The following is a 72089-nucleotide window of genomic DNA, read 5'->3' on the forward strand; positions in this document are numbered from 1 at the left end:
TATATACTCAATCCATGATATCTTATGCTTTGAAAGACCAAATCCTTGAAACCCTGAAATGTTGTTTCCTTTGTTATCCAATTCTTTTATTACCCAGCATTCAAGCTTTGAAAGTACCTGGTTGATCCTTACAAGGATTGAAACCTTTTCATTGTTAAACATTTATTGTTGTTAATGATTTTGGTTATTGTTTATTATTGCATATTATGTTATTATGTTAGAATTGGATTGTTTTTATAAAATTGTGGACCAGATTCGTGGTCAGACCATATAATGGTCAAGTTAGGCCAATGTGTGCCTTGGATCCAGTAGTTAGAGCAATGCTGTGTGCCTTGCTCGGGGTTAGTGCGTGACTGATCAGCAGCCTAACCTTGATTTTTAAATTAAAAGTATAATATCCAATTCTAAATCATAATCCATTATTCACTTGATATCATAATCATACACACCTGATGATCATTATTCTCAGTTTTGTCATTGTGACTTGCTGAGCTAGTTAGCTCATTTGTGCGATGTTGTTTATATTCTTTCCAGTTAAAAAGGAACCAGTTGGTAGCGAGGATCCCCAGTCCAACGCGAGAGCGAGGGGTTCAGGTTGAGAAAGCTGAGCTAGTAGGCTTCTTTTGGAATAATTTAAGTTGGTAAAAGTTTGTAATAATGTTTAATACTCAGTTTGAGTTTGAAATAGTTGGGATTTGAACGGTTTGTAATATATTAGTGTGTTTGGCTTGTGTGCATACTTTAACCTGTTGCGGTCCGTGGTGGTTGGTAAGTAGGGTCACTGCATATATTATTATTATCTTTATTATTGTTATAAGCATGTTATAAATAAGGTGTATGTGTGGGCCCCAAACTTCTGACCCGGGTTTGGAGGGCGCCACAAAATATGTTTGATTTGATTCATGAATACAGCAATCAGAGTGTGATTCTTTTGTTTCAGGAGTCTCTATATGAGAATTTTATTTTATTAGCATGTATGCATGTAATTATTTAGAGTAAAATATAAAGTAGGTCACTTACTGCGTCCAAATGTATCAAGTGGGTTACTGATTACAAAACTGACTCAATCAGTCACTCATTTAAAAATTTGTCTAAAAAATATCATTTTATCGTTAGTCCAAGTTCTCAAAAGTATTATATATTGAGTTTCACACATTTTTAATGAATGATATTACATCCAAATGAAAGGTTTCAAGTTCTACTATTTTAGATAATATTGTTAGATTTTTAGAATTTTATCAACTATTTATTTTAATTTTTTGATTGTTTTATTTGATTTAAAAAAATAGTAGATAAATTTTAAAAATTTTAAAAATATTATCTAAAATACTAGAACTCCGATGTTTCATTTGAATGTAATATCATTCATAAAAAATGTACAAAACTCATTACTCCCTTCGTCCCAATTTATCTTTCTTGTTTAACTTTTTTGCGGTCAAATTGACCGAACTTTGACCAAAAATTTCACATAGTACGTTATCGAAAATATCTATAAAAATTATATCATCAGAAAGTATGTTTAATCTACTTTAATATGTATTTTTCAGTTTTTCAAAATAATAAAAAAAAATAAAATTTTATTTACGGTCAAAGTTGAGTCAATTTGACCATCAAAAATCAAACCAGACAGATAAATTGGGACGGAGGGAGTATATAATACTTTTAAAAATTTCGACTAACGATAGAGTAATATTTTTTATACAAGTTTTCAAATGAATGACTCATTTGAATCAGTTTTGTAATCAAAAACCCACTTAATACATTTTAACGACATTTTAACGCAGTGAGTGACCTACTTGATATTTAATCAAATAACAAAGATTTTAATTTAAAGTTAAAGATTGTTGCCATATGTGAACGTATACAAACCGTATATTACAAATGACCTTAGAAGTTCAATCCCATCACAAAAGTGCTATAATAATTTAATCATTTTATTTGCTTAATTTCCGATTTATTTAAACCTATAATTGAGTTCTCTTGTTTCCTTGTGAAGAAGGTTCTCCTGGAACCTAATCATATATACCATACCATAAGAAAAAATAAATTAGAACTCATTTAAATAGACCCCCTTTCAAAAAAAGGAACTAGACCCGACGAAGTTGGTCCAGACATGAAGAACCGAACCGAAAAACATAAAAACGAGATTCAATTTTATATTTGAATTAGATCACCCGAAATTTAACCAAATTCAATATTCCGATCCGAACTAAAATCAATTCAATACAGTCAAATCTGATAATAATCTCCCAATAAAAAGAAAATCTGATATCGAAAATTACCCGAATCAAAATTGAATCTCTGGCAGGACATGTTGGCGGATAAGATTGTTCAACTGAGTATTAGCCCATTTTCCTTTGCACTCCTACTGGTTAAGAAAAAAGGAAAGCTGATATGGCAATTTAATGATTATAGAGCTCTCCACGCCATCACTGTCAACGATTAATTTCCGGAAGTGTTACTTGATGAACACAACACAAACTTCTTATCCGGAATATTGACTTGAGGGCTGGCTACTTTCAGATCAAGTGCATTCTGAATATATTTATAAAACAGTTCTACACACACAAGACAGTTTTATGGGTTTCTTGTCATGCCATTTGGTCTATAATGCACCATCTACCTTTCAAAGCTACCATGAACGATTTGTTTCAACCGTTTCTACCCAAGTTTGTTAACCACAACTTCCACTTGCAATATCTATCTTGATAACTGGATGTATTCTCCATTAATGTATGTTGTTACCTGCTTCTTGATGATATAGACATACCCAAAACCTGAATAATTCCAAGTTCATTTTAACTGCCCAGCAACAGCCAATCCATTCGCCAGAATAGACGGTGCCAAACAGACCAGACCTGCAAGCAGCCCTGAAATTAAGCCATTGGTATCGGCCTCTAATTTGCAGCCACAGATGTAGCCAGAATCACACAGAATGTGACTGCAATGACTCTCATCAAAAGCAGAGAACCTATAAAACGAAGACAGAAGATAAATAGAGTTGAGCTAAAAAAATGATTGATCAGATGAAACGCTTTCTTGAAACCTGAGAGGAATAAATCCAAAAGTAACTTGAAACAAATCAAGAATTGAATCTTTGCCACACATCGTATGATAGACCTTTTCTGAAAAGACTTGTTAAGATCACTGACTTTCAACAAAAGAAACCAATGAACGTGCATTTCAGCATTTTCAAGGATCATACATTACTAAAGCAACTCATTGAAATGGACTTGTTCGAAACACGAACTTAAAGCTTATATATACTGCCAACAATGTTTACATATACATACATGTATCTTGTCACATAGAAGAATGAATCAAAAAAAGAACACAAAAGGACTCTAGTATGACAACCCGGGTCAAATCCCGAGCCTTTTTCGAAAATCGGGTCAAGACCCAATTCCGAGTCCGAAATAAGCCGAAGCCTACTGTCCCAATTGCAGCCAACTTGGATAACGACCAGCCCACCACAGGCCCCACGAGATCATGATTTATTGGTGCAAGTAGTAGTAGTAGTATTTTGCCTTATAAACTGAACAGAAGTCCCAAATCTCCTCAATGTGGGACTGGGGTGTACATCTAGTGTCTTAAATAGACAGTTGAATGCAACTGAATTTAAATAGCCACCATGCTTTACTTCTAGCTTACCCATTTGCTGGATTGAACATTATTGAAATATTCAAGATATTCATATTCACGGAGGTCTGGACACTATTTATAGTTTTATACTAATTGCAGATGTTTGCGACAAGGGGGTATCAACACCACTTGTTGCATCAACTCCAAAAGAGTATGACTAAGGCTAGATACCTGCCATACCAACAAGAAAAATAACAAGGGACAAAAAAAGGTAATATTAGATTACGAAGGTCATACAATTTACATAAAGAACGTGATGCAGAGAGATTTTAATGCATAACACAAGCATACAAATCATGCTTTAAAGCAATTTAATATGAGTCACTGAGATAAAACATAGGCAGTGGCTACACCACCGACACCAAGACAGAAGACAAAAATAAATATTGGGCCAAAAACCATATTTGTTATGCCGCCTGCCCCTGTATTATCCGAGGAATGTGATTCAGATCCAATTGGACACAAACTCTATTTCAAAAGTTGGCTTAAGCAGCAACTAAGCTTATTTGCATTTGGCACTAAACCTTCTTATCTAATTACTAGGCCATTAAGTAATATTATGCATATTTAGCTCTTTCTTTATTCTTATAAATAAATAAAAAATCCTGTCAGTTTCCGATTTCTGCACATTTTTCAGGATGAGTTTTTTCGAGGTATAATAGTACCCGTCATAATTTAGTCCTGTACTTACAAGTGGCATAGGGAAGGAACTGTGTGTCCTTACATCCTCAAAAGACAGCTGGCAGAGCAGTGACTTAAGAACAGCTGGAGCACCAAGATACCTCAATTTGAAGTACTGATGTGCAGGGTTTAGCATAGGTGAATCTTATAACATGAAAAAAACGAAGTCTTTCAGCAATCACAAAATGCTCTTTTCTAGTGTACCAAACAAATGAAAGAATGCAAGATTTTCATTCTTACAAAAGTTCCTTACCGATTTGACCCCCACAATATTCAAGGCCTCTGCTAATATCAGTAATAAAGCTTGGATAATGCCAAGAATGCCATCAATCATTTGACCTGATGAGGATGATCAAATGCTCCTTTTTTCAGACTCAGTCTTCACTATATTACAGAAGTTTGGCATGTGACAACAATTTGGTACAATCATCAGACTCTGATACAAACACAGAATATGACTAGTTACTTTAAGGATGTTGTATAAACAATTTTTAGATACCTGATTTATACTGACAAGTGTCCATAAAGTAACATACCTTCAATTGGAATTCACGTATCTCCATCAGTACTATTCAATCTTAAGTGATCGAGGAAAGACAATGCTTAGAAGGAAATATACAATATACTGGAGGACCAACATGCAATAACCTATTACCTATAGAATGCTCTGTTTAACACAAGGAAGTATTACAGACTGCTTCGAAGTCATGCATTTCCACATATCTGTAGTGATCGACTATACATTGTTGCTTCTCACTCTTTTGTTCAAGCCAGCTATAACCTGGATTCTTTACAATGCTCTTCTTACTCATCATATCTCTCACATCTTTCACCTCATCCCATCTTCCTAATGAAGAATACATATTGGCCAGAAGAACATAGGGGGCAGAATTTTTTGGGTCCAAAGAGAAAAGTGCATCTGCTGCTCTTCTTGCCAAGCTCACATTATCATGGAGCCTACAAGAACTAAGCAAAACTTCCCATACAATTGGATCATCTTTGCATGGCATCTTATCCACTAGTACCTCAATTTCATGGAACCGGCCAGCACGACCCAGAGTATCTATCATACAAGTATAATGATCAGAAAGAGGCTCTTCTCCGTGGTCTGACTGCATTGAGTTGAATACTGCAACTCCATGATCAACCAATCCTGAATGGCTGCAAGCAGTTAAAACAGCAAGAAAACTTATTCCGTCTAATTTTTCACCAGATTGAATCATTTCATCATAGAGATCAATAGCCTCGTTGCCGCATCCATTCTGTGCATATCCATGTATCATTTCATTCCATGTAATAGTATTTCTAAAGGGCATTGTATCAAAGAAAATCCTGGCTTCATGAACTTCGCCACATTTAGAGTACATGTCAATCAGAGCACTTCCAACATATACATCATTAACACCTCCCTCTTTCACTATCTGTGCATGAATTTGTCTCCCCTGAGGAACAGATGATGATTTCGCACAACTACTCAAGATGGTAGCGTAAGAAAATTGAGTAGGATACAACCCTTTTCCTATCATTTGTTTAAACAAATTGAATGCTTCCTTATCAAGCGAATTCAGTGATAATCCAGCTATCATAGAATTCCAACAGACAACATCCCTGTCTTGAATCCTATCAAATATAGATTTTGCAACATCTGCCTGATTGCATTTTGAATAGAGGCCAATAAGCGCACTACCAACATAAATATCAGTGTGATTCAAACCCTTGATGGAGGTACAATGAACTGATTTCCCCCATTCGAAAAGCCCCAACACAGCACACGAATTAAGGATAATAGCCAAAGTAGTCCGATCAGCTTGGACATTCCGAAACTGCATTTCTCTAAAGAGCTTAATAGCCTCTTTAAATTTTTCATTTTGAAAATACCCTGAGAGCATTGCATTCCATGAAGCTAAGCTTGGACATGCCATGTTACTGAATATTTTACGCGCAGTTTCAACATCCCCTGACTTGATACATGCTGCAAGCATATTGACGTGAGTGACTTCATCTGCTTCAAAGCCATATCTTTTCATCATTTGCATATACTCTAACGCCTTATCAATTTGATAATCCTGACCATATCCGCCTATCATGACATTCAATGAAACAATACTAACTTCAGGCAAATAAGTGAAAACGGCTTCAGCACTCTCCATATCCCGTGTCTTAGCATACATATCAAGTAAAGAGTTACCCAAGTGAAGGTCATTCTCAAACCCAAGTCTAATAATGAGCCCATGTATAAGTCGTCCATGGGCATTACCCAATAATCCCTTCGTATTACCAATCCCGCTTCTCGAAAAAACCCCTAAAACACACGATAACGAAATAGAATCCACACTAATACCAATCCTAAACATCCACCTAAACATTTTAAGCGCCTCCTCAACTTGATCCGTCTCCGCTAAAACCCCCATCATAGCCGTAAACGACACCTCATTCGGCTCCCCCAAATCCTCAAAAGCCTTAACAGCATCCCCAACACACCCACACTTCGCATACATACTCAACACCGCATTCCCCACATACACATTCTCATCTAATCCAATCTTAATCGCAACACAATGCTCCCCTCTCCCACCCTCCACATCCCTCGCCATCCCACACGCACTCACCACACTCGCCAACGTAAAATGCGTAGGCACAAATCCCTCCCACTTCATCCTACAATAAACACGCAACGCTTCCCCCATCATCCCATTCTTAACCAACGCACTAATCAACGTGTTCCACGACACCGTATTTCTCTCAGGCATTTCATCAAACAACACATGTGCATCCTCCAATTTGTTAGACTTACAATAAGCACTTAACATTGCATTACAAGAGTAAATATTCTTCAGCGGCATTTGATCAAACAAGTGGCGTGCAGTGTTGATTTTATTACATTTATTGTAAAGCTCAATGAGACGATTTGAGAGGAATGTGTCGGCGAAGAGACCGTGACGGAGAATGTGGGCGTGGATGAGCTCGCCTGAAATGTGTGATTTTTTGTCAATGCATGTTTGTAAGAGATTCGCTAAATAAGTTGTGGTCTTGCTCATATTTTATTCACTGTTGTAACTTTTAAAAAATGTCCGAAGACCGTGAACCAGTAGAGATAAATTTCGGAATGAACAAAAATCGAATTCAAAGCGAACGCATAAGTCACTTGCCACTTGAGCTTTTAGAGTTTTCAGACTAATAATTACCGATGTTTCATAGCGTTTAATTTATCAAAATTAAAACAAAATTGATTCTGTTATAATAATAAAAATATTATTAATTTAACCAAATTTTTGAAAAGTTTGAATTAGCGCTTAGATTGTAAAGTTTGAAATAGTGATGGAAGTTTAAATTGTTTGGATACTTTATTGAAAAGAAAGGTAGAACTAAAAATCATATAATAAGAAATATATAATTTGGAAACAATTCAAATATGATGTAGCGGCCAACAAAGTATTAGTTATAATGAGTACGTGTTCCCTTTGTGAGAAGTCACGAGTTCGGCTGTTATTACAAGACATCTGTCTATGCTTCTCTGATCAATATTTTTAACGCTCTATGCTTCTCTGATCAATGTTCTTATTTTGGTTAAAACTTATATATTGTTGAGTAACGTTGATCATATCTAACAATCACCACTAATAAAAGTTTTGTGAAGTTTTCATAATTTGGGAAGTTCATTTTTCTTCTAGTGGCTTAGTGTTTGGCATCCCATTTGGTGGTCATATATGGGCTGAAAGTCCGTTATCAATTGCATCAGGTCGTTTGGCACATTTCAGCAAATGATTATATATTGACAAATATAATAAAAATTGCAAAGTTGGTTTATCTGAACATTCCCGTTTTCACAAGATTGGTGGTCATATATGGGCTGCAAGTCCGTTATCAATTGTATCAGGCCTTTTGGCACCTTTCAGCAAATGATCATATATTGACAAATATGATGAAAATGGCAAAGTTGGTTTATCTCGACATTCATGTTCTCATATATGGGCTGAAAGTCCGTTATTCGTTTGGCACCTTTCAGCAAATAATCATATATTGACAAATATGATGAAAATTACAAAGTTGGTTTATCTGGATATTCCCGTTCTCACATCCATTCCTGCTCCTCTAATTTTTAATCTGCTAAATCAGCCATTTATCATTTATTTATTGGCTTTGAACTCTGCTCTACTTTTCTGCTGCTATATTGAATATATATATATGTATTTATTTCAACTTTGCTATTATTTTTTTACTTTTTTTTTGTTTTTAATAATTTTTAATTTTCTCTTTTAAATTTTATATTCATATACCAAATTATTATATTAAAATTTAATTTTTTAAAAATAAATTATAACTTTTAAGTTATCATTTACCAAATACCGTAACCAACTTATAAGTAAATTATCCAAACACTTAAATAACAACACTGGTTCATTTGCTTTTGTTATTTAGGTGTTTGGATAATTTTATGTATAAGTTACTTATAAGTTGATAATGTGTTTGGCAAGTGATAACTTATAAGCTAAAAGATAAAATTTTAAAAAATTTAAAAAATTCATGATAATTTTAATACTTGAATATAAAATTAAAAATAGTAATATTAAAATATAAACTCTTAAAAGAAAAAAAAATTAAAAAATTATAACATTTACATAATATGAGTAACAATCTCATCAAATTTTTACTTAATAGTATTATTTTTTACCTCAATTATATTCACACATAATTAATTTATATCATTAGAACGTAAATCTAAACTACTTTAATATGTAATTTTTTAACTTTTAAATATAATTTACTGTGAAATTTGAGTCAATTGGACAGTAAAAGTCAAACAAAACACATAAAGTGGAACAAACGAAGTATTATAATTAAAATATGAATAATATAATTAATATTAAAAAATAATATTTTAACTACATATAAATAAATATTAGGTATTGAGTTTAACAAGAACAAAAATATATGGCAAATACCAAAATTTTCAGATTACTTTCTACTTGATCCTGAGTCGGAGCCGGATTCACTTCTTCTGTAGCCAAACCTTAGCATTTTAGTTTCCTCTAATTTTCGGTGGCAATAATCTTAAAATTAATAATCATATGACCAACATTTCCATATTTATATGTCTATTAGTGAATTCTGACAAATAGGTTTAGTGGTGTAGTTGGTTATCACGTCTGTCTAACACACAGACGGTCCCCGGTTCGAGCCCGGGCGAAGCCACAAATTTCCTAATTTTTATTTTCGGCAGCAATATATAATTTCTTAAATTTTGGAGGAAAATATTATAATTGCAATTTCTTATATTTTGCTCTACTAAAAATGTTTAAATATGTGTTTGATAAATACCAATATTAATGTGTTTACCAAGTTGGTAATTTTAAAAGTTACGGGTATAAAAATAAAGTTTCGTACAAATATTTAGCCACGTATCTAACCAAAGAAACTACACTTTTGGTTAGATTTCTTTTTTTTCCGTCGCTTTATTTTTTCCTAATTTTATAATATTAATTTTAGTTTCAGCTAAAATTCTTTATATAGATAGAAAATAGTGTACCTAATTCGTTAAAGTTAATTGATATAACATAATATATTATATTCACAATTTATTTGATTTTTTCGTTGTTTCATAATGCTACCATTCAGGGAGAGGCCGCTTCTTCCTAGGGATTCATTTTCTCTATCATAAAGTCTTGTTTTTTAAAATAAACACTTCAGTTTGAAAATAAACACTTCTAGTGAAATATCCCTGTTGCTATTATTGTATCTTGATACAATTCATTTAAAAGGTTAAAATAACTGTTTAAAAATATTACATTACAATTTTTTTATGTGTATTGCAAGTTTCTAAAAGGTACATCCATTGTCTTTGTGTCATCTGAGGCCTGGGGGCCTATCACAGTTTCAATGAGCCTAACTCAACTAGTTAGATGTCTTGACAATCTTTTTTGTTTGCACAAGTACAAATGCTCATTTATATCAACATTATTTTTGCAAAACAGACAGATACAGCAGTGTCCGAGTGAAGATAGAGATTCTGAATGCTAAAACAAATAATAACTAAAGAAGAATTATAATATTTCAACAAGAAAACTCGAAATCACTACAAAGTAATTCAATCAATCCCAGGGAAGTCAGTTCAGACCACATTAGAGATGTGGACCAAACAGTTAGGAAGTGGAGTGCTGTAATAACAACCAAACTCTAAAATCACTAATGCTACATTTAACCAATCTAAGGCAGTTCAAACCACATAAGAGATGTGTATTAATGTTAATGTTTCCTCGACCTTTTCCGTCTGTCATGGAGAAGTAATTTGGCTCCTGATCCTGCTCGAACGCCTCACTGGAGTCACTATTTCTTCCTCTCCGTAGGCCTAAAAGAACGAAACAAGAATTTTATCAGTTTACGGATACATAAAAGCTGATTACTAGAATGAATGAATAAGACCAAAACTGAAATGGCTGAGTTGTGTACTTACATGATGCTTTATAGGAATCCTCTCGTAAGTTGTGAAGCTTCCGTAAGAAGGGGAACCTGTCTCTGATGAGGATGCCAAGGACTCTCGTTTGTTGTTCACTGTCGACTTCCTTTCCTGGCTCTGTGCTTTGTTTATTTTCTTTGATGAGCCCTTGCTATTCTGAAAGGTGCTCATTGCAGATGGACATGACTCCCCGGACATTTCAGGATTTTTTACCACATTCACTGCATCAGTGGTGTTTTTTCCTTTCTTAAGAAATGTCAAAGCTGAAGCTGCCATTACAGCAAGAACAAGGAAGGAAATCCCCAACATTGCATGGACAAATGGTTTGTTTTCCACAACTTCTGAGACCACTTGTGACTTGCTCCCGGAATCTCTATCTGTGACGCTGAATTCAGTTCCACGAACAAACTCCGTAGGATTAATCGCTTCAGGAGCTTTTACTTCTGATTTAGCTTCAGAAGCCAGTGAATCAACGGCGGATTGATCTTCAAAAGGTTTGTTTTCCACAATTTCTGAGACCACTTTTGACTTGCTCTCGGAATATCTATCTGTGGCGCTGAATTCGTTTTCAAAAACAGCCTCTGTAGGAGTTTCTGATTTAGCTATAGAAGCCGGTGAATCAATAACTGATTGATCTTTAAAAGGTTTGTTCTCCACAACTTCTAAGACCATTTCTGACTTGCTCTCGGAATCTCTATCTGTGAAGCTGAATTCGGTTTCACGAACAAACTCCGTGGCAATGATCACTTTAGGAGCATCTACTTCTGGTTTAGCTTTAGGAGCCGGTGAGTCAATAACTGATTGATCTTCACTCTCTTCTGCAGTATCAGAATCGTTAATTTCCTCTGGAATCATCCTTTGTACTTCGGTTTCCTCCTCATCTTGCTCACTGAAAACGCTTCTTAAATGAGCCATTTCTTCCAGATCATCCCTGGCTTCTTCCTTCACCATAGGCTCGAACTCGTATTCATCATGGATTTCAGCTACCTTCTTCTTCTGGCGGTTGACCTCAAAGTAGTCAACTTTAGAAGCATGTTCCTGAAATTCAGTGATATTGCAGAATTGCACCGAAATGGATCTATCTTCTTTACCAAGATGAGGAATTAGCTTAGAAAAGTAAAGGATGGCTTGGGATGAAAACTGCTTAAGCTCTCGAGCAAAGCTATGCAAATATTTGTTTGCATTTATAGCAAGATCAGATGAATCATAGCACTGCTGTAAATCTTTAAGTAATCCGTCAAGCTTTTCTCTTGCAAATACAGCAATTTCAGATGATTCATACCAGCTTTGGAAATCACCAGCCAACCCCGACAACCTATCAATCTCCTTTCTTGCTAAAGCAGCAACTTCAGATGATTCGTAAAGCTTATAAAAGCTTGAATCCTTAATAACAGGTAGACTAGTGATGGAAACATCCATGAAAGAAACAGATACACAAGCAATTAAGAGCATTAAAATCAGAGAAATGAACTTTGTTCTTGTAAAGAAACCTGGTTTAGGTGCTTTCTGATCTTCACATAATTGTTTAAGCATTTCGGTGCTTATGGGAGGAGTACTAGACGGGGTTGGTTCAGAACAGAGGAGTGCTTCTTCTTCTTCAGTGAGGATTGACTCGGAAACCAGGAGCTCCTCTTCTTCTGACTTAGATATCGTAAAGGAATCTGGTTTAGCTTCAAAAATATGTGTAAGCATCTGGTCGCATATAGGAGTACCAACAGGCGTTGGTTCAGAAAGCAGAAGGGCTTCTTCTTCTTCAGATGGTAATGTCTCTGTTGTAGACCCCTCCTTCGAATCTCCAGAATCGGTTTCTTCAGTGACGTCATTGTCTTCAAACTCCTTATTATCTTCAAAGTTGAGACCTTCTTTGCTTTGATAAATTTCCATCTGGCGGGGTCTATAGCGAAGAAATTGAGGCCTTGGGGAGAGGTAGTTGGTCTTAGGATCATATGGCGGAAATGATGGGTCAGCATCGAGAGGTGCTATAGCAGGAGAAGAGAAAGGTCCGAGATCCAAACTGGAATCAAGATTGACAGAATCATAATCTGATTGTTTTTCGGCCTTATTGGGTGTTTCAGAATCATAAAAACTGTTGTAGGGACTTGACTCAAGGTGGGGAATTGGGAGCACTTCTTCAGAAAAGGTAACTCTTTTCGACGCCTTCAACACCTCTTTACTGTGGAAACCAGCTAAATCGCTTGAAATTTCAATAATGTTCTGGTTGAAGCCTGATTCTGACTTTGAATCAAAGTCAGAAACTGAAGACTCTTGACCATCAGAGAATGAGATTGATGTTCGAATTGATTCATTCCTCTCCCCTAATATCTTCTTTCTCGGTGATGGAGTGAACTTTGAAGCTGCGGATATTGTTGGGGACATAAAGTTCTTGCTAGCTTTTAATGGCGATTTGCATTTTGTGGCTTTCAAATTGTGCGCTTTATCATTCTCTTTTTCTTCATAACTCCTCAAAGAACCTTCTTTACCAGCTGAAAGCCTTCGTCCAAATTCTGAAATACAGAAAAACATTAAGAACAAGTTGAAACAAGGGACCAGAACTTTAACATAAAAGAGGGAGAACAACATCAATCCAGAGACAGGGACGCAAGTTTTCCATAAAACCTATACACAACCTTCTTCTCTTCATAAATTAACAAGCTGGCAATTTTTCAGTTCAGAATCCAAAAATAACCCATAGCAAAATCTAAAAAAGCATGCTTTAAACCCCCAAATTTGTACATACAAAACTACATATTCAAGTAGTCACTACTCATAAGTATTCACAATTTACAATATTTCTATAAAAAAATCATGGATCATCATCATTGAAACCTTTGTAAGACGCTCCTAATTGAAATTTAAAAGAACCCCTAAAAATCTCGAAGAACAAGCTTTTCTCGGATCGAATCCCAAAAGAACACCACAGAAAATTTTCAAGAAATTCCATGTTATACCATCCCCTAAATTATACCTACAAAACTCTACATCTTAAACAAGAATCAACAGTAACCATACAATTTTTTCACAAATCAAAACCCATTCTCAAAATCTTGAAACAAAAACACCCCCTTTCTTCAAGATTCATAAAACCCCAATACCAAAACCCTAATCATATCACCAAATTATCGAAAAATCAAATCTTTTTCCAGCTCAAAGAAACCCCACATCAATACACACATATAAAACTATACTACATCTATAACAAGAATCACAATCATGCATTTTGCTCAAAAATCAAAACCCATCAACAAAATCTTGAAAAAAAACAACAACCCAAATCAACAAGATCCAAAACCACCCAAAAATCAAGAATCACAAAAACAAACACAAATAAACACAAAAAAAATGTATGTATAGATTACCTGCAGGACTATTAGCAGGCGTGTTGGGAACAAAGCTTCTAGGTCTACCAAAAGGGTTGCCTGTAAAACTCCTTCTGATTGAAGAATTAGTCTCAGAAGCTCTTAAATTTGGGTTTGTTGATGGTCTTGATTGTAGTGGAGATGGTGATCTGTTTGATACCATTTTTAATCAAATTTTTTGATCAATTTTTGAAGGTGTGGAGAGATTTTACGAATAGAAATAAATCTTGAGAGTTGTAAAGTTAATAAATTTGAGATTCTTGAAATCAAATTGGAAAGTTTAGGGCACTTAATGTTGAAGATAGTGTAACGGCTACTTGGGTTGTTTTTATATAGTCAAAACAAGTATATGACCGTTGAACTAAAGTATTGTTTAACTCTCTTCTTATGAGCTTTTTAAAATTTGGCTTTTTAAAAGTTTACTGCACTTCATAATTCTTAAGTTCGGAAGAAAAATGCTAAAGTACTCGTACATCTTAACTTCAAAATCATTTCATTTTAACTTTACTTATGTTTGGTTCTTTTTAGTGTTAAAAAATAAAAAGTAGAACAACGTTTTTATAATTACAATATATAATTTTTGATTTTACTAAAAATATATTTAAAATTTGGGTATTTAAAAGGTACTTAAAGTTGTTATTATATTTACAATTGAATTGCTTGCGAATCCTAAAAAGGTGAATTTATTTATTTATTTTCGAGGGTTGTCTACTTATAATAATGTTGTAACTTTAAGTAAGAAAATAAATATCTTGTATTTAATAATTTTGCATTAATAATAACTTACGATTCGGGTACGATTCTTTTCATTTAATTTATTATCAAATATAGTATTTTTTGTTCAAAGACACGGAGAAGAAGACAGAGATTAAAGAATATAAAAAAATGCAGTGGTGACTACATTAAAGAAATTAGGTACACTGGTTTAGGTAACGGGTGAGAAAGTTTAAAACAAAATAACAAGACGTCATATTTGTATAATATATAAAGTCTGATATCGGTAATTTTGAATAATGTAAAAAAAATAGGAGGCATAATCCAAAAGTTAGTGTGTAAAGAATTGGTTACTGCTTAATTTATTTTAGTAATTTGTTTTAGTAGCTCAAATTTGAAGATATTTTATCGATGGAGGTATGTTCAACTATAATTAAGTAGACTTCTTAAAATTTTCATTATCAATCAGAAGGGAATTTTTTTTAAAAAAAATTATAAAGCATAAAAATTTGGATTTTGTAAGAATATCATGTAATATTCAATAAAAACTATATCTCTTCCTTAAATTAAGATCCATATTTATTTTGATAGATTTCTTTATTTATAAACTTGTGCAAAATACTACACTAATAATTCATGAGATATTGGATAAATTGAAAAATTATTAACCAAACAAAGTGTAAACCTTAAACGATCTGTAAAGAAATTTGTACTTCCAGGTATTTGCTTATTGCAGTTGGAACAAAATCAGGATCACCTTCTAAAATACGAATATTAATAGGACATTCATGTTGAAACAATAGAAAAACTGACAGTCAAGTAAAACTTGTCAGCTTGCTATGCAGTAGGACTAACTGATTTCAATTCTAACTGGTAATTTCACCAATTATGCCGAGGTTAAAAAAATTGCAATGTTTCACAATACAATTTACGGCGACTAACAAGCCTGTGTTATTCTCTCATTCGATTTTTTCGTTTTATCACAATATGTGAAGCTAACTGTGTAAACCAAATTTCCTACAATGCATAATCAGGTATACCAATTATTTTATAAAAAAATCAGTATTTAAAAATGCTAGTTCCGATATGAAAGATCCTTCAGCTGCTGAGGATCAACCTCAGAAGGCGCACAAGTGAGGGCACACTGAGCAGTCATCGTCTTTGGGAAAGCTATGACGTCGCGGATCGAATTTGCGCCAGCTAATAGCATCACTAATCTATCTAATCCGAAAGCAATACCCCCTGCACCGGTAAGAGCTAGATTGTTTAGAAACACATATTGTTGAAAAAGTTGCAAGGAAGCCTAAGAAGGATCACAATTTGAGAACGTAATATATGGTTTTCATTTATTTCCTCATTAAATAGAAAGATCCATATCAAGCTCGAAAAAAACCTTTTTGTATGTTTTTGGAACCAAAAAATAAAAAATATATAAAACAATCGATAACCGGGTTGCAAAAAACTAACGTATAGATTTAATAATATTTCACTTAATTAGCAAAAAAAAAATAATAAATATTATTTCACTTACAAAACCCACATATGCTAATTTTACGAGTTAAATGGAAAAACAAGACTTCCTGGGACTCAAATGACATTTTCACCAGATAAAGATGTGATAAAACATATGACAAGGACTGTAAGGATATATGCATTTATATTTGCAGAGTTTAAAGATTTATCCCAACCATGTGGAGGAGCACCCATGTCCAATGCCTCTAAAAGATAGCCAAACTTTGCTTCAGCCTGTAGATATAAAAAAACAGCATCTATATTGTTATTTGCTCACCCGGCAGCAAATGTTATTTTGTACAAAATGCATTTTAGTGCTCTAGTATAGAAGCGCCGATGCAATTCGCAATGACAGGATGCACAACTATCAAAGCAGACTGTACACTTAATAACAGCCGAAAGAAATGGCATGATAACTATACACTACATAAACTCTCTAGTTAATGACCTAGTATGCAAAATTCACTGCTATAAATTGTACGGATGGAAGAAAACTAAATTTCCAAGTCAAAAGGAAGAAGATTAATATAATTCAAGAAAACAGTGGATTAAGCAAGATGCGGTGAATTAACCTAGAAACTAGCCACTGTAACTTTGAGCAGTTAAACATTACCAAATTAAACTAATTAATTGCTTACCTGTTCAAGCGAAATGCCAATAATTTTTAAGACCTTTTCTTGGACTTCACGCTTATAAATTCTCAAACTTCCTCCACCAATCTATGATATAACCCAAAGACACAGTTGAAGGTATTGCGTCATTCTCCAATGCTAGTATTGTGACACAAGATTACAATTCAATAGCTGCAGGAAAATCCATGTATGTACACAAATACCTCAACTCCATTGTAGACCATGTCATAAGCTAAGGCACGAGCAGAGGAAAGATCCTTCATGTCTTCAGGGTGTGGGGCAGTAAAAGGATGATGCAAAGCCTTGCAAAATATCAAAATTTTCAAGTCAACACTACTACTAATTTAAGATATAGACCAAAATACCTATAGTATCAAATGAACAACCCTGGCAAGTTAAATCTTCATCCAAATTTATATTGATATTAAATTCATTATTAAACAGTGTAACCAGTAAAACCAAATATGTTGCCATATGAGGTAGCCAACCAAAAACAGACTTTAGTGGCCTTCATGATCCTACTCATTTGAAGTAGACTTCAGGATAATTTTACTCATATGAAATAGGTTCAACAAGGACTTAACATTTTAAAGAAAACATAAATCATGACCAAAATAAGTCCCACTTGTAGTAAGAACCAGGAATGGAAAAACCATATGACAGTTCCAAGTTATTTATAGCATACAGTTGGAGTATATGATCATCTCATAAATACAAAATGTGAAAGATATAGCATGAATATCTACTCTAAATTGAATAGATATAATGACTCTCGCAACTTCCAAAAAGTTAACAATGACTTCGTAAGTATATATATGGCGTACGAACCTCAAACCTCTCTTCTAAACTGTTCCACTCAAACATTGGAAAGTCAGTGACCCACAGGATGGAATGCCTGGTCTAAATATCATACAAAACAAAAGGATTTGAGTTAAACATTATTTGTGTGTAGGGAGGGGGGGGGGGGGGAAGAAGAGAGACGCAGATGTAATATATATTCCAATCACAAACATACATTGTCAACCAAACCCAGCTGATGGGCTAAAAATATCCTCAGGCGGTCAAGGGTTTTATTAACTGACGAATGGCTGCCAACCGCAAACAAGATAAGATCACCTGATTCCGCAGCACATCGTTCTAGTAGCTGCTGTTTTCTACTTTGGTCCATATTTGATACAAGGGCAGCAATCCCTTCAACATCCCCTATTTTTGACAAGGGTCCGGCAATAAACATTTCTTGAAAATTTTAATGCATATAATATATATATACATATAATATATATATATAATTACTGGAAATAAGTACTTACCATCACTCACGACTTTCAGGTATGGTAACCCTTTCGCCCCAGATTTGATTGCTTCACTGTATAAATCACCTTTCTTAAGAGCCGTGTTTGAATAAGTTTTCCCTCCCGATGGTACACACAGTGCTTTGATAACACCCCCACTTGCCACGGCATCTGCGAATACTTTAAAAGGGGATTCTATAAACAAATCGGAGACCTGCATTTCAAACAAACAAGATGAATAATAAAGTAAAACCCGCAAGAATCATAAAGTTTTAGGAAAGCGTTTAAAACTGACTATTGATTTAGAACAACACCTCAGGTGATCAACATATGTGTTTTACAGAACACACAGCACTTCAGTATTCTTTTAAAGAAGAGCCTCTATATTCCTAAGAGTAGGGTAAGGTTTGTGTACCGGCTCATCTGGCTTACCTTACAATAAGTTATTTATATAGTAAAATAAATAAACACTACATCTGAGTATCTCACCCTCCCTAGACCCGACTTGTGAGACACACAGGGTATGTGTTTATATTGGTTCAGCTTGGCTTATGTATAGTCGATAAAGAACATTAGTGAAGCAAATTACTTGCGCAACATGAAAAGTGCGAAAACAAATTCTACCAACTTAATCCTCTTACTTCTAGGCATTAATGAAAACAATTGCAGATAACTTTATAGAAGAAATCATTTCTTTATTAAAGTGGTGAAACATATATATAGTCAATAATAATGCATCATATAGTTATTGCTAGCTCAGAGAGAGAGTGAGAGAGGGGGAGGGAGGGGGAGAGAGAGGGAGGGGGGGAGCGGGAGGAGGGCGGGGGGGGGGGGGAGAGATAGAGAGAGAGAGAGAGCATTACATCCTTTAATTCAAGATCAAAACGAATATCTGGCCTGCTAGCTCAGAGAGAGAGTGAGAGAGGGGGAGGGAGGGGGGAGAGAGAGGGAGGGGGGGAGCGGGAGGAGGGGGGGGGGGAGAGAGAGAGCATTACATCCTTTAATTCAAGATCAAAACGAATATCTGGCCTGTCAGAACCATATCGACTCATTGCTTCATCATATGTAAGCCTCGGGAAAGGATTTGGTAGCTGAACACCTTTGATCTCTAAAAAAACCTGCAAAAATGTGTCCCATTACGCTTTACATGTACAGCTAACTTGGCAAGTATCTAGACCTATTAGATCAATACTGCAAATAGATTTACACAAAAGACACAAGTAGAAAACAAGAGGTAACGAGATTGAGCTTCCAACAACTTGCCCCACGGGTCCTAGGCCCACTGCGCTATTCCGCCACATGTGCTGTAATGCACTGCAACTACACGGACAGACAGCTATTCCTCATCTTATATTACAAGAATATTTTTGGGTTGAATAAGGTGACAAACCCAATTTATATATTAAGCTCTAGCTTGTTATAGGAGATTCAGATTGACTTTAATTCCGTACAGATCTTCTAAATTCCAACGAGCATGGACATTAAAAAACAAATAGCATAAACAAGCTTTAAAAAGGCTACTTGCAGGCAACCAGCAGATTAGTAATGTATATTTCAACTATAATTGATGCCAAATCCACCTTCAAAGAAAATCTTCTCCAGAATTTACATGAACCAGCATATTTAAGCCTCCCTTTGCTTGCCAGAAAATAACTTGATTTTAGGCAAGAAAATTAATTTCCCAGAAAACATTTATCCGGAAGATAAATACCACGGACATGTTTTTTCAGAGAAATAATTTTTCGGTTCTGGCATTTGCCTATCATGAAAAAAATTGTGAGGAGGTGTTCAATTTGGAAAACATTCCTCTTTTTAAACGAAGAAGTCATTTTTTAATATTCCTCTATATTTTCTCAGGCCAAGAAATGCATGAGAATATTTTCCAAAATTTCTGTTTTTCCTGTGTTTGTTTAATTTCTAAAAAGTATTTTCCTAAAACTATACACATGCTAGAAAAAAAGAAAGACATTTACCTTGAATATATTTTCCATGAAACAAACGAAACCTAAGGGTAACCATATCAAACCGATCCTAGTCCTGGGGTAAAATCTAAAGCTACGTCTACTATAAGCAACGCAATACCCATATGATTCAAAACACAGCTCAGGACCAATGCTCATGCCGCACGATGATCATAATGACACAATAATCTCAATTTTAACCTACTACCTGTTTTTCATTCTTTTTTTCTTCTGACTCCAGAATCTCAAGCGAACACAAGAAATAAAAAATCTTCGAAAATGTTTTCCCGAGCCCAAACAAACTCCCGCAAATCCGGAAAATATTTTCCAGGAAAACATTTTCCAAGAAACAAGAGGAGCCTTAATAGTCGCCAATTAACTAAAACAAAAATAGAGTTCCACTAACACTTTATATTTAAAGACTATACAAATATTGTTGAAAGCTCATCTCTCTCGCTTAAGCTAACTTTAAATAATTAAAAACAGAAGCACCAACCTGTCTAATCATATCCTCATTCAGCTTTAACATGTCCTCCAAAGGAGTGAAAGCTAATTCCATGTCAAGTTGCGTGAACTCAGGTTGCCTATCAGCCCGTAGATCCTCATCCCTGAAACATCTGGCAACAGAACACAAATAAATCTAAGAGTTTATTTCTCTCCCTCAACTTTAATAGAAATGGCAATATATCTATACTACTCTCTTGATCATCTCTTATTGACATCTAAGATTTCTAATAATGCTGGAAACTTGACCTTGTCATTTCTTCTTAGTAAATAACTGAAATGAAATTCGTTCACAATAAAACTGCCTTTCAAAAGCAAGGTGGAAAAGCCAGTAGAAGTCCAAAGGAACAAGAACAAAAAACAGAGCAAAACAGGTAAGGAAGAAAGAACACCAAACAGACCTTGCTGAAAAATTACCTTGCTATCTGATAGTACTTATCAAAACCAGAAACCATCAGCATTTGCTTAAAGAGCTGTGGACTTTGGGGCAAAGCATAGAAAGTTCCTGGCTTCATAATAACGATGCAGTATTAGAACGGTTGCAATTAATTATGAGATGGATTCGACAATTATGAAAATATGGTGTTTCGGGTTCAGGGGGACACAGCACATACATACAAAATTGTACATATTTATACGGTGTTATATGTGACAAAATTTGTTACTAGAACATAGAGTATGTTCAAATTGTACCACACAGTCAAAGACATTGCTTCAACATCCATAATACTTGAAATATATTAGATGATCGGAGATGACAATAGTATTAAGATAAGGAGTAGAGACTATTAATGTTTTTTCAAAATTTGAACCACTCCAGCACCCCCTCCAGATATGATAGGTATGCACCTCCGCACCGCTGAGTACACTGATGGGGAAGGAATTCAAGAATTATTATAAATGTATACATCAATTAATTTAAATATATTTATTGTAGAGATAAAGGTGTATTTATCTATGTACTTCATATGTGAAGCTATTAGATTATTAAACAAGTATGTTATTTATCATAAGCTCAATTGTTTATCAGCCTTCGTCTATTAGGTTATATAATTGCGTTGGGAATAAGTAATGTAATCCCCAGATTCCCCGCATATTAATAAGACCTGGTTTTTTAGATATTATCAAATATACTGTTGGCTCTCTTTGATCATGGATTGTGATCCTTCTTAATTTCTCCCTTCTACAGTTGGGAAACCCTGGGGTAGTGATTACCTAATGTATAGCCCTACAGTGGCCCTTGCCCCCCCCCCCCAAAGATTTTCTCAACCTCATTTGTATATTATCATATAGTCTGTTATATGACTAATATTTGTCTTCTCTATTGTAGTAGTTGGGATCCACAAATATAGTCGGCCCAAATTTATATTACTGACTTAAGTTAATTTTAGGGGCCCAATAAATATCAAAGTAGTCTCTTCAGGCAGACATGAATTTCTTACTCTTCAGTCACTGTAATACTGCCTTCTTGAATTGGTTAATTTAATTATTAAACATTGGCATTTTGATACATAATGAATAAAAATAATATATCTTGGTAATTTCATACATATAATTTTAAAAACGGCCCCCCTCGAGACGGAATCCAGCATCCGCCCATCTCCCGTGGTTGAATCACCCCCTAATTTATCTATGAAATCATATTTTATATAATAATCATAAACAGTATGTAAACCAGGTGAAGGAGGTTTGCTTTCTAGATTATTTCGAATCCCTTATTCTTTGTAAATACATGTCTTTGGGAACTATACTGGTGGGTGGAGCTTATAGACCAATTGCTTTATCTGTCACAACCCTCATCATAAAAAAAGCTTATGACTACCACTGTAACAATTGAAACTAACAAAGCTTAAAGCTTACAAAAATCAATATAAAACACAGTCTGAAATGGTTACATTAAACATATGGCTAATGGCTCGCAAGATGGTCTAACTTAAAAAGTAGCCCGTAATGACATTAGTAACCATAGTTAAGAAAGGGGAACTTTAAAAGTAGATTTATGGAACTGGTCTTGTACCTGAACTCTTGAAGGCACCAGATAGTCCCGTGCACCCTCTGGAGTAGATCTAGACAGTATTGGAGTCTCAATCTACCTTGTAACATTAAAACATAAGAATTAGAAAGGGAATGACACGGATACATTCTGTATTCAAGAACAGACCAAAATATGTTAACAAGATTTAACATTTAATACCTCCACAAAACCATGTAAATCCTCCAAGTACCTACGGATAAATTTAACCACCCGATGTCGCAACATTATATTGGAATTCATTTGTGGTCGACGCAAAGCAAGGCATCGGTACCTGCAACATGGTCCTGAGACCTTTTTATCAATAGAACATGGCAGACGTGCGCACCAAACAAAACCAAAGACCTAAGTGAAAGTATGGTTTATCGAGTTAACCTCTTAGAGCAGTTCCTAGAGGCTTCCCATTTAGACTTTTATATTAAAATTTGAATCACTAATAAGAAGTTAATCCAAGATACTCTCCTAGGTCATCATCAAAATGTTAGAAGTCTCCCTCCCCTCCTTACTTCTCTTAAATATTCAATTCCATAAGATATCTAAAATCATGCCCCGGCAATAAGTGCCGTCATAAATAGACTAGATGATGATATAAACTAGAAGCTTCTGTCTGTTTTACTAAAAAACACATAAAATTTAAGGTAGCTACTAGCTTGCAAATACATACACAACTAGTTCAATAACAATAAGGAACTAATGAGCCTCATTCTTTCGACACGCCAAAATCGGGTATTTAAGTTAAGGTAAAAAGGTAGACCCTCCCTGATACTTACTGAGCAATAAAGGCTTTCAGGACTATATAACTATATAGCCTGCCCATATAAATTAAATTGCATATCATGTGAAAACTAGTGATAAAAATGATTAGATTATACATACTAAGCACGCATGGGAACTTCAATTACAACTTGACTTGGATTTAGGATTCTACAAAACATATATAAGCTAAACTATATTATTGAACACAACTAAAATAATAAACAAGATTACTTTAAACAAGTTACCTCAAGCCAATTTCCTCTTTGAACGGATCGTTTTTTGCATCATCAGACGTTGTAATCAAAAATGGCAACTTACATTTTACAGCATTCAAGATTTGGACATTCTCTGCAGCAATCTGATACATAAACACCACCACCAGCAATGAAAGACATTATTAAAGAATAAAAAATTATATACTTGACACTTTTTTATACTATCAGAAAGCCTAACAGACATGTACTACATGATACCAAACTTTTATGAGGACGAAATGGTAACTTAAACTTCTTTCTAGCATGTACATTTCCAATTATTATAAAAAATTACTCTTAGAATATAGATCCGGTCGGGTCTTCCTCTAACACTTTAAGGTTTTACATGAGCTGGTTACTCATAATGACATCAGAGCTGGTTATTTAAAGAAAAATCTGCTCTTGTTTTCTTGTCCAGCTTCAAAGTTTTAGTCTGTTTTTTTACTTCGTCTTTCTTGGACTTCATCTTTTGGTTCTTATTTCTTCTTAAATCATGTCACTAGAGCGATCAGAATTCATATCATTTTCTTGCATCTTTGTCATGATATCAGAGCTTAGGCTGGCAGGAGAACTAAAGTTCGATTCCCAGCCACCCCCAACATTCTCACAATTTAATGTGGACACGAAAGACAATTTATGCCCCAAAGATGGGCGCCCGTGTACCACTCTTCGACCCAAAAATGGGCTCTCGAGTGAGGGGGAGTGTTAGAATATAGATCCGATCGGGTCTTCCTCTAACACCTTAAGGTTTTAGATGAGCTGGTTACTCAACAATTACCTTATATGGCTACATATTCACCTTCGCATCCAAAATATGGTAACTAATATACTATACGCATGTAACATATTACTAAATGATTACCACACGGTATTATCTACCTTGCCTAGTCCAAGGTTTCACATGTTATTAGAGCATCTCCAACCCAACTCTAAATTTGCACTTTCACACCATTTTGGTGTAAAAATCCTCTCCAAACCAACTCTAAAAGTTGCACAATTTGGTGTCACACCAAAAGTTACACCAAATTTGGTGTCACGCTAAATTTTTAGAGTTTTTGTATATTCCCATATTGCCCTTGTACTCCTTTACTAAAACAAATTTGTTCCATTTATATCCCACCACTTTATTACTTTTGGCTTTACTTTTGTACTTTGGTAATAAAATAATCTATATAGTACAAGAATGGTGTAAAATTTAGTGTTGGCGGATTAGGGTTGAATTTAATGATAGTGTAGTTTTTACACTATTTTGGTGTAAAAATTACACCAAAATAGTGTAATGGGTTGGAGATGCTCTTATATTAGACACCACACTAAGTAAATTGCAACTTAGGTTTTAATATAACTCCATGTTTCCTCTTATGCAATTACCGAAATCGAATTCCCTAAATATCATGTCAATGTCTGTCCAATTATTTGGCATGTTATAATCCAGTCTAAAACTAAAAATAATTGGTAAAAATGATAATGTCAACGAAAAATTACAAGTACTCAGCCTGAGTTATCCTATTAACAACTAACACCTAGATTTAGATCAACAAGAAGGAATGGAAAAGTCAACCCACCTCAATCATGCCGGTCTTCATTTTCTTGTTTACTGACTCAGCGGGCCGCTTTCGAACAACTCCTTCCACACTGATAACATACTCGAGCCTCGAGTCATTAATTACTGAATGTGCTTCAGGAAACTCATCTGGGAGTGTTGTAACCTGAATATAAAATACACACCATCATTTCCTCAAGACCAGACCAGATTACTCTCCGATACAAAACCAAATTCCAATTTAATTCATATAAACTTCCAATAAAACATTGAAAGCAAACTTCCGCAATCACTTTTCCGGTCCATGCCAGTATACTCCCAAATAATTTATTCCACCACCAAATAAATTTCGAAATCGAACACAATAATTCAACTTCTTAGCTATTAAGTCCTTAGCTAATGATACATACAGAAATCTTGCAACACATTCATAAAAATGTTGCAAAAATCTTCCTTAGCTAATGATACTTACACACACACACACATAATATACCTTGAATAATTCGAGAATGATCTCTGAATTAAGAAGTCAAACTCACTAAAAATAACACATGCAACATATACATACAAATCTTGCAAAAATCTTTCTTTTTTAAAAACTCTACATACACACATACACACATACACATAACTGAATAAATTCAGAATGATAAAATCAAACACTATTATTCAACTTAGCCATTTTTTGAACAAGAAACTCACTATAAAAAACATCTTGCAATACATACACACGAATCTTGCAATTATCTTCCTTGGTAAATTATACTTACACACACAATATACCTAAATGATTCCAGAATGGTCACCAATACAAAATCACATTCTGATCTCAAATATAAATTTCATATGCGACATTGACAGCAAAACCATCACAGTAAATATTTTTTTCCCAAATCATAAAATCAAACACAAAAATTCGACATAGCCATTAGCCAAGTACAAACTCAATAAAAGAAAACATCTTGCAGCACATACATACAAAATCTTGCAAAAATCTTCCTACTTTAATAATACTTACACACAAACACACACACAAGTATACCTGAATAATTCCAGAATGGTCTCTAAGATTAAGAAAACTAAGGCCACCATGAATCCTATGAAGAGCAACCCACCCACAAAGACAAACCCTTTTACCAACATCATTTTCAGACAAATCACCACAAAGCCCACTTCTACTCACCCACAAAAGACTTTCATCAATGGGTTTTTTTGAAACTGGGATTAAAGTGTCTGGAGAAGCAGAAGCAGTAATTGAGAGGCTTCTTGAGGGTTTTACAGAGATGGGTTTCAAGAATTTGTTGAGATAAAATAGAGGAAGAGGGGGTTTAAGGTAAAAAGGTCTGAGCTTTAGTGATAAAGATGGTAATGCTCTGAGGTATAGAGACATGGGTGGGTGGGTGTTTATGTGAAGAGGGGTTTTGGAGATGGAGGAGCTTATCTGAGTTCTGTAGTGAAGTAAATGCTAAAGGGGTTTTGGGCTTTGAAACTGGGATTGGCTTTTGTGGTTTGTCTCGTGCCAATTTGACCAAACCTCTTCCCATTCGTTTTACCCATTTAACCATTTAGATTTCGAAAAGATTTTTAGACCCGGAACAGTTTGGATCTGAATTTGGATATTAAGTATATCGAACCGATATCCGGCCCGAAACCCAAAAACCATTCTAAACCCGATCCGAACCTAAAACCCGAAAAATATCTGATAGCATATTTTTATCTTACATAATTTTATAACAATAATATATGATTTATATATATCAAATATTTAAATCTAGTATTTATAACCGGGAAATTGGATAATTGTCGATAATTAAATTTATTATATTTGACGCTAGTATTTAATGATTTATATATGTAAGATACTATTTTTTAGTTAAATAAACGCACTAAGTGAGTCAAATTTTTAACGTATATTTAGGAAATTAAGAATTCGACCGGTACATCAACCATTTATTTACAATATATAAAGTACTATTTTTGTATACTTAACATTTAAAAATATATTTGTATAATAATATAAACTTTTATTTTTAATTAATTAATTTTAAAATATCCGAATTAAACCCGAATTCCGATGGATCGGATTTGGATCTTTGTTTTTAATATCTGAACCCAAACCCGATTCAAACCGAAACATAACGGATCGGATTTGGATCTTATGAAATCTGATCCGATCCAACCCGTTGTCATCCCTATCTAGAGGGCTGTTTGGTTAAAATGATATTGTCTCGTTTTGAAAAAAAAATATTTTTGCAATAAATATATCGGTACAATTAGAACCAACGAATCTGTTTACGACACGAAAATGTTACAAAATTCTCGTGTTTGTATTTATATTTTTCATACACAAACACGTAATTACACGTGTTTGACAACACTTTTTCATTTATAACTTATCGACTTAAACTCAATTGATAAAAGTACTCTTAACAAAATAAATTTTATTGAAAAAAATAACCATTTTTGAAAATATATTAAAAATAAAAGAAGAAGAAATTGATTAATCTATAAATTAGATTTGAATGATGAACTTTGGCGATTTTCGCGTGCGACTCGACTGAAGGAACCGAAATCTTAGAAGCGAACAGGGGCTTGTTTTGCATTTGACAAACTCACACCACACATTTCAAATAGGATGTATCACGTAGATATACGGGCAATGCTACCCGCAGGATTTTCTTTTCTACTTCCCATTCTGCTGGTAATAAAAAGATATGCGGGAACTCTTATCCATATTTTAATATTTTTTTTCGAAATTATCCGCTCATAGCACGATGGAATTGTTTATAACCTGTTACTTTAATGGCTCGATATGAAAAATGACTATTTCTACAACTTTTAGTGCCACATCCAACAAAACCAAGTTGTGTACCATCTGATTTGTAACCCCCTACTACATCTGCCTTTATGATATATATTATATTTTGTTCGTTTCGAATATAGCACAATCTTTTTTTAAATATATGAAATCCACACTTTAACACCTGAGATTCCGTAATGAGTATATACTTTCTGCAAGAGCATAATCAATTTTCTGATTAAATACATATACGAGATATTTTTTCATATTCTTCACATTTAGTTCCAGCTATTTTCGCACCCTTTAATCGACTTGAACAACATATACACATATAAGGATCCCATTCACCCCTTTTTTCATTATTAATGGAATATCCTTAACTATTTACTAAAAATGGAACGTAGTGATTTTGTTTTATTTCTCGGTTGAAAACAATTGTCTTGAATAACATTAGAAGTACTTTGTTGAACATGTTTTATCTTTACTGACTCAATTACGGTCTCTCGAGAATGGAATCCTACCATTTTTCTAAGTTAGCTTTTTCTATGTTAGCCAAACAGCCCAAATGGGACCAGACTAAAAATTTAATCAAAAGTATTATATTTAAATAATGTTTTGTTTAAAATTACACAAAATATGACACGAAATTACACGACATGAAGGTATATGAACACGAAACAAATTCTTAACTAGTCACATTTGGGTTTAGTATTTATTTACACTAACCACGAAAGTATATAATGCGAACAAATTGTCAGGTTTAAATACAATCCATCGTTCAACAAAACAAAAAATGAATTAAAACTAGTACTAAAACAAGAAAACACGATTCGAATAAAAATGAGTATGAATAGAAATCAAAAGATTTAAAATATTTCAATTTAAATGTTTCGATTCCGATAATACATTCTAACTAAATTGATTAAAAGTGGGTCATTTATTAATATAAACAAACAAACATTATACATATTTTATATAATTAGTTGCTATTGTTATTGCATTTTTAGAAACCGTAGATACATGATTGTTGTTTATTATCCGAAAATTAAGTGGACTTGCATATTAGGCAGGGGAAGGGAGGGAGGTTGTCGTTGTTTTCAATTTTTCTCAAAGTTATCAGTCCTCACACTAGCATGCCCGAACAATTCTTGGTGCTTGGTACTTGTTTGACATAAGCTCAAAGTATGTTCCGCGTTCCTTCGTAACAGCAACAACAATCCTCCTTTATTTTTTCTTTTAAAGATTGTCTATGCACACTTTTGTCATAGAAAAATCGAAAATGAATCTTTAACATGCACGAGATTGCCCTAAAAAATTGAGTAGATTCATAGCTCTTCTCATCGTATTATTAGTAAATTAGTGTCTTTACCTATCATTCTGAACACTCTCCACAATCTCTAAACCTGATACCGTAACTTAAACTGTACTTTCGATCGAGTGGGATGTTTTTCGTGCTTGTGGTTCAGTTTAGTTAGTTGTTACCATTCATTGGACTATGCTTGTGGTTCGGTTTAGTTAGTTTCCACCATTCATTGGACTATACCTCTAGCATAATCAAAATTTTCTTTTATTTATATATTATTTAGCTTTTAAGTCTTTCTTAACTTCTTTGAGCAGAACTTGTTGTAGAAACATTGTTAGTTTCTTGACTAAGTTATATGATAATGTTGTTGAATAGAATACAAATGCAACTTGTTCTTTGAAAAACGACACTGTCACTTTATTTGACTATTTACACATAGGAAGATTAAAGCTAATCAACGAGATGTGCGCCAAAGAGTTATCATCATAAATATTCAGACTAACAGCATGATTAGTAAAATAACGACATAAGATTAGTTAAACTGGTAGTATTCAACTCCCCTTCTTCAGCTCCGCTCCCATCTTCCCAGTTAATAAAATTTCAAGAGTCCCGCTAAATATTGAGTGAATTGCAGTATGTGTACCTGGAGTTTGAAGATGGTGCACTCTGTTTACCTAGAGTTTGATATCTCGCAAAATACATGCTAGAATTTCATTTCCAGTGCAAGAAGCATACTTCTGTTAACTTGTAACTAACGCCGTCGGTGTGCAACAAAATTTAGCAAAAAAAGGGCAAGTTGGTAATTTCCATCTGTGTATGTGTTTGTTGCCTTGGCGGAAAAAATTGAGCGCCTTAACTCTAACCTAATTTCCATTATTGAAGATCTCACATTTATTTTTCCCTCTTTAATTCTCTCTTTATTGTGTCCTAATATCTTGGATTTTGAGAGAATCTTAGTTTAATGATGCTTATTTGCCAGCTGAATGTCCTGATTACAAGTGTAAGACATGTTTTCACCATATTTTCCGTTAGTCCCTTAACAATGCAACAAGAATTACAGAAGGGGGGTTGAATGGAATTCTTAAAACTTTTTCACAAATAAAATTTTTCTAACTTAAATATATATATATCAGTGTGAATTGATTTGCAGAGTGCGGAATAATAACTTGAAATGAATCAAAAACACAAGTAATTAAAAACACAAGTCTTTAAAAACTTTCTGGTGGATTTGAATGTATCCACCAGAGATATATAATATATCAAGAGAGCTCTGTGTAACAATTAGCTCACAGCTGCTTACAAATGAACAACTAAGAATACAGAGAAATTCTGAGAATACAGCTTACTAATATTTCTCTTTTGGTTGCTTAGTTAGTTACTCTATTTGCTGCTTCTTGGTTTATATATCACCAAGATTACAAAGCAATAAGACAAGATAATAAAACAAAAACTATCAAGTCTAATACTATGTTACTTCATTACTTTATTCCAGCATCTTTGAATATCTTCATAATAGCATGGAAATGGCAATGCTTCTTTGTTCTCTAAAACCCAGTTGAATAGGCTTCCACATTCCATTTGCATACACTCGACACATGTGACTGTGTTATCACTGTCAACGGATGTTTAAATTGATTATCCGTTGATTACATAATCATCCGTCGATGGCTTTGTTGATCATCCGTCGACAGCTTTGATGATCATCCACCGAAAGCTTTGTTAATCATCCGTTGGTAGCTATTTGGCACTTGACTTCATTTCATTTATGCAGAATTACAAGACATCATCTATGTACAGTTTATCAACCTATTCTGCATATCTAGTTAAAGTCAATCATGACTTATATGCTACTACAGAATCTATACAAAGATGTATGCAGAAATGTGCTACAGACTTATTGTTACATAAGCTACTCACTCGATGGATAATAAATCATCATCCGTCGGGACTATATTGAGTCATCCATCGGGACTATAATCCTTATCCGTCGAGTGCTACATTTTTCACTAAGTAAAATCTACCAAGGTGTTTTGTTAATGAAATCATCAAGTACACAACATATACACAACAATCTCCCCCAATTTATGTCTATTGGAATTGTAGCCATAAATTAAGAGAAACTTGATGATAACAAAACACCCTAAAAATACAACTTTGAAAGTAGATAGATAAAACTGTAAAGTGCTTCAAATAACAAAATGTACAAAGTTTAGCTCACAGTCTTTTTCAAGGTGCTCCTCTAGCTTGAGCAGATTTATCTAGTTCCTTGAAGTTCTGGATCTCTTTCCAAGCTTTCTGTTATTTTCATCTATCTGATTTTGGAGTTGTCTTTGGAATTCCAATTCATCAAAATTTGAGAGATTTAGCTTTTCTTGCATCTCCAAGAGAGTCTCATTTTTAGAGATGCTCAATTGGTCTTCTAATCTGAAAAATCTTCTAACCCCTTTGTCATCCATGAACTCCATCAACCAGTAGGGCCTTAGATGCACTCTTTTCCCTGTGTAAGGAATAATTAGAGTCTTTGGGAGTGCATCTTTAGCTCTAATACTCCTCAGTTCTTCAATCTTCTTCAGAACCAATCTTCTTGCAGTTACATTGAACCCAAAGTTCTTCGTAAAAGATGAATAAACCTTTATCAGTACAGCTTGGCTTTCTTGAAGGATCCTGTGAAGTGGCCATTGGATCTCCTTTCCTCCCTTGTACTTGAAAACTAACCTTTCAGGTAGATTTCTGTATGCATCAATTCCTCTCACTTCTTCCAGTTCATCCAGATAAAGATTTAGATCAGAGAATTTCTTGATATCATATAAGTACATGTAATCTCCCTTGTTGACTTTAGATTGAGCTTGGACTAGAGATTTGGATTTGAGAGGTGACAACTTCACTTTCTTGACTGCTATTGACTTTGTTCTCTTTGGCTTGTTAAGGATTGGCAAATTGAAGTCAGGAATTGGTAGGCTCTCCCAGTCTATTGGTTCATCCTTAGGCACAATAGGTTCACCATGAATGTTCCTGTAAGGACCCACCACCTTGATGTCTTCAAATACCACAGTGGGTTTTGATGCTTGAGTTGTGGTTGGAGTGGATTCCTTGGGAAACTGATCCTCCAATTCCTTACCAACAAAGTTCAATTTCCTTTTGGTTCTTTTGGACAATTCCTTGTATATATGAGATTTCTTTTGTTCTGATTCAACTTGCTTCTTTGGATCTTGAGATTCAGTGATTCCAGATGGCTGAGATGGAATCTGTTGTGTTGGTTTCACAGCTTGTAGCTTGGCCAAGATAGCAGCTTGTTCTTTCTTTTGCTTAGCCTTTTTGGCATCTAGAATAGCTTGCTTCTTTTCCTGCTTCAATCTTGCATTTTCTTCTCTCTTTGCTTGAGCAAATTGAGGATGTCCAGCCACCACATAAATTTCTTTCCCATTTCTGAAAACTTTAGCAATTCTTCTTTTTAAAGCTGAATCAGCTGGATCCTTGTAGAATGCTATTGACCTTGACAGAAGCTTCTTCTCATCAGGTTTAGGTGTCTCATACACTGTATCCAAAGGGTTCTTTAATGATGATTTTGGATAGTTTACCCTTGGCTTCAAAATAATTTCCGCCTTTGGAGATTTGATGCAGGATGACTGTCCTCTTTCCAGATAGTTCATGCTCATTTCATTCACAGAGATATGTTTGACTTCAGAGTGATGAATGGCTGACTTTACTGGATCCTTTACTAGCCCAAACTTCCTTTGTATGTCCTCATCAATTTTCTCCCAGTTTATTGGCTTCAACTGCTCCTTTTCAGCTTCTCTTAAATTGGCTGCTGCTGCATTGATCAGATCTATACTATTTGTTACTGGTGGCTTGGTGAAAGCAACTGTGGGCACAATTACCTTACTGATTTGAATTTGAAGCTTCTCCCCCTCACTGGGTCCTTTCTTCCCCTTTTTGTTATCATCAAGTTGAGTAGAGGAGGAGGTTTGAGCATCCACTAGTTTCTGAAATAAATCTGTCTGTTGAGCTTGATGCATATGAATGGCTGTTAGAGATGCTTCCATAGCTGTCATCCTTGTGTCCAAGGCATCTATCTTTGTGGCAAGGTCAGAATTTTTCCTGAGCTGCCTCTTGATGTCAAACATTGTAGCTTCTGGAAGTTTAGAATCCATGTCACCCTTGATGGCGTTAACATCTCTAGCATGTTGGAAGCCTTGGATCTGTTGCAGTTGTAGAGAAGCAAGATGTGCTTGAAGGAGTTTCTTGGTGTTGGCATTTGTAGTGGTTTGAAGAGCAGTATTTGTCTGATTGATTAGTTGAATCAGGGTTGTCTTGAAGTAGTGCTCATCACAGTGCTTTGAAAATGCCCATGATGGCATTTCTGATCTTGAACTTGAACCTACTTCTCCCCCCATGTCCAATGCCTCTTCTTCACTATCTCCACCTTCATCCCCAAAAAAATCTGCTGAACCACCGGTTTCATAATCAACCTCACCAGCTGTAGATGGCAAAGCTGTGATAGCATCCTTAGCTCTTAACATAGGCTGTGGTGTGCACCAAATTGAGCATCCCTGTTCAGCTAGAAGTGGTAGAAGTTGATAAGCTGGAACAGGGTGAGTAAATGCCTCAGCATCAAGGGAGGTGGAATTTATAACATCCTGAGGTTGCTGAGATAGTCCCTCCCTGTCTGCATCCTGGACATTCATTAACTCACTAACAATGACATCCAACCTTATAGCTCCTATACCTGCATTTCTCTCTTGTTCTCTCTTTTGTTGCATCAGGGTCTCACCCTGGCTCCCCACCCTCACACCCTCACCTTCACCTACTAAGGTGGGACTCCTCTCACTCTCTTTTGCCAACCCTGAAGAAATGGATTGCATAGTTTCACTTCTTTCCTCTCCTTTTTCCTGGGAGCAACCCAGACTCTCACTCATAACACTCTCTTCCCTCAATCCTAAGAGTGACTGTACAACCACTAAGTCTTCTGCACTTAAAATAAATGAAGTTTGAAACTGTGCAGAGACACTCGACGGATGAGTAGTATCCATCGAGTTAATGATTTTGCTATCCGACGGATAACTACTGTTAAGCTTATCCGTCGGGATACAGTCACTACTCGATGGATGAGCAATATCCATCGAGAGAGTAGAAATGAATGAACTTGGAATAGAAACTGTGGCGCCCTCCAAACCCGGGTCAGAAGTTGAAGGAATTTACGGATGAGCGAAAGCGTGAAATAACAATTTATTCCGTAAAAACCATATACCGCACATATAGAAAAATGTATAAAAGGGAAAAACCAAGGAATCGAAACCATACCTCGTGAATCGAAGCTTTATAAAATTGGAGTACTAGCAGTTGCTCCTCAGTGTGTGAAGCACTCTACCGGTATCCACCAAGAACGATCCTCTTCGATGAACCTTTTTATAAAACTGAGCTTTTATAAAAATGGAGTTTTTGGGAGAGAGAGAGAGAAGAAGAAGATGGAGGCTAGGGTTTTCACAAAACCAAAAATTGTGTGTCAAAATTAATGAGCCATCCATCTCTTTCTATTTATAGGGTTCTCCTAGGGTTTTATAATATATCTTTATATATATTAACCCCCACATTTTATCTTCATAAAATGCTTTAATAATAATTAAAACTATTTTAATCATTATTTTTTTTTCTTAACTATTTAAAAAATAATTCTCTCTCTCATTATTTCATCAAAGAAAATATTCTTTTATGGTGTGACCCTGTAGGTTCATTATTATGTCGGTAGTAGAAATAAATAATAATAAATTTTTATTAATTATTTACATGAATACTAAAATTCACTAAATATAATTAACTGATTAATTATATTTATTCTACATCGTGAGTGATGCTTCTCAACATATCACGACTATCCGGATAATATGAATTCACTGCTTTGAATATCAAGAACCTGTCAGTGACTAGTTACCGTACAATGAATTCCTTCTACCCTTATAATATCCCGAATAAATACAAGGCATGGATCTCGTGTCAAGCCTATCAAATTTAATCATATGATTTCTTATTCATAATGCAAAGTTCATATTAATGCAAATTAGAAACTCCTTTCTAATTTCATACACTCTGGCCAGAGATTCCAGAACTCGCATACTAAGAATAACATAGGATATTCTCTTCCTATACTGGAAGGGGTAGATCCTCTATTGACGTTAACTATCTCTATACACAAATCCCTATGTCCAGAATAGACCTAATGGATGTCCTTGAGAATAAGGACTAAACCAAAGCACAGTTCATTATATATAAGATACCTTTAACGATCTCAAGTCTAAGGACACTTGTACAACTATCACCCAGTGAATAACTATTGACACGTGAGTAATCTCCATTAGTTGTTCAACTTATCGAGTCATGTTCAGTGAACTTATTCCCTAATAAGCACCTACATACTAGCTATAGTGTCACCACACAAATGCCTATGAGAACAGACATCCTCCTGAAGGGAGCAAGCATAGTATGAACCAATCTTTGCGGATTATTAATTACCAGTTAGTAATCCTATGACCAGGAACTATTTAAGTTTAGAGTTATCATCTTTTAGGTCTCACTATTATGATCTCATCATAATCCATAAAAAGCTTTACTCTAAACTATGGTATATCTTATTTAAACACTTAAATAGATAGAGCCCGTAATAAAAACAAAACAAGTCTTTTATTAATATCAATGAAATTAAAACAGATTACATAAAAGTTATTCCTAAATCCTCATACGTGATTGAACTTAGGACATATCTCTTTCAATCTCGCACTTGTACTAAAGCCAATCACTCTGGTATCTAATACCCATCTTGTCTTTATGACGATCAAAGTGACTTTCAGAAAGTGGCTTTGTGAGTGGGTCTGCTATGTTGTTATGTGTGTCAACTCTCTTTCAATACAATACAAGAAATGTTACCGCGCTCCCACTAACCCTTTTGTAGACACATGGTTCATCTACGTTTTTGATAAAACCAAACTCTTTGATTGTCTCATCAAAACGGATGTTCCATCTACGAGAAGCTTGCTTTAAACCACATATGGTTCGCAGCAGCTTACACACTAGGTTTTCATTTCCCTTGGAAAGAAAACCATCTGGCCATTTGCCAGATCTCATAGTCGTAGTAAGCAGCAATCGCAAGCAAAATCCGAACTAATTTTAACTGGGCTACAGGTAAAAGGTTTCATCAAAGTCAATCCATTGCCTTTGTTTGAATCCTTTTGCCACAAGCCTGGCTTTAAAGGTCTCCACCTGGCCATCTGCTCTAATCTTTCTTTTATATACCGTATACATAGATTCCATTTCGGTAGTCGTGGCACTTTGCCATTTCTCTGAGTCAACACTACTCATAGCCTCATTATAGGTCATAGGGTCGTCATCATCAATGATTGACAACTCATTGTCATTCTCAATGACAAGGCAATAATACCTCTCAGGTTGGCGAGACACTCTCCCTGACCTACGAATGGGCTGTTCCACAGAAGGTTGTTCAGTCTGAACATGTGTTTCCACTTGATTTGTAGTAGTTTGTGTTTCTTGAACTTCATCAAGTTCAATTTTGCTCCCACTATTTCCTTCAAGGATAAACTGCTTTTCCAAGAAAGTAGCATGTCTGGAGACAAACACCCTATGATCGGTGTAAAAGTACTACCCTAAAGTCTCTTTAGGATATCCCACAAAACTACATTTTACGGATCGAGATTCCAGCTTATCTGGGTCAACTTTATTGACATAAGCTGGACATCCCCAAATCTTAATGTGTTTAAAACTCAGTTTCCTTTCTTTCCATATCTCATATGGAGTTTTAGGGACAGATTTGGAAGGCACCTTATTCAGTAAATATGCTGAGGTTTCCAATGCATAACCCCATAAGAATACTGGAAGATTCGCATAGCTCGTCATGGACCGAACCATGTCTAACAAAGTTCGATTTCTCCTTTCAGATACCAATCTGGAGGAGTCCACTGGGAGACTATACCCTTTTCTTTGAGATAATCCAGAAACTCTCCATTCAAGTATTCACCACCTCGATCTGATCGAAGAGTTATAATACCATTTTTGGTTTGTTTCTCCACTTCATACTTATACTCTTTGAACTTTTCAAAGGCATCAGACTTGTGTTTCATCAAACACATATCCGAATCTAGATCTATCATCCATGAAAGTAATGAAGTATGAAAATCCACCCATGGCTTGCGTAAACATTGGTCCTCATACATCTGTGTGTACCAATCCTAGCAAATCTGCAGCCCTCTCTCCATGTCCACTAAATGGAGATTTGGTCATTTTACCCAATAGACAAGACTCGCATGTAGGATATGATTCAAAATCAAAAGGGGTCAAGTAACCCTTCCTTATGCAATGTCTGCAGTCTATTTTCACTAATATGACCAAGTCTGCAGTGCCAAAAGAAAGTGAGATTTTCATCATCCCTTCTCTTTTATTAGTTTGTTCAATCTGAAGTAAATTATGTCACATACATACAGACCATTATTTAAAATACCACGTCAATAAAGAATATTATCTCTAAGGATAGAACATTTATTATTATTAATAATAAAATGAAAAACCATCCAAATCCAACATAGGAATAGAAACAATATTCCTTACAATCGAGGAAACAAAATAACAATTATTTCAAACAATAGTCTTGCCCGTAGGCATATGTAAATGAAATGATCCTACATCTTCAGCAGCAACTCTTGCTCCATTTCCCATCAGTAGAATCACCTCATCTTCCTCAAGAGTCCTACTTCTCCTTAGTCCCTGCAATGAATTGCAGATGTAAGAACCACAGGCGGTATCTAATACCCAAGTAGAAATTTGACTTAATGACATATTCATTTCTATCATGAACATACCTGAATCAGAAGCGGTAGTCTCACTCCCCTCTTTCTTCTTCAATTCTGCAAGGTAAACCTTGCAGTTCCTCTTCCAGTGCCCCACCTTGTTACAGTGAAAGCAAACAACTTTGCTCTTGGGGTCTTCAGCTTTTGGTGGAACCGGCTTTTCTTCACCTACTTTCTTCTTCTTGGAAGGGTTCCTCTTTCTTTTCTTAGGATTGAAACCTTCACCAATTAGAAGAACAGAGCTCTTCTTAGGGGGGAAATTCGATTCCGCAGTCTTCAACATGTTGTGGAGTTCAGCCAGGCTGACATCCAGCTTATTCATGTGAAAGTTCACAACAAACTGCGAAAACGAACCCGAAAGTGATTGCAAGACCAAGTCTTGGCTCAGCTCCCCATCCATGGCAAAACCAAGTTGTCCAAGACGTTCAATCAAATTGATCATCTTAAGTACATGGTCATTCACGGATGATCCCTCAGACATCCTACAACCGAACAGCTCCTTCGATATCTCATATCGAGCTATCCTCCCTGCCACATCATACAACTCTTTTAGATGCATAAGGATAGTGTGAGCATCCATATGCTCATGCTGCTTCTGTAGCTCAATGTTCATGGAAGCCATCATGAAGCATTGAGCAACATTTGCATCATCTATCCACTTACGATACACAACATGTTCATCATTATGTGTATCGTTAGCAGGTTCAGTAGGCTTAGGTGAGTCAAGCACATATTCTAGCTTCTCCACCCTGAGAACAATTCTCAAGTTTCGAAGCCAGTCAGCAAAATTAGGACCAGTCAACTTGTGAGCATCTAGTATACTCCGGAGTGATAGTGCAGAAGACATAACGAATATAGTAAATCTGTAAATGATAAACACATAACAACACTTAGCAAATATTCAATTTTATTTCTAAACACTATATGAATCGGGTCTTTATTCATAAGTGGCTCCCACTAGTTTATCTAATTTATACACCCCCTAAGTGAAAATTAGGCATTCATAATGCTAGTGGGAATAGGGATCCTACATTCCATTACACAACCTCGGCTGTAGCACGAAACATCATGTGATGTTCAATAGGCAGACAACTCTTATCAATTATATCTTATGTTATTCCCTAATATAATTTTAGCCTCTTGAATAATTGAGTCACGGCTGTAGCACGACAAACTCAATATTCTAAGTCAAGTCTAACCCAACATTTCGTACAATTGAATCAGTCTCCAACGGCCCACGGCTGTAGCATGTAACGACCTTTAGATTCTAATTCAATGTACACATCTCTATGTAATAGACAAGTATTTCTTATTTCAAAATCAAAGCCCTCGGCTGTAGCACGAAATGACAATGATTTAAAAATAAGAACCACTTTCTATCATGTTGGAAGGCTATGACCGACACAAGCCCGTTGTGTCATTGGCCAATTACTACTTGATATTATTTAATTTTAGAGGGATTATATTACGTTACAATCATAATCATATTATAAAGAGATTCTTCCTTTTAAATTAAATATTTCAAATCAATAATCGATAATCAGATGATTCTCAGATCGGGTGGAGCATTGTCAAGAGGCGTCACTTAATAACCCTTTCTTACAGATATAAATCTGTTGTTGACAGAATCATCCTTTCTCTCAAAATTGAAAATTCATATTTAATTACGTGTTTCATAAACACAAGAATCTCATGATTGTATTCATAATATTATTGTCAAGCCAAGAAACGATTCCTATTCTAGATTTTCTAGAGCACGCCTTATATTGATTTATGTTCACCTAAATCTATCATCGCATGGTAAACACAGGCATATATCTCATATATAAAAATAAATAAACAAGTAAGCATCCAAGTAATATCATGTCACACATTGATATAATGATGTATGGATTTATTATAGCATTTAAAAGTAATTAAAACAATTAAAACATGCTTTAAAACATTTTCGGGAATATAAACAGTTCAAAACTTTTATATAAAAAATATTTGACCACTCCATTAGATCTGTCTCGGAAAAACGAATCCAACGATATATTGCACGCCCAAAACGGAGTTACGAAACTCCCAAAAATCAAATTTTAAAAAGACAGATGGGCTGTAACGCATTACAGGATTGCGTTACAATCCCTGTAACGCATTCTGGTAATGCGTTACAGCCCTTTTAAGCCATTAAAGGGTGTAACGCATCCCGGAAATGCGCAACAGGGTGTAACGCATTCCGGGAATGCGCAACACCCCCGCGCGTGCGTGTCACGCGCCCGCACCTGACCGTTGGAGCAGCAGCAGGTTTTTTTTTGTTTTGTTGTTTCTTCTTCTCCTACCGTTTCCTTTTGCTGCTGTTACAATTAGGAGATGTAACCCCCTTTCCCTTTACTCCCTTATTAATAACTCTTTATTAATATTATTATTATTTTAATTTTATTATTAATAAATTAATTAACATTTAATTAATAAATTAATATAAATCAAAATAATATGATTTCTTAAATCAGGCAGTAGCAGAAAATTACCAGATCAGCCATGGGTCCTTGTGCAAATTTTAATCATAATTATTCACATGCATAATTATTCCATGAATTTTAATTAAAACAATTTTTTTTTAAAATTTATAACAAATAATCTACACATCACAAAACTATGAAAAAAATACCTAGACAATCTACAACACTTGTAGAACCCAGATCAGTAGTGAAAATCTCATGCAAAAATTATTTCGAATTAATTCATAATTAAATCCAAATAAACTTGCAAAAATCATAATAAATCCATACATGCATAAAAAAATCTGAATTTTTTTATATGAATCTCTATATGCAGAACCTAGCTCTGATGCCAATGACGGAATTTACGGATGAGCGGAAGCGTGAAATAATAATTTATTCCGTAAAAACCATATACCGCACATATAGAAAAACGTATAAAAGGGAAAAACTGAGGAATCGAAACCATACATCGTGAATCGAAGCTTTATAAAATTGGAGTGCTAGCAGTTGCTCCTCAGTGTGTGAAGCACTCTACCGGTATCCACCAAGAACGATCCTCTTCGATGAACCTTTTTTATAAAACTGAGCTTTTATAAAAATGGAGTTTTTGGGAGAGAGAGAGAAGAAGAAGAAGATGGAGGCTAGGGTTTTCACAAAACCAAAAATTGTGTGTCAAAATGAATGAGCCATCCATCTCTTTCTATTTATAGGGCTCTCCTAGGGTTTTATAATATATCTTTATATATATTAACCCCCATATTTTATCTTCATAAAATGCTTTAATAATAATTAAAACTATTTTAATCATTATTTCCTTTTCTTAACTATTTAGAAAATAATTCTCTCTCTCATTATTTCATCAAAGAAAATATTCTTTTATGGTGTGACCCTGTAGGTTCATTATTATGCCGGTAGTAGAAATAAATAATAATAAACTTTTATTAATTATTTACATGAATATTAAAATTCACTAAATATAATTAACTGATTAATTATATTTATTCTACATGGTTCATTATTATATTTAATTAATCAATTAAATATTAACTGAAATTAATTAACTAATTAATTCAGATTTATTTTTGAATTAAAAATAATTTTTGGAATTAAAATAATAATTTTTGGAATTTTCAGAAATTAAAAACGAATTTTTATAATTAAAATAAATAGAAAATATGATTTTTGATTTTTTTTAAAATAAGAATCCTATTCTTGCAAACTCTGGAAACTTCAGGGACCAAACTGCATCGTCCCCAAAGGTCCAGGCACTAAACTGTAATTTGACAGGGGGGTCGCCGAAAAACTTCGGGGATGGCCGAAGAACACGTTCCCGGCATCCTCACCCCACCACTAGCTCCAGATATAATCTACAGAAAACCAGGAATCTATTCATGCAATCAAAACACATTAATAACCCCTGAGCTGGCCGGAAAATGACCGGAAAATTCGCCGGTTTCCAGCGAGCTCGACGTAAACTTAAAAACACAACTCCCTTCTATTCATTAATCCTCTGTTAACGAGCTATACACCAATCGATTGAAAATTTCATAAGGAACACAACCCACTATAATACAACAGCTAATAACCCCTAAATCAAAAAGCCCCAAATTTCAATTAAGAACATTAATATGGGTTATAAACCCTAATTTCAAAATTCGAAAATCAAACTCAATTTTGAACATGTTATTGAACTCCAAATCAATCATATAATATATCAAAATCATCAGGAAAACAAGCTCTACAACATGCAATCATCAAATCATTCAAACAATTATCCGAACAAAAATTCATATTTTTAATCAAAATAATTCGAAAATAAATAAAAATATAGAAAATAAACCTTGATTTCTGCAGTTCTGAAACTTGAAGAAACTGATAGAACACTCCGAGACCTTCGATTTGGTTACTCGAGCTTTCCAAACAGAAATCACTAACACCTTGATTTGTTGGTTTGATTCTCAGAAAGATTATATGAATATATAGATTTTCTCTGAAAATTTATATAATTACTGTCTGCAAATGATTTTCGGTACGAAATAAAATACGGTAAAGGCTATTTATAATTACGGAAAATTAGTATCCCGTTGGATCATTCCGGATATAAATTGGTACGTTTATTTATAAAAACTGATCCAAACGGTACCGGTTTTCAGGATAATTATCCAAACCATTACAATGTGTACTGCGGTCTTGGTCTCAGCGCCTGGTTACACGTATTACAAGGTGATAATTGTGATAGTTTAATAAAAAGATCCCGTTTATCGAAAATACGAGTTTTATTGATTTACCGAAACGAATAATGTATCGAAAATGTTGCGCCGGGACCCGCGTAGGACAAACCGTACGCCAGATCGAAAAAGTCGAAACATGAAAAATGCTCGGAATATTGCAATTAGGCTAGGAAGGAGTTCTTGGAAGAGTTTCGGGTTATAAAAACGTAAAAACGGATGACGTCGGTTGGTTCCCGATTGTAGAAAATAGTTTTTAAATACTCGGAAAAAGATTTTGTAAAATCCATATATTTCTTATAAAATCATAAATCAACATAAAAATAAATAGGAAGATATGACAATTATCTATATTTTATTTTGGACATATGAAAATTAAAATACTCAATTAATATTATTTTCAAACATCCAAACACATTTAACACTTAACAAATAATTCACATAAATAAATACTGAACATACATAATAATTATTTATCAGCAAAAATAATTACACGATATATCCCGGATATTACATCCTCCCCCCCTTAAAAGGATTCTGTACTCAGAATCTCCTAAGAAAACAAATGAGGGTACTTTTCTCTCATATCACTTTCTAACTCATAGGTTGACTTTTCAACCTTTGGGTTTCTCCACATTACTCTTACTAACTTTACTACTTTATTTCTCAGTACTTTCTCTCTTTTCTCTAGAATTCCTATCGGATTCTCTACATATGACAAATCTGCCTGAAACTCTATTGGCTCATATTCTATTACATGCCTGGAGTCTGGATTATACTTCTTAAGCATCGATACATGAAAAACATTGTGAATGTGCTCCATGTGCGGAGGTAACGCCAACTTGTAAGCTACTTTGCCAATGCGCTTTAGAATCTCAAAAGGTCCGACATATCTTGGGATCAGCTTTCCTTTCTTTCCAAATCTAGTTAATCCCTTCCACGGTGATACTTTTAGTAATACCAAATTCCATTCTTCGAATTCCATGTCTTTCCTTGATTGATTTGCATATTTCCTTTGACGGTCTTGTGCTGCTATTAATCTCTTCTGGATAACTTCAACAACTTCCTTTGTCTGCTGCACTAATTCAGGTCCAAGTATTTTGCGTTCTCCTACCTCGTCCCAATACACTGGAGATCTGTATTTGTGTCCATAAAGAGCTTCATAGGGTGACATCCCAATACTGGCGTGATAACTGTTGTTGTAAGCAAATTCTATGAGGGGTAAATGCTCGTCCCAACTTCCTTTGAAATCAATAGCACAAACACGTAACATGTCTTCGATTGTGTGGATCGTTCTTTCACTCTGGCCGTCCGTTTGTGGATGGTAAGCCGTAATCATATTTAGTCTCGTTCCCAGATATTCTTGAAAACTCTTCCAAAATCTTGAATTAAATCTTGGATCTCGATCGGATACGATAGATACAGGAACTCCATGATGAACTACGATTTCTTTTAAGTACATATGGACTAACTTTTCGAGTGAAAATCTTTCATTTATAGGCAGAAAATGAGCTGACTTGGTAAGTCTATCCACTATAACCCAGATGGCATCATGATTAGCTTTTGTCCTTGGTAATCCAACTATGAAATCCATGGAAATATGCTCCCACTTCCACTCTGGAATCTCCAATGGCTATAGTAATCCACTTGGTCTCTGATGCTCTACTTTAACTCTCTGACATGTATAACATCTGTTACCCATTCCGCAATTTCCCTCTTCATATCTGGCCACCAATAATTTTCCTTTAAATCTTTGTACATCTTGGTACTCCCTGGATGGATTGAATACCTTGAATTATGAGCTTCTTATAAAATTTCATTCTTCAACTCCATTACTGGTGGAATCCAAATTCTAGAAGAAAACCTAAGAATACCTTGATCGTCCTTTTGCGTGCACAATTCTTCACCTACCAAACGATTTATGTCCTGATCCATTACTTCTTCTTGACACTTCTTTATCTTCTCTAACAACTCCGGCTGGAAAGTCATACTATACACTTTTGCTTCATCAGGCTTGCAAACTTTAATCTCCTATTCCAGTTTCTGAAATTCCTTATATATTTCTTCGGGTACTGATAACATATTTAACTTTTCCTTCCGACTCAACGCGTCCGCTACAACGTTCGCTTTATCGGGATGATAATTAATTATACAGTCGTAATCCTTGATCAATTCTAACCATCTCCTCTGTCTCATATTAAGCTCCTTCTGTGTGAATATGTATTTCAAACTTTTGTGATCTGTGTAAATCTCACATTTTTTCTCCATATAGATAATGTCTCCAAATTTTCAAAGCGAAAACTATGGCTGCTAGCTCCAAATCATGAGTAGGATATTTCTGTTCGTGTGGTTTCAGTTGCCTTGATGCATACGCAATCACCTTATCGTGCTGCATCAGAACACATCCGAGTCCTTTATGAGAAGCATCGCTATAAATTATGAAATTTCCTTGATCGTCGGGAAGTGACAAAACAGGTGCCGTGATTAATCTTCGCTTCAATTCCCGAAAACTCTCTTCACATTTATCGTTCCATATAAACTTTTCATTCTTCCGTGTAAGCTTTGTCAATGGTGTGGCAATCCTTGAAATTTTTTGAACGAATCGACGATAATATCCTACTAATCCCAAGAAACTTCTTACCTCTGTTGGTGTTCTCGGTCTTTCCCAATTTATAATTGCTTCAATCTTTGCTGGGTCTACTTTGATCCCTTCATTACTGACTATGTGTCCTAAGAACTGAACCTCCTGTAGCCAAAATTCACACTTCGAGAATTTAGCATATAACTTCTTTTTCCTTAAAATTTCCAAAGCTGTTCCTAAATGTCGTTTATAAACACAATAACAAACTTGTCCAAATATTCCTTAAAAAATTTGTTCATCAGGTCCATAAACGCTGCCGGGGCATTGGTTAATCCAAAAGACATCACTAAAAATTCATAATGTTCATACCTCGTCCTGAAAGCTGTCTTTGGTATATCTTCTGACTTAATCTTTAGTTGATGATATCCCGATCTTAAGTCGATCTTGGAGAAGTACTTGGCTCTCTTCAATTGGTCAAACAAATCATCAATTCTGGGTAACGGATACTTGTTCTTGATTGTAAGCTTGTTGAGCTCCCGATAGTTGATGCACAGTCTCATGCTCCCATCTTTCTTCTTGACAAACAATACCGGTGCACCCCAAGGGGATACACTGGGTCTGATTACTCCTTTCTCTAAAAACTCTTACAGTTGTTTCGCTAGTTCTTTCATCTCAACAGGCGCCATTCTATACAGAGGCTTGGATACTGGTTCTGTTTCAGGTGCTAAGTCGATTGCAAACTCAATTTCTCTATCTGAAGGAAGTCCTGGTAACTCATCGAGAAACACGTCTGGAAATACATTAACTATTGGAATATCTTCAAGTTTTGCTGGCTCCTGACTTCTATCAATCACATATGCAATAAAATGTTCGCATCCTTGTCGTAGTAACTTCTTGGCTTAAATCATCGTTAAGTACTTCTTTGCTTGCTTCTGGCCCTTGAACGTTACTATCTTTTCGTCTGGCGTCTTCACCATTACTTTCTTATTTCGACAATCTATATGGGCATTGTGCTTAGATAACCAATCCATTTCTAAGATAACATCAAACTATCCTAACTTGAATGGTATCAAATTTACACAAAACTTACTACCAGAAATCTCAATCTCACAATTCGCACAAACTTGATTAACAGATACACCTTCTTGATTTGCTAATTCCACAGTCATTATTTCATTTAAATACTCAACTGAACAATTTAACTTACTAACAAAATCTTGTGAAACAAATAATCGAGTTGCTCCCGAATCTATTAACACTTTGGCACATAAAAAATTCACATTAAGCGTACCTGCCACGACATCAGTATCCTGGATAGCGTCCTTCACAGACATATCAAAAACTTTAGCCCTTGGAGTCTCATTCACTGCTGGGGTAGATCCCATAATCCTCAATGCATTACTAACTGTGGCTGGTGTCTTGCAATCCCTGGCTATATGTCTTGGATTTCCACATTTAAAGCACGTAAATCTAATAGCCGGAACCTTAACTGCTGGGTTCCGGATAGGCTGATCCTTGTTTGCTGGCTCTCTTGCTGGCTGATTTCGGCACTCCCTCGAATAGTGCCCTTTCTGATTACACTTGAAACAAACTACATTCAACTTGTTACAAACTCCTCCATGCTTATTTTCACATACCTGACAATCTGAAAAAGTTAACCTTAACTGATTCGGTTGATTCACATTGGCTGGACGGTTGCCCTGGCCTTCGTCGCCTGCATTTTTCCTTCTGAAGTTAAAATTTCTCCCTGGATGAAACTTTCCCTTCTTAAAGTTTGGAAACTTCCCTGGTTGTGACTGACCTTCATTCCCTTCGGACTTTCTCTTCTTACTTTCCTTCTCCTTCTGGGACATCTCGCTCTCTGTCTCTGCAATCATGGCCTTCTGTACAACTCCTGCATAGGTATCCAACTCAAAAATGACTACCTTCCCTCTGATCCATGGCTTCAGACCTTGCTGGAATCTCTCAGCCTTCTTCCTGTCAGTATCCACATATGACGGCATATACCTTGACAACTCTTCGAACTTACTTTCATAATCCGCCACCGACATATTTCCTTGATTTAATTCTAAAAACTTCAGCTCCATCTGATCCTAAACAAACTGGGGAAAATATTTTTCTAAACACAATTCCTTGAACCTCTCCCAGGTAATAACATCTGTTCCTTCCAATGTCTTCACAGTCTCCCACCAATAGGTGGCCTCATTCTTCAAGTAATAACTCGCAAACTCAACCTTCTGATCTTCCTTCACCTTTACTAAGGCAAATGACTTCTCTATTTCCTTTAACCAAACATTTGCTTCAATCGGTTCTAAGGAACCCTTGAATTCTGGTGGGTTTACTGCCTGAAAAATTTTGAAAGTTACCTGGGGATTGGTCTGTCTTTGTTGTTGTGCCAGGTGAACTGTTTGCTGGGCCAAGATTTGGAGAATCTGGGCTATTGCTGGGTCTATGGGTCCTGGGTTCACATTCTGGTTTGTATCATCTTGGTTATTATTATTGTTGTTGTTGTTGGTTTCTTCATTCTGGGTGTTGGTGCATGTATTTCTTCTGGGAGGCATTTTTCTGTAAAGAATCAAACAACTTATTTAGATTTTAAATCAAATTCTTTGCATAAAAGAAAAGTTTTGTAGAACAGAAATATCTCTTTTTAAAAATAGTTGTAACAGTTGAACTAAGTAAATTGCATGCTTCTTTACATAATATAAACAGTTATGGGAATAGGGTACATGGTATCACAGGGGTATAACTGGTGCAATAAATAAGGTAAAGTAAAACAGGTGCAGTAAAGTAAATAACAATACTGGAAAGGAAAAAGGTACTGATATATATAGATCAAAAAGTTTTAGGTAGTACAAGCGTAAAGACGCTTCGGAAGCAAAAGCAAAATGGTACAACAACCTACTCACTAGTCAGCAGATCTAGTCTATAAATACAACCCAAAAGTCTACTGATACATACTACACACTACTGTACATACTACACAACCATAACAGCTCTGATCATCATTTCCATCTCTGGATCTCTGGCTCAACTCCAAGGAAACTCTGGTCCTCCTAGCCTCTCTAAATCCTCCATCACTTCACTAGCCCATCCCATAAGTGCATCAGGGCCTCGACTAGGTAGTGTAGCTCCATGTAGCCTAGCCTCAAGAATCCTCCGTGTCACATGGATCTCCTCTCGAAGCTCGAAACTATTTTTTGGAATTTTTAAATCATTTTTAAATAATTAAATCTAATTAAATAATTAATTAAAATCAATTAATAATTAATTAAATCAATTAATCAATTAATTTTCGAATTAAATATTAACTGAAATTAATTAACTAATTAATTCAGATTTATTTTTGAATTAAAAATAATTTTTGGAATTTTCAGAAATTAAAAACGGATTTTTATAATTAAAATAAATAGAAAATATGATTTTTGAATATTTTTAAAACAGGAATCCTATTCTTGCAAACTCTGGAAACTTCAGGGACCAAACTGCATCGTCCCCAAAGGTCCAGGTACTAAACTGTAATTTGACGGGGGGTTGCCAGAAAACTTCGGGGATGGCTGGAGAACACGTTCCCGGCATCCTCACCCCACCACAAGCTCCATATATAATCTACAGACAACCAGGAATCTATTCATGCAATCAAAACACATTAATAACCCCTGAGCTGGACGGAAAATGACCGGGAAGGTCGCCGGTTTCGGGCGAGCTCGACGTAAACTTAAAAACACAACTCCCTTCGATTCATTAATACTCTGTTAACGAGCTATACACCAATCGATTGCAAATTTCATAAGGAACACAACCCACTATAATACAATAGCTAATAACCCCTAAATCAAAAAGCCCCAAATTTCAATTAAGAACATTCATACGGGTTATAACCCTAATTTCAAAATTCCAAAATCAAACTCAATTTTGAACATGTTATTGAACTCCAAATCAGTCATATAATATATCAAAATCATCAGGAAAACAAGCTCTACAACATGCAATCATCAAATCAGTCAAACAATCATCCGAACAAAAATTCATATTTTTAATCAAAATAATTTGAAAATAAATAAAAATATAGAAAATAAACCTTAATTTCTGCAGTTCTGAAACTTGAAGAAAATGATAGAACACTCCGAGACCTTCGATTTGGTTACTCGAGCTTTCCAAACAGAAATCACTAACACCTTGATTTGTTGGTTTGATTCTCAGAAAGATTATATGAATATATAGATTTTCTCTAGAAATTTATATAATTACTGTCTGCAAATGATTTTCGGTACGAAATAAAATATGGTAAAGGTTATTTATAATCACGGAAAATTAGTATCCCGTTGGATCATTCCGGATATAAAATGGTACGTTCATTTATAAAAACTGATCCAAACGGTACCGGTTTTCGGGAATTTATCCAAACCAGTACAATTTGTACTGCGGTCTTGGTCTCAACGCCTGGTTACACGTATTACGAGGTGAAAATTGTGATAGTTTAATAAAAAGATCCTGTTTGCCGAAAATACGAGTTTTATTGATTTACCGAAACGAATAATGTATCGTAAATGTTGCGCCGGGACCCACGCAAGACAAACCGTACGCCAGATCGAAAAAGTTGAAAAATGAAAAATGCTCGGAATATTTCAATTAGGTTAGGAAGGAGTTCTCGGAAGAGTTTCGGGTTATAAAAACGTAAAAACGGATGACGTCGGTTGGTTCCCGATTGTAGAAAATAGTTTTTAAATACTCGGAAAAAGATTTTATAAAATCCATATATTTCCTATAAAATCATAAATCAACATAAAAATAGATAGGAAGATATGACAATTATCTATATTTTATTTTGGACATATGAAAATTAAAATACTCAATTAATATTATTTTCAAACATCCAAACACATTTAACACTTAACAAATAATTCACAGAATAAATACTGAAATACATAATAATTATTTATCAGCAAAAATAATTACACGATATATCCCGGATATTATAGAAACTATTGTGGACTCTGTGCTGATTGATGATATTTTGGGCACAGATGATTCAATAGTCCCTGAAAGAATTGACAAGTGATCCAACAAATCATCTAAAAGATGATGTTCACTTGCAGTAGATTTTGGCTTCCCCAACAAGGTTAAGGAAGGGGAATCAGGAATTGATATGTTAATCATATCCACATCCAGAGAATTTGTAGGAGAATTTGGTGTTTGAGGTGCTTCTATCACTAGAGATTTTGGCTGTGACTCCACATTTATTGGAGCCACATCAAGCTGAATTTGTGAAGGTGCAGTGACTGTGTCTTTAGCACCAGTTTGCACAGTGTGTGTACCATGTGCATCCCCAAGGGTTTTGAATTTCTTCTTTCTGGCATAAGTTTGGGGTGAGCTAGTGTCCCTTACCCTCTTGGCCTGTGCTCTTGATTGAGAGTTTTGTTCAATAGTTACATCCTTTTGGGAGGATGCAACTAGAAATGAGCTTTTATCCTTTTTAAGCACTGCAGTTGGTTGGGAAACTGTAGTGTGGCTAGGCTGGGAACCACTCAACTCTCCATCCTTATCCTTAGGGTTTCTTTTATGTTCACCCTTTCCCTCACCTACCTTGCCCACCTTCACACTCCCCTCTTTGGTTTTGGTGGATTTTGCAACTGGCATCTTTTGAGAGATACCAGAGGGGCCTTTCTTTGATTTGGATTTTGAAATTTTTGTTGGTTTGGTAGCTTGGGTAGGCAACTGTTGGGTCACTGACACAGTTGCTATAACTACACTAGAACTCAAAAAAAACTAGTGAGGTTGGAATAGTAGTAGGGATAGATGAACTTACCTCACTTACCTGAGGTGCATCCATTACAGGGAAATAGAAAAGTGGCACTTCTCTGTGATGATTTGCCCTGTTCAAATCTGAAATGATTCTTCTCTCTTGAACCCAACAATCTAATTTGTTGTTTGGGTTCTTAAGCACAATTTCCTCAGAGAGGTGGTTAGCTAATATTATGAAAAATCTAGCATAATAAACACTTTTACCCCACTTATTTAACTCTACTAGTTTAAAACCTAACTCAAACAAAATAAGGTCACTAAAATTAAAGTACTTATCTGTAACTAGCATGTAGAGCATGGAAATATTGACAGAATCAAAATTACTGATTTTACTAGAAAAGACCTTTGTCACTACATCACACATAAAACTCCATTCCTTCCTAAGACCCAATCTCCTAATGTCACTCAACTTAGAAGTAGGAAGAACATAGTTCATGGAATTAAGCATATTAATTATATCAGTGTCTGTGTATGGTGAAGTCACAGTGTTATCATGAATCTTGAAACATGCTTTAATAACATCACTATTAATACAGAATTCATTACCTTTGGTAGTGAGTGTGATAGTCCTATCAGTTGAGTTGTATGCAGCAGTGGTCCCCATCTCTTCAACAACTTCACAAAAGATGGTGGGTGATTCCAGCATGGCATAACTGAGCTTGCAATTCTTCACAAAATCCATCATTTTGTGGTAGTCACCAGAATGCTGAATCCTCTTGTTCACTAAGGCTGTGAAGTTATTCTTCTCATAAATGAACCCAGTTTGAGACATAATCTTGACAACAGGCGCCATTGTTAGAGAATAAGAGCTTGAAGAGAGAGAGAGTAAGTGCTTTGAAAGAGAAAGAAATTGGAGCAGATAATGAGAATGATAAAAGAAAAGCAATGGAAATGAAATAGGCTTTTATACTATCTCAAAAATAACTGCCAAAAATAATAAAGTAAAATAAATTAGCCAATTAAAATTGCCTAAAATAGCCGTTTAAAAAATAAACTGTAAAAATTCCATCAATTATCCGTCGTGTTATGCTTACAAACTGTAAGTATACTCGATGGATAATGTTCAAGAAATTAACAGCTAAGATTAAGACAATTCGACGGATGAGGATAAACTGTTATCCGTCGAGTTATAAAGTATTCCAGAAAAATAATTGATTTTTATTAGCAAATAGTATTCTGACGGATGATAAAACTCGATGGATAAAGATCATCCATTGAGATGTAAATTTTGACTTAACCAAAATTTCATCCATTACTGAAAAAAAAATCAATTTAAATTTCTGGTTGCATTACAACTGGCAAATTATTTCATAAGAATTTAAGAATAATTAAGCATACCTAACTCACTTACCAACCTTGAGAAGGTGGATTCATCCAGTGGCTTGGTAAAAATATCTGCAAGCTGCTTCTCACTTGGAACAAAATGTAGTTCCACAGTACCATTCATTACATGTTCCCTTATGATACATGTTCCCTTATGAAGTGGTACTTGATATCTATGTGCTTTTTCCTTGAATGTTGTACTGGATTTTCAGTGATGGCAATTGCACTTGTGTTATCACAGAAAATAGGAATCCTTTCAACTTGCAAACCATAGTCTAGAAATTGATTTTTCATCCACAAAATCTGTGCACAGTAACTGCCAGCAGCAATATATTCAGCTTCACCTGTAGAAGTAGAAACTGAATTTTTTTTTACTGAACCAGGACACAAGTTTGTTTCCTAGAAATTGACAGGTTCCTGTTGTACTTTTTCTATCAATTCTACAACCTGCATAGTCTGCATCTGAGTAACCAGTTAGATCAAAACCAGAATCTCTAGGGTACCAAATGCCAAGTTTTGGTGTTCCCTTGAGATATCTGAAAATTCTCTTAATAGCTACTAAGTGAGATTCTCTAGGGTCAGCCTGAAATCTAGCACACAAATATGTAACAAACATTATATCTGGCCTACTTACTGTTAAGTACAAAAGTGAGCCAACCATGCCCCTATAACTTGAAATATCCACAGACTTTTTAGTAGTGTTTAATTCAAGCTTAGTTGCAGTAGCCATGGGAGTTTTTGCAGATGTGCAATCCATTAGATCAAACTTCTTTAAAAGATAAAAAATGTATATAGTTTGACTAATGAATATTCCATCACTAACTTGCTTAACTTGCAAACCAAGAAAGTAAGTTAGTTCTCCCATTATACTCATTTCATACTTACTTTGCATCAATTTGGCAAACTTTTTGCAAAGTTTCTCCTCTGTAGAGCCAAAAATAATATCATCTACATAAATTTGAACAAGTATGCTAGAGCCATTAACATTTCTAAAGAATAAAGTTTTATCTACAGTACCTCTTGTGAAGTGATTTTCCAAAAGGAACTTTGATAAAGTGTCATACCAGGCTCTAACTGCTTGCTTTAGTCCATAAAGTGCTTTCAAGAGATAATAGACATGTTCTGGAAAATTTGGATCTTCAAAGCTAGGAGGTTGACTGACATATACTTCCTCCTCCAAATCTCCATTCAGAAAGGCACTTTTGACATCCATTTGATAGACCTTGAAATTGGCATGGGCTGCATAGGCTAAGAAGATTCTGATGGCTCAAGTCTTGCAACAGGAGCAAATGTTTCATCAAAATTTTTCCTTCTTGTTGACAATAGTCCTTAGCAACCAATCTAGCTTTGTTCCTGACTACTATGCCATTTTCATCCATCTTGTTTCTGAATACCCATTTGGTGTCTATTGGATTCTTTCCTTTAGGCTTGGGCACCAACTTCCATACATTATTCCTCTCAAATTGGTTTAGCTCCTCCTGCATAGCTAAAATCCAATCAGGATCCAACAAAGCTTCTTCTACCTTATTTGGTTCTTCTTGGAAAGAAAGCTGTTGTATAGACATTCTTCTTGAGTTGCTCTCCTGGTTTGAACTCTAGAAGAAACATCACCAATGATGAGCTCAAAGGGGTGATCCTTTGTCCATTTCCTTTGTTGAGGTAGATTAGCTCTAGATGAAGAGGCCTTATTGTTGTCTTGATGTGTGATTAAGTTTTGATTATTAGAAACTCCTCCTGAGTTTGTGAATCTTTGATTTGAGAAAGGGGAACTTTCTATATGTGATCTATTCTGATTTCCAGCTTTTTTTGATAACCCGACGGATGGTGAATTTTAAGTTCCGACGGATGAAGCTGGTTTTCTACCGACGGATAACGCAGACTGCCTCTCGACGGATGAAGCATTATGCAACTCGACAGGTGTTGAATTTTGTGCTTCATTGGTAGTAGATTTTTCTGCATTATCTTTTGATACTGTTTTTTGATCACTTTCATCATCACTGTCATCACTAACCATCTCCACATTGTCAAATTTGAGGCTCTCATGGTAGTCTTCATCTTGCAGTCCTTCAATATTTTTATCATCAAATACAACATATATTGATTCCGCAACAATGTTGGTTCTTAGATTGTAGACTCTATATGCTTTACCAACAGCATATCCAACAAAAATTCCTTCATCTGCTTTAGCATCAAACTACCCATTCTGATCGGTTTGATTTCTCAAGATATAACACTTACAGCCAAAGATATGAAGAAAATTTAGAGTTGGCTTCTTGTTCTTGAAAAATTGATAAGGAGTCATGCATCTTGCCTGATTAACCAGAGAAATAATCTGAGTGTAGCATGCAGTATTTACAGCTTCAGCCCAGAAATATGTTGGCAATTTAGATTCTTCAAGCATTGTCCTGGCAGCTTCAATAAGTGATCTGTTCTTCCTTTTCACTACTCCATTCTATTGTGGGGTTCTTGCTGCTGAAAACTCATGCAAAATTCCATTTTCTTCACAAAATGCTCTCATGACAGAATTCTCGAACTCAGTTCTATCATCACTCCTGATTCTTCTAACTTTGAAATCAGGATGATTATTGACTTGTCTTATGTGATTGATTATAATTTCACTAGCCTCATCTTTAGACTTTAGGAAATATGTCCAAGAGAACTTTGAGAAATCATCTACAATTATTAGGCAAAATCTTTTCCTTGAGATGGACAACACATTGACTGGTCCAAACAAATCCATGTGTAGCAGTTGTAAAGGTTCTTCAATTATTGAGTCAAGCTTCTTTCTGAATGATGCTTTAATTTGCTTTCCCTTTTGGAAGGCATCGCACAATCCATCCTTGGAAAACTCCACTAGAGGAATGCCTCTAACCAGTTCTTTCCTTACTAGCTCATTCATGGTCTTGAAGTTTAAATGGGATAGCTTCTTGTGCTATAACCAACTTTCATCCTGACTTGCTTTGCTGAGAAGACAAGTAACAGATTCAGCATTAGATGAGTTGAAGTCAGCTAGGTACACATTTTCTTTTCTCACACCAGTGAGAACCACTGTGTTGCTCCTCTTGTTAGTCAGAACACAGGCTTCTGAGTTGAAGGTTACTGAATTGCCTTTATCACAAAGCTGGCTGATACTCAACAAATTGTGCTTGAGACCATCCACTAAGGCAACTTCTTCAATGATGCCATTGTCTTTTGAAATCAAGCCATATCCCACAGTATAACCCTTGCTGTCATCTCCAAAAGTAATACTTGGGCCAGCTCTCTCCTTGAACTCTGTGAGCAGGGTAGAATCACCAGTCATGTGTCTTGAACAACCACTATCCAAGTACCATAGATTCTTTCTGTTCCCCTGCACACATCAAAATCAAATCAAGTTGATTTTGGTACCCAAGTTTCCTTGGGTCCTGTCTTGTTATCTTTCTTTTTCTGTTTCTTAGGCTTTATCTCATTTGACTTGGGGATATCAGATTCATCCTTAGTCATTTGAGTTGAACCTTTGAAACCATTCATTACAGCAGAATTATCATGCATATTATTATTAACATGGAATGTCATGCTATTAGTGAACATGTTATTCCAGTAAGGCATGCTAAATGGCATTTGTGGCATACTAAATGCAACATAATAAGGATTAGATGCAAATGGCATGTTAGCAAACTGTGTATTCATATTCTGTATAGACATAGCATTCATAGACATAGGAGGCATGGCATTCATGTTGGGAAAGTGAGGTGGCACAGATATGGAAGTAGGCATGGCAGATTTGCAATTAATAGACAAATGATTTACACTACCACACTTGACACAGTTTTTTCTAGGAGCATATTTATCAGGTGTGTAGTTGTTGTGTTTGTTAATCCCTACTTTACCATTTCTATTATTCTTCTTTTTAGTCTTTGTTTTAACCTCAATCTTTTCAAGTCTGTCACTCAATTGTTTGACAATCATATGACCAATATTAGCCTTTTTCCCTTTCTTAACTTGACTCGATTCTCCTGTAACAAAATTCTTGGAAACTGATCCATACTTTTCATTTAACTTAACGAGTTTGGCTTTACTGATAGGCTTGCTCACAGTCGACGGATGAGGATTTACATCACTCGACGGATAACCCTTTTTATTATCCGACGGATGACCCTCATCATCTGTCGAGTCTACATCTGTTAGCACTCCTTCCACCAAATTTGGATCTAGCTTCTCCTTGTTCTTCTTCCAGGCTGCATCACAAAAGGACTCGATCCCTTGAACTTTGGTGATTTGAGCATGAACATCTCTAGATGTTTTCCATGCCTTAATCACCTCCTGTTCACGTTCAAGCTGCTTCTTCAAAATTTTTTCTTTCTTCAAGGACTCAGTTAATTCCTCCTTGGCAATCTTACACTCAATTCTTAATTTTTCAAAATCAATGAACTGAGACTCTAGCACATTATTCCTCTCACTTAAAAATAAATTGTTTTCTTTGATTTTAGCATTTTCTTAAGTGAGAGACTTAAGTGTAACACGCAAATGGTATAATTCTGTAGACATGTCATTTATAGCATCATTACACTCAGCTTTAGATAAATGTGCAAGGTTAGTGGTGATTACCTGATTACTTGAAGAACTTGTCTCTATTTCATCAGACTTGGCCATTAGGGCTAGATTGACATAGCTGACATCTTCATCTTCATCCAGACCATCTGCTGCCCAGTCATTTTCCTGTGTAATGAAAGCCCTTTCCTTTTGTTTGAGCAACTCAAAGTATTTCTGTTTATAATCCACAGGCTCAAACTTCTTTTTGTTGGAATCTGACTTTCTACACTAACTGGCAAAGTGCCCTGCCAAGCCACATTTGAAACACTTGAATTTTGATTTATCCACCATGTTTCTATTTGACTTGGCTGCTTCAAATTTCTTCTTGAACTTGAGCTTGGAAAATATTCTGGAAAGAAATGCTAGATGTTCATCAATATCTACCATGTCATCTTGGCTAAAAAAATCTTCATTTTCTGCTACCAGCCCCTTGCCCTTGTTTTCACAGACCTTTGAAGTTGATTCAACAGCTTCCATCTTCATCTCCTTCTCTTTTTCTAACTCAGCAACTAGTGCAATGGATCCTCCTTTCTTCTTTCCTCTCTCAATCCTCTCATCTTGCTCTATTTCAAGCTCATAAGTCTCCAGGATGCCATACAGTCTTTCCAAAGTAAACTCCTTATAATCTTGAGAGTTTCTTAATGAGACTGTCATTGGTTTCCATTCCTTTGGAAGGGATCTAAGGAATTTCAGATTGGAGTCTTTTGTCTGGTAGACCCTTCCATCCAACTTCAGAGCATTTAGAAGTTTTTGAAACCTACTAAAGATGTCAGTGAAAGACTCACTTTCTTCACTATGAAAATGCTCATATTGCTGAATCAGTAGCTGCATCTTATTTTCTCTAACTTGCTCAGTGCCATCACATATAATCTGTATTGTATCCCAAACATCCTTGGCAGTTTTGCAATTGATGATGTTGTCAAACATATCACCATCAACTCCATTGAACATGATATTCATGGGCTTCTTATCTTTCCTGACTTGTTCAATATCAGTATCAGACCATTCATGCCTTGGCTTGGGGACCGATGGCTCATTTCCAGTTGCAGCTCTCATTGGTACATGAGGACCTCTTTCTATACAATCTACATAGGCCTCATCTTGAGAAAGTAAATGAAGATGCATCTTTACCTTCCAGTGATGGTAATTATTTTTATCTAGAAAAGGAATCTTGACTCCAACATCCTTCTTGTTCATCTTGCTATTTTGTTGATCTTTAAACTCTTTGTTTATCAAGAGCTTGCTCTGATACCAATTGTTAGTCCCTTAACAATGCAATAAGAATTACAGAAGGGGGGTTGAATGGAATTCTTGAAACTTTTTCACAAATAAAATTGTTCTAACTTAAATATATATCAGTATGAATTGATTTGTAGAGTGCGGAATAATAACTTGAAATGAATCAAAAACACAAGTAATTAAAAACACAAGTCTTTAAAAACTTTCTGGTGGATTTGAATGTATCCACCAGAGATATATAATATATCAAGAGAACTCTGTGTAGCAATTAGCTCACAGCTGCTTACAAATGAACAACTAAGAATACAGGGAAATACTGAGAATACAGCTTACTAATGTTTCTCTTTTGGTTGCTTAGTTAGTTACTCTATTTGCTGCTTCTTGGTTTATATATCACCAAGATGCAACAAGACAAGATAATAAAATAAAAACTATCAAGTCTAATACTATGCTACTTTATTACTCTATTCCAACATCTTTAATATCTTCATAATAGCATGGAAATGGCAATGCTTCTTTGTTCTCTAAAACCCAGTTGAATAGGCTTCCACATTCCATTTGCATACACTCGACGCATGTGACTGTGTTGTCACTGTCAACGGATGTTTAATTTGATTATCCGTTGATTACATGATCATCCGTCGATGGCTTTGTTGATCATCCGTCGACAGCTTTGTTGATCATCCATCGACAACTTTTTTAATCATCCGTTGGTAGCTATTTGGCACTTGACTTCATTTCATTTATGCAGAATTACAAGACATCATCTATGTACAGTTCATCAACCTATTCTGCATATCTAGTTAAAGTCAATCATGACTTATATGCTACTACAGAATCTATACAAAGATGTATGCAGAAATGTGCTACAGACTTATTGTTACATAAGCTACTCATTCGATGGATAATAAATCATCATCCGTCGGGACTATATTGAGTCATCCGTCGGGACTATAATCCTTATCCGTCGAGTGCTACATTTTTCACTAAGTAAAATCTACCAAGGTGTTTTGTTAATGAAATCATCAAGTACACAACATATACACAACATTTTCATTATATTTTCTTATGTGTTTTTTAGGGTTTGCATACTTTAGTTTTTTGTATGTGCACTGTCCAGTTATTATATATTCATCAGGGGTACAAACAATATGGTTAATTCAATTTTTTATTTGAAATTGTATTTATAAAACCCTCTTTCTAAACTGTGCATATAATAATGACTTATTTAGTATAAAGATTCATGGTAGCGGTGACTTTAGTGCAGCATCTACAACTTATGTTGGTGGCACTCATAGGTATGTCGATAATTGTGATGTTGATGAGATGTCTGTGTCAGATCTTGGTACCATGTTACAAGAGGCATTTGGCCATTTAGGTTTTTGTGAATTCTCACATAAAATACCAAGTATAAATGGTTTTAGCTCTGCAAATAGGGATATTGATGTAGTTGAAATGTGAACCAAACTTGATCAGTCTCGATTGGTTTACGTTTGTACCGTGACTGTGAATGTAAATCTAGATGAAACCTAAGAATACCGTCCCTCTCAATTGACTCATTTGGAATTCTTAAACATTCATAATATGGATGGCTATGATGAATAGGAGATATATCAAATGTTACTTAAGGACTTAGCACAGTAGTATGATAGGGATCCAACTGAGGGGAATGTTCAAAATGAGGCAATTGAAATTGATGAAGTAGAGGTAGTTAGTGACTATGATAAAGCAAGTTTTCATGATGATCTTAGAAACATGGACATTACAGATGATAAGGTGTGTGCTATGAAGGAGAAGAGAAAGGTCATGAAAGAACCAAATGCCAGTGGTTGTGAGGTAGGAGATGTGTTAGGAATATGTTATGAACTTGATGATAAGTTAAATAAAACACCTTAGTAGATTTAACTTAGTGTTTTTGTAGCTCTCGACGGATGTTCTAATATAGTCCCGGTGAATGACCTTTATAGTCCCGACGGATGACAGCTGGACATCCATCGAGAGTGTAGCTTATGTAACAATAAGTATTGCAGCACATTTCTGCAAACAACAATGTTTAGTCTAGTAGATTCTGTAGGATTCTCTAAGTCATATCGACTACTAGATTGATATACATAATAGGTTGGCTAATTGTAAATATGAGATGTCTTGTAATTCTGCATAAGTGAAATGGATTCAAGTGACAGAAAGGCTTCCAACGGATGATCTACAAAGACTACGACGGATAATCAACAAGGCTCCCGACGGATGATTAACATAGTCCCGACGGATGATCATAATTCAAAAAGAGCAGTTGACAGTGACAACACAGTCACATGCGTCGGGTGTTTGCAAATGGAATGTGGTAACATAATTACAGGTTTTAGAGAATAAAGAAGCATTACCATTTCTATGCAATTATGAAGATATTCAAAGATGCTGGAATAGAGTAGTGAAACAACATGGAGTTAGACTAGATATAGTTTGTCTTATATCTTATCTTACTGTCATGTAACTTGGTAATATATAAACCAAGTGTAGCAAGTAGAACTAATAATCGTGAAAACATTATTTTCAGAGAGATAGAAAAAGCTGTATCTGTTAAGAATTTCTCTGTAAGTTTGTAAGTTCACTTGTAAACAGTTGTGTGCTATTCAAGCATCACAGAGTTCTCATACAAATATATATCTCTGGTGAATAAGTTCAAATCCACCAGAAAGTTTTAAAACTTTGTGTTTTATTACTTTGTGTTTTGATTTCTATTTAAGTTTTATTCCGCACTTCTTACAAAATCAAACACTGTTATATATATTAAGTAAGAACAGTCTTAAAATTTAAAAAGGGGCCAGAATTACATTCAAACTCCCTTCTGTAATTCTTGTTGCATTGTTTGGGAATAACAATTGGTATTAGAGCAAGCTCTTGAAGTACAAAGAGTGTAAAGATCACAACAATTAACAAGATGAACAAAAAGGATGTTTGAGTAGAGATTCCATTTCTGGACAAAGACAACTATCACCACTGGAAGGTGAAGATGCACCTACATCTTCTCTCTTAAGATGAAGCTTATGTGGACTGCATTGAAAAAGGTCCTCATGTCCCTATGAGAGCTTCTACATGGAATGAACCATCAGTTCCAAAGCCTAGGCATGAATGGTCTGATTCAGACATTGAACAAGTCAGGAAAGATAAGAAGGCCATGAACATACTGTTTAATGGTGTTGATGGTGATATGTTTGACAATATCATACTGTAAAATAGCTAAAGAGGTTTGGGACGCAATTCAAATTATCTGTGATGGTACTGAACAAGTCAAGGAGAACAAGATACAACTCTTGATTCAGCAATATGAGCATTTTCACTGTGAAGAAAGTGAATCACTCACTTATATATTTAGTAGATTTCAAAAGCTACTGAATGCTCTCAAGTTGCATGGAAGGGTCTATCAAACAAAAGACTCAAACCTTAAATTCCTTAGATCTCTGCCAAAGGAATGGAAGCCCATGACAGTCTCTTTAAGAAACTCTCAAGATTACAAGGAATTCACCTTGGAAATATTGTATGGAATTCTAAAGACCTATGAGCTTGAAATAGAGCAAGATGAAAGGATGGAGAAAGGAAGGAAGAAAGGAGGATCCATTGCACTTGTTGCTGAGCAAGAGAAGGAAAAGGAGATGAAGGTTGAAGCTGTGGAATCTGCATCAAACTCAAGGGTCTGTGAGAGCAAGGGTAAAGGGCTGGTAGCTGAAAATGAAGAACAGTTGAGCCAAGATGACATGGATGATATAGATGAGCATCTAGCATTCTAATCCAGGAGATTTGCCAAGCTCAAATTCAAGAAGAATTTTGGAGCAGCTAAGCCAAACAGAAACATGGTTGACAAGTCTAAATTTCTTACATGTCTTTGGCTATAAATGCTATATCTTAAGGAATCAAACTGATCAACATAAAAAGTTTGATGCCAAAGCAGATGAAGGAATTTTTGTTGGATATGCTGTTGGAAAAACATATAGAGTCTACAATCTGAGAACCAATATTGTTATGGAATCAGTACATGTTGTGTTTGATGATAAAAAGATTGAAGGACTGCAAGATGAAGATTTCCATGTGAGCCTCAAATTCGATAATGTGGAGATGATTTATGAAGATAGTGAGGATGATAGTGATCAAGAGCCAATATCCAAGGATAATGCAAAAAAATTTACAACTAATGAAGCACATAATTCAACATCCGTCGAAAGACCTAGTGCATCATCCGTTGAGAGACAATCCGTATCATCCGTCGACAGGCAAAGAACATCATCCGTCGACAGGCAAAGATCAACATCCGTCGATCCCTCAACAGGAGTTGGAAGTCAAATAAGATCACAGTCAGAAAGAACCCCATCTTCAAGTCAAAGATCCATAAACTCAGGGGGAGTTTCTGATAATCAAAACTCTACTAATCATCAAGACAACAATGAGGCCTCTTCATCTAGAGCTAATCTACCACAACAGAGAAAATGGACTAGAGATCACCCTTTTGAGCTCATTATTGGTGATGCATCTTCTAGAGTTCAATCAAGGAAAGCAACTCAAGAAGAATGTCTGTATAGCATCTTTCTTTCTAAGGAAGAACCAAAGAAGGTAGAAGAAGCTCTGTTGGATCCTGATTGGGTTTTAGCTATGCAGGAAGAGCTAAACCAATTTGAAAGGAACAAGGTATGGAAGCTGGTACCTAAGCCTAAAGGAAAGAATCCAATTGACACCAAGTGGGTATTCAGAAACAAGATGGATGAAAATGGCATAGTTGTCAGGAATAAAAATAGATTGGTTGCAAAGGGCTACTGTCAACAAGAAGGAATAGACTTTGATGAAACTTTTGCTCCTTTTACAATACTTGAAGCCATTAGAATTTTCTTAGCCTATGCAGCCCATGCCAATTTCAAAGTCTATCAAATGGATGTCAAAAGTGCCTTTCTGAATGGAGATTTGGAGGAGGAAGTCTATGTCAGTTAGCCTCCTGGTTTTGAAGATCCAAATTTTCTAGAATATGTCTACTACCTTTTGAAAGAACTTTATGGATTGAAGCAAGCACCTAGAGCCTGGTATGATACTTTATCAAAGCTTCTTATAGAAAATCACTTCACAAGAGGTACTGTTGAAAAAACTTTATTCTTTAGAAATATTAAAGGCTCTAGTATACTTGTTCAAATTTATGTAGATGATATTATATTTGGCTTTATAGATGAAAAACTTTGCAAAATGTTTGCAAAATGTTTGCCAAATTGATGCAAAGTAAGTATGAAATGAGCATGATGGGATAACTAACTTACTTTCTTGGTTTATAAGTTAAGCAAGTTAGTGATGGAATATTCATTAGTCAAACCAAATATATTTATGATATTTTAAAGAAGTTTGATATAATGGATTGCACATATGCAAAAACTCCCATGACCACTACAACTAAACTTGAATTAAACACTACTGAAAAGTCTATGGATATTTCAAGCTATAGAGACATTGTTGGCTCACTTCTGTACTTAACAACTAGTAGGCCATATATAATATTTGCTACTTGTCTTTGTGCTAGATTTCAGGCTGATCCTAGAGAATCTCACTTAGTAGCTATTAAGAAAATTTTCAGATATCTCAAGGGCACACCAAAACTTGGCATTTGGTACCCTAGAAATTTCTGGTTTTGATCTAACTGGTTATTCAGATGCAGATTATGCAGGTTGTAAAATAGATTGAAAAAGTAAAATAGGAACCTGTCAATTTCTAGGAAATAAGCTAGTATCTTGGTTCAGTAAAAAGCAAAATTCAGTTTCTAATTTTATAGCTGAAGCTGAGTATATTGCTGTGGACAGATTCTATGGATGAAAAACCAACTGTTGGACTATGGTCTACAAGTGGACAAAATTCCTATTTTCTGTGATGACACAAGTACAATTGCCATCACTGAAAATCCAGTACAACATTCAAGAACAAAGCACATAGACATCAAGTACCACTTCATTAGGGAACATGTGATGAATGGTACTGTGGAACTTTATTTTGTTCCAAGTGAAAAGCAGCTTGCAGATATCTTTACCAAGCCACTTGATGAATCCACCTTGACTAGGCTGGTAAGTGAGTTAGGTATGCTTAATTATTCTTAAATTATTTATGATAATTTTGCAAGTTGTAATACAGCCAGAAACTTAATTGATTTTTCTGTTTTAGATGAAATTTTGGCTAAGTCAAAATTTACATCTCGACGGATGTTCATTATCCATCGAGTTTGATCATCCATCAAAATAGAATAGCTTGGTAAAAATTAATTACTTTTCTGGATTATTTTAAACCTGACGAATTATTGATTTATTCTCATCCGTCGAATTGTCTACATCTTAGCTGTTAAAAGTACTGAACATTATCCATCGGATATACTTACAGTCTGTAAGTATATCACGATGGATAATTGACATAATTTTGACAGTTTATTTTATTTTTAAATGGCTATTTTGGGTAATTCTCATTGGGTCTTTAATTTTTATCCCATTTTATCTGAGAGTACATAAAAGCCTAACTTCAGTTTATTTTTGCTTTTTTCTCTCCCTACTGCAATTAACTGTTCTCTTCTCTCTCAAAGCAAATCCCCTTTCTTTCTACAATTTTCTTGCTTTAACAATGACACCAGTAGTAAAAATCATGTCTCAGTCTGGATTCATATATAGAAAGAACAACTTTATGGCACTAGTGAACAAAAAGATTCCAGCATCTGAGGATTATCACAAAATGATGGATTTTGTGAAGGGATGCAAGCTTAGCTATGCCATGCTAGAATCACCCACAATCTACTGTGAAGTTGTGGAAGAGATGTGGACTACAGTTATGTACCAAACAACTGTCAAAACCAACACTCTCTCCATTGAAGGTAAAGAACATTGCATGAACAGTGATATTATCAAAGCATGCTTTAAAATTCCTGATAACACTACTACTAAGCCACACATAGATGCTGATATAGTTAATTTGCTAATTTCTATGGGCTATGCACTTTCTATCACTAAGTTAAGTGAGATTAGGAGACTAGGTCTTAGAGAATAGTAAAGTTATCTGTGTGATGTAGCTACCAAGGTGTTTTCTGGTAAAATAAGTAACTTTGATTCTGTCAACACTACAATGCTTAACATGCTTTACATGCTTCTTACTGATAAGTACTACAATTTCAGTGATGCCATCATGTTTGAGTTAGGATACAAGTTAGGGGAAATAAAAAAGAGATCCAAAAATGTTTATTATGCAAGATTCTTCATGATTATTGCTATCCATATTTGTGAGAATCTTGTAATTGAGAACCCAACTAATAAACTGAATTGTTGGGTTCAAGAAAGAAGAGTGATTGCAGATTTAAGCAGGGCTAATCACCACAAAGAGGTGCCCCTTGTCTATTTGCCTAATATAAAATTGCCTCAGGTAAGTGAGGTAACTGTTTCTGTCTCTGCCACTACTTCTCAACCACCTATTTCTTTGCATTCAATTGTGGCAATGACTTCTGTGAATGTGACCAAACAGATGCCTACCCAAGCCACAAAACCAAAGGTTTCCAAAACCCAAATCAAAGAAAGCCCCCTCTAGTTTCTCTCAACAGAAGTTAGTTGTAAAATCCACACAAAGGCAAGAGGGGAGTGTGAAGGGAAGTGAGGCTGGTGAGGGACATGGTGAACATCAAAGAAGCCTTAAGGATAAGGTTGGAGAGGTGAGTGAATCCCAGCCTAGCCACACTGCAGTTTCCCAACAAACTGCAGTGATTAATAAGGACAATAGCTCATTTCTAGTTATATCCTCCCAAAATGATGTGATTATTGAACAAACCTCTCAGCCAAGAGCATAGGCCAAGAGGGTAAGGGACACAAGATCACCCCAAACTTATGCTAGAAAGAAGAAATCTAAACACACTGGGGATGCATAGGGATCACACACTGTGCAAACTGCAGCTAAAGACTCAGTCACAACACCATCTCAAATTCAGTTTGATGTGGCTCCAATAATTATGGAGTCACAACCAAAATCTTTAATAATAGAAGCACCACACACATAAAACTCTCCCACCAACTCTCTAGTTGTGGATATGATCAATAAATCAATCCCTGATTCTCCTTCTTTAACTCTGCTGTAGAAGCCAAAATTCAATGCAAGTGAGCATCATCTTTTAGATGATTTGTTGGCTCACTTGCCAATTCTTTCAGGAACTGTTGAGACTTTTGTGCCAAAATTATCATCAATCTGCACAGAGTCCACAATAGTTTCCACTCCAAACTCTATCATTTCTTCTATACCGGTTGATAATGTTCATCCGTCGGTTAGTGATTGTATCCTGACGGATATGCCTAACAGCAGTCATCCATCGGCTATTCTAACTACTACCCCGACGGATGTTCCTCATCTGTTGGTACTCACTACACAAGCTGAATTTTCAAAAATTATTTCAAGTGTAGATGAGTTAGTGGTTGTACAATCACTCCTAGGTTTGAGGGAAGAGAGTGAACAGAGTGAGAGGCTGAGTTGCTCTCAGGAAAAAGGAGAGGAAATGAGAGAAACAATGCAGACTATATCTTCCAGTCTGGAAAAAGTGAGTGAGGGGAGTTCCACCTTTGTAGGTGAAGTTGAGGGTGTGAGGGTGGTGAGCCAAGGGGAGCCCTTGATATAAGAACATAGAGAAATTGAGAGAAAAGCAGGTACAACTGAATGGGAAGAGCCCATTGTAAGTGAGTTAATGGATGTCAATGAGGCTAAAAAGAAACAACTAATTCTGTAAGAATATCAAGTTGTCTTAGATTCTGTTTCTTATGAAGTTGAGATATTTACTCACCCTGTCTCAACTTATCAAGTTCTAGCTGAGCAGGACAATGTGGCTGCAGAAAGAATGCTAAATCTGGTGCATACAACAGCCTCCATGCAAAGGGCCAAAGATACCATCTCAGCCATGCCTCCCACAGCTGGTGATGATGTTGATTATAGAACTGGTGGTTCTGAAGAGTTCTTTGGAGATGAAGATGATAATGAAGAAGAGCCAATGGACATGGGGGAGAAGAAGGCCCTAGCTCAAGATCTAGCATGCCATCTTGGGCATTTTCCAAAGATTGTGATGAGCACCATTTCAAGTCAACTCTCTTCCACATCATTCGAGAAACACAGACAGCTCTTCAAGACACCACCAATGCTCAAACCAAGAAGCTTCTTCAAGCACATCTCAATTCTCTCCAACTGCACCAAATTCAATCTCTTCAACACAATCTAGATGTCACTGCAATATAAACAGAGATTGATCAGGTCAAGAAGGATGTTTCTGAGAGGTTGGATGCTAAATTTTCAAACATAACCATGCTTGACATCAACAGACAACTGAGGAAAAACTCTAATCTTGCAACCAAAGTAGACGCCCTGGATACAAGACTAAAAGCAGTGGAAGCCTCTCTCACTGTATTTCATTTACATTAAGCTCAACAAACCCGGTTGCTTCAAAAGCTAGTGGATGCACAAACTTCTACCTCCACTCAACTTGATGCTAACAAAAAGGGGGATAAAGATCTAATAGTCCCAGTTAGTCAAGGAGAGCCAACAAGTGAGGGGGATAGTGTACTCAATATACAAGTCAGTCAAGTAATTGTTCCAGAAATTACTTATCCTAAGCCACCAGTTTTGGACAATATTGATCTGACCCAGATAGCAGCTGCTAAGTTGAATTCAAAGTCAGATCCCAAATAGCTTGATGTTGCAGCAACTAAAAAGGAATTAGATGATAAATGTAAGAAGATTGATGAAGAAATTCAGAAGAAATTTGGTCAGATAAAGAAACTAGACAAGATCTTTCATCACTACTCTCAAGTCAAGCAAATTTTTATGAATGAAAAGAGTCTGAGTTATTTGGAAAAGGGCCAAACTTCATGCATTAAGTCCCCAAAAGCCAACCTGGTTTTGAAGCCTCAAAGGAATTATCCAAAGTCATCAGACAAGAATCCCTTGAATATCATGTTTGAGACTCCAAAACCAGATGCAAAGAAGTTGTTCGCAAGGTCCATTGCATTCTTCAAAGATCCAACTGATTCAGTACAAAAGAAAAGAATTACCAAAATCTACAGGAATGGGAAAGAGATCTGTGTGGTGGCTGGACACCTTCAGTTTGTAGCAGCTAAAAAGGATGAAAAAGAAAGAATGAAGAAAGAAAAGAGGCAAGTTGCTTTAGATACTAAGAAGCTCAAACAGAAGAAAGAGCAAGCTGCTATAGTAGCCAAACTTCAAGCTGTGAAAGCTGCAACCGAAATCTCTGAAAAGCAGCCTGTAGTAGCTGAAGATCAGGATGAGAAAATGCACAAGGAACCTCAACAAAATGGAAGTTCAGATACAAGCTCCATTCCAAAAGAAAATTGGACTTCAGTGATGAGGAAATGGAAGATTATATTCCCAAACAGTCTACAACTTCAACTCAAACATCCAAGCCCTCAGTGGTACATGAGGAATTCAAGGTGGATCCAATAAATAATTTTCATGGTGAGCCTATAGTTCCCAAGGATGAGCCAATAGACTGGAAAAGTTTGCCTATACCTGAGCTTAATTTACCAATTTTCAACAAAGCAACGAAGACAAAGATAAGAGCAATCAAGAAGATCAAGCCTGTGACTCTCAGAACCAAAACCTTAGCCAAAGATCAAGCAACTGTCAACAAGGGAGATCTTCTATATATTTGTGACATCAAGCAATTTTTAGATATAAATCTCTACTTGGATGAATTGGAAGAAGTAAGAGGGATTGATGCTCATAGACATCTCCCTGAAAGAATGGTATTCAAATACAAAGGTGGTAGATAGATCATATGGCCCCTTCACAAAATTCTCCAAGAAAGTTATAATGTTTTGATAAAGATCTTCTCATCCTTCAAGAAGAATTTTGGATTCAATGTGACAACCAAGAAATTGGTTCTAAAGAAGATAGAAGAACTGAGGAGCAGAAAAGCCTTAAATGCACTTCCAAGAACTCTAACAATTCCCTTCATAGGAAGTACAGTGCACTTGAGGCCTTACTGGCTGATGGAATTCATGGATGACAAAGGTGTGAGAAGATTCTTCAGATTGAATGACCAATTGAGCATCTCAAGCAATGAGACTCTACTGGAAATGCAAGAAAAGCTAGATCTGTCAAATGCTGAAGAATTTGAATTCCACAAGCAGCTCCAAAATCAAATAGAAGAAAATAACTGGAAACTTGGGAAGAAATCAAGACCATCAAGGAAATAGAAAATATCTGCTCAGACTAGAGGAGCACCTTGATAATGATTGTGAGAACTCTTTGTACACTTTACTTTGTCCAATTTTCAATAAATTATAGCACTTACTAGTTTCATCTACTATTACTCAATCTGTACATTTAGGGTGTTTTGTTATCATCAAGTTTCTCTTAATTTATGGCTACAATTCCAGTAGACATAAACTGGGGGAGATTGTTAGGAATATGTTGTGAACTTGATGATAAGTTAAATAAAACACCTTTGTAGATTTAACTTAGTATTTTTGTAGCTCTCGACGGATGTTCTAATATAATCCCGATGGATGATCTTTATAGTCCCGACGAATGACAACTGAACATCCATCGAGAGTGTAGCTTATGTAACAATAAGTATTGCAGCACATTTCTGCAAACAACAATGTTTAGTCTAGTAGATTATGTAGGATTCTCTAAATCATGTTGTTAGGTCCCAATGTGTTTGTAGAAGGGGGGGGGGGTTGAATACAAACTATACCGTTTAATCAAATTTAGTGCGGAATAAAAAATCAAAACAAAATTCAAGTTAAATACAAATATTATTAAACTTGAAAGGTGTTACAACAACGGTATCGATTACAAGGGATTAATCTCAAATTAATTATCACAAATCTAGAATAAATTCGACATGAACTTTTTATATTTCTGCAATAAAAAGAATCAAATGCTAAACACAATTTGAGATTAAGTTCTAGGGATTTTGATCCGCTAGATAGTTACACAAGAACAAGAGAATGATTTCTAGTTGTTTGGATTTAACTTTAAAACTAGAAATGATGATCTTGAAGTTTGCAGATGAAAATGAAATATTTGTGCGGCTGCTTTTCTTTCTGCGTTCTTGGTTGATTTTTTGGATGGATGAATGACTTCTGCTGCTTTTCTTCTTTTATAATTCATTCAACAGAACTACTTGAACTGGCAAGACAATCTGTTAATTGGCATGACAATCGGCAAGATAATCCATTGAGCTAGTAAGGCAATCTGTTGAACCAGCATGACTTTCGGTGAGACAATTGAATGAACTAGCAAGACTATCAAAATGAACTGGCAAGACAATCCTCTTCCTAGTATAACTTTCGGTGAGACTATTGAAAATGGTCTGGCATGACAATCGGTATGACAATCCCGATTGTCATGCCAGTTCAATCTCAATTGTCCTACTTAGTTAAAACTGATTTTATTCCAATTATAATTCTGAAAATTCTTAATATTAATTCAGAATTAATTAATCAATTAATTCAATTAATCAATAAATTAATCTTTGCAGATTTAATTTATTTTCTTAATTAAATTATATGACTTAATTAATTAATAGAGAATTAATACTACTCTTCAACAACAACCATTCTTTTGAAAATCTTCTGAAAATCACTGTCAAATATGAATCAATTCCACCACTTCAATGTTGACACTCAATGTACTGTCTGGTTCATGAGTGACTAACTTTCGTGACGTTTCTTTATGTCTTGACTTTGATAACTTGATTTTCTTCAGATTAAATCCCTGTAATTATCTGATACCCTGACAAGATCTCTGTCACTTGATTAAATCCACAATCTTGATTTATATCACTGAGGCTTGATCAATTTCTTGAACTTCTTCCAGTGAAGTAATTCCTCAAGTCCGTAGATGAACCTTGTTTATGAATCCTTTGACATATGTTACTTTGTGAGATCTCTTTGACGGTAGATCCACTATTTACTTGTTACATTCTTATTTGAGTTGAGTTAAATCCTCGAATAAACAAATAGGCTATGACATATGCCTTTCAATCTCCCCCTATTTGTTTGTTGGATAATAATAACAAATACCTAGATGATAACTCAACTAACAAATAAGAAAAAGATATAAACAGAAATGCAAAGTAAATAGTAGAAAAGTTCTGGATAACATTTAACATTTTCCAGATTCTAAATAGATGTTCCTCTAGACTGAACATATCTTCAAGTAGTTTCATCTTCTTTTGTACAACCACATTTCCTGTTGAGAAGCGCATATCTCTCTTGCTTCTCCGCCTATGAGAATCAACTGCTTAAAGAAGATCACCTTCGTTTACTACATCTCCCGTACAATAGGATCCGTAGATAAAAACCAATGGTACTCCCCCTTTGGAAAACAGCTTCTTCCCTTACTAGGAAATCACCTTGTGTTTACCACCTCTCCCGTACAATAGGATCCGTAGTTACAAATAACAATGGTGTAGTGTAGTGCACATATGTAGGATCTTTTTCTTCCTCCCTGCTATTTCTCCCCCTTAGTTGAGGAATCCTCCAAACTATTACTTAAGCTTTTATCTCCCCCTTAGAGAAGG

At 35.4% G+C, this 72089-nt stretch overlaps 3 protein-coding genes and 1 non-coding gene across 8 annotated transcripts; 1 reads left to right on the plus strand and 3 right to left on the minus strand.

Moving 5' to 3' along the window:
• Positions 1–2150: 2150 nt before the first annotated feature.
• On the minus strand, positions 2151–7488 carry LOC141687329 (pentatricopeptide repeat-containing protein At4g20770-like). 5 transcript variants are annotated; one of them, XM_074492569.1, is made up of 4 exons: positions 4860–7488; positions 4577–4759; positions 4334–4467; positions 2151–2971 (listed from the first exon to the last, which is right to left on the minus strand). In XM_074492569.1, the coding sequence occupies exon 1, from the start codon at positions 7359–7361 to the stop codon at positions 4995–4997; it is 2367 nt and encodes a 788-aa protein (XP_074348670.1). In that variant the 5' UTR covers positions 7362–7488; the 3' UTR covers positions 2151–2971; positions 4334–4467; positions 4577–4759; positions 4860–4994. The 5 variants fall into 5 exon arrangements, with proteins under 5 accessions (XP_074348670.1, XP_074348669.1, XP_074348671.1 ...); XM_074492568.1 differs by having other exon boundaries at positions 2151–3813; XM_074492570.1 differs by lacking the exon at positions 4334–4467 and having other exon boundaries at positions 2151–3813.
• Positions 7489–9442: 1954 nt separating this feature from the next.
• TRNAV-AAC (transfer RNA valine (anticodon AAC)) lies at positions 9443–9516 on the plus strand. Its single transcript has one exon. It is a non-coding gene; the product is annotated as a tRNA-Val (tRNA).
• Positions 9517–10326: 810 nt separating this feature from the next.
• Positions 10327–14411, minus strand: LOC141682452 (uncharacterized). Its single transcript, XM_074487153.1, has 3 exons — positions 14134–14411; positions 10775–13281; positions 10327–10669 (listed from the first exon to the last, which is right to left on the minus strand). Exons 1-3 carry the CDS (start codon positions 14294–14296, stop codon positions 10595–10597), a joined length of 2745 nt encoding a protein of 914 aa, XP_074343254.1. The 5' UTR covers positions 14297–14411; the 3' UTR covers positions 10327–10594.
• Positions 14412–15702: 1291 nt separating this feature from the next.
• LOC141684690 (aspartate--tRNA ligase, chloroplastic/mitochondrial-like) lies at positions 15703–26852 on the minus strand. The gene is made up of 15 exons (XM_074489771.1): positions 26376–26852; positions 25356–25499; positions 23782–23894; positions 22943–23054; positions 22766–22837; positions 21166–21257; positions 20741–20861; positions 19279–19401; positions 18302–18497; positions 18007–18194; positions 17820–17891; positions 17195–17293; positions 16998–17078; positions 16536–16593; positions 15703–16089 (listed from the first exon to the last, which is right to left on the minus strand). Exons 1-15 carry the CDS (start codon positions 26721–26723, stop codon positions 15923–15925), a joined length of 1986 nt encoding a protein of 661 aa, XP_074345872.1. The 5' UTR covers positions 26724–26852; the 3' UTR covers positions 15703–15922.
• Between the last annotated feature and the right edge of the window lie 45237 nt (positions 26853–72089).

This window comes from Apium graveolens, chromosome 9, assembly GCF_009905375.1.
Source record: "Apium graveolens cultivar Ventura chromosome 9, ASM990537v1, whole genome shotgun sequence".
NCBI classification, from domain to species: domain Eukaryota; kingdom Viridiplantae; phylum Streptophyta; class Magnoliopsida; order Apiales; family Apiaceae; genus Apium; species Apium graveolens.

Coding starts and splice junctions, on each gene's coding strand:
- LOC141682452 (XM_074487153.1), bottom strand. CDS start 14,296: ATGGTATCAAACAGATCACCATCTCCACTACAATCAAGACCATCAACA. Junction 13,282..14,133: donor GCCTGCTAATAGTCCTGCAG/GTAATCTATACA, acceptor TCTGTATTTCAG/AATTTGGACGAAGGCTTTCA. Junction 10,670..10,774: donor GGATTCCTATAAAGCATCAT/GTAAGTACACAA, acceptor TCGTTCTTTTAG/GCCTACGGAGAGGAAGAAAT.
- LOC141687329 (XM_074492570.1), bottom strand. CDS start 7,361: ATGAGCAAGACCACAACTTATTTAGCGAATCTCTTACAAACATGCATT.
- LOC141684690 (XM_074489771.1), bottom strand. CDS start 26,723: ATGTCTCTATACCTCAGAGCATTACCATCTTTATCACTAAAGCTCAGA. Junction 18,498..19,278: donor TTGATCTTGAATTAAAGGAT/GTAATGCTCTCT, acceptor TTTGAAATGCAG/GTCTCCGATTTGTTTATAGA. Junction 16,594..16,997: donor TTGGCATTTCGCTTGAACAG/GTAAGCAATTAA, acceptor TTATATCTACAG/GCTGAAGCAAAGTTTGGCTA.